The 64736-nt window shown below is 37.6% G+C and overlaps 2 protein-coding genes across 9 annotated transcripts; one reads left to right on the top strand and one right to left on the bottom strand.

Annotated features, from left to right (window-relative positions):
• The first annotated feature begins 4131 nt into the window (after positions 1-4131).
• LOC107554288 (dual specificity protein phosphatase 14-like) lies at positions 4132-16972 on the top strand. 4 transcript variants are annotated; one of them, XR_001605047.1, is made up of 3 exons: positions 5759-6009; positions 15241-16186; positions 16802-16972. XR_001605047.1 is itself a non-coding variant. In XM_016236769.1 (2 exons), the coding sequence occupies exon 2, from the start codon at positions 15359-15361 to the stop codon at positions 16001-16003; it is 645 nt and encodes a 214-aa protein (XP_016092255.1). In that variant the 5' UTR covers positions 4132-4185; positions 15241-15358; the 3' UTR covers positions 16004-16972. The 4 variants fall into 4 exon arrangements, 3 of the variants coding, with proteins under 3 accessions (XP_016092255.1, XP_016092253.1, XP_016092254.1); XM_016236769.1 differs by lacking the exon at positions 5759-6009 and adding an exon at positions 4132-4185 and having other exon boundaries at positions 15241-16972; XM_016236767.1 differs by having other exon boundaries at positions 15241-16972.
• A 1045-nt stretch (positions 16973-18017) lies between these two features.
• Positions 18018-64176, bottom strand: LOC107554286 (synergin gamma-like). Of its 5 annotated transcripts, XM_016236762.1 has the most exons (23): positions 63982-64175; positions 63741-63862; positions 63506-63633; positions 63323-63428; positions 62818-62929; positions 58606-58902; positions 56112-56387; positions 55137-55211; positions 54841-55037; positions 50975-51220; positions 50755-50891; positions 49074-49192; positions 48726-48788; positions 47117-47214; positions 45987-46845; positions 37177-37710; positions 34273-34436; positions 34051-34104; positions 32577-32673; positions 29814-29962; positions 28720-28830; positions 24072-24104; positions 18018-18942 (listed from the first exon to the last, which is right to left on the bottom strand). In XM_016236762.1, the coding sequence occupies exons 1-23, from the start codon at positions 64040-64042 to the stop codon at positions 18811-18813; spliced, it is 4170 nt and encodes a 1389-aa protein (XP_016092248.1). In that variant the 5' UTR covers positions 64043-64175; the 3' UTR covers positions 18018-18810. The 5 variants fall into 5 exon arrangements, with proteins under 5 accessions (XP_016092248.1, XP_016092249.1, XP_016092251.1 ...); XM_016236763.1 differs by lacking the exon at positions 24072-24104 and having other exon boundaries at positions 63982-64172; XM_016236765.1 differs by lacking the exon at positions 56112-56387 and having other exon boundaries at positions 63982-64171.
• Between the last annotated feature and the right edge of the window lie 560 nt (positions 64177-64736).

Here is a 64736-nt window from a genome sequence, read left to right as displayed (position 1 = left end):
AGAGACACAGGTGCCTTTGGGATCAGACACCGGACTGCATTAGCAACTCTCTGTGAGGGAGGAATTGCGTCAGAAGCCAAAAATAGGTTTCATGTCTATTCATTGTTAATCCAATTCCGCTAGAATGAATATTTGTACTAACAGAAGGAATGCTGCATTTATTGGATCGTAAAATAGGCTCTGGACATTGTAATCCTATACTATAGATTGCTGGGCAAGGCCTACATTAGAATTTGAACTTGAAATGACATTCACAGGCCATTTTGCTTCGGTAATGTGGCGGAAAGAAGAAAATGTAGAGCGGGACTTAATTTTGTTCATTATAGAATTGATTGGATTGTGAAAAATCTCCATTACGTACCAGAGGCTGCTGTCGCTTGTCGTCGGCACCCATCGGTTGAAACTTAAGCTGCCCTGGTGACGTCAATGGAAAAGGAAAGTCATTTCAAAGATGTTTTGATTCAGATTATAAAGATTTTTCTTTGGAATAACATTCACTCATGAATCTTTGACAATAAGACCATGGATTAGAAAGTAATTAGGGACCATTTTAGTTTCATATTGACTTCAATGTGCCTCATTGTCCGCAGCAATTTTTGAAGACCTCATGACTTTTTGGGTTGTTTGTGATTTACTGCTTCTGAATTAAGGATAAGGGTTTAAAAAGAAAACAAAAATTACTCACAATTTCTTTAAAAAAAAAAAACAAAAAAAAAAAACAGTGCTTGTCATGACCAGAAAACTTTATATTCTTTATTAAAAAAATGCTCATGGAGATATAAGATTGTATTGATTCACATGTCTTTTCCAGGTCTAAAAATCACACTTTTAAAATCATTCTTTCCCCAAACATCCAGGTTTATCCATTGTTCTTCAAAGACAAAATATGAATTTGAAATTGTTATCTAGTTGTTTTGTCTTATATTAAATACTTGTATATCGTCTTGAAGCCCCCTTGGAAGTTTGCTCAGGCCCCTGATTGAAACCACTGCTTTAAAGCAATGTTAAGTTTAGTTGTATGAATAGTTTTCAGAAAAGAAGCCGCCTTTCATTTTTTATAAATGAAAGTGATGCTGTGAGGGATCAAAGTCGGTTCATGGATTGTACTGTTGTACATCTTTTCATTGATTGTTCAGCCAATTAAATATTGAAAATATGTCTTGCAAAAAAATTGACTATGGGTTGCAATATTAGAAATGTCATTGGACCTGTTGAACAAACCATGCATGTATATCTTTGCTCCATTTTATATATATATATATATACTGGTCAGCCCCTGATTGAAACCACTGCTGTTGTATGAATAGTTTTCAGAAAAGAAGCCGCCTTTCATTTTTTATAAATGAAAGTGATGCTGTGAGGGATCAAAGTCGGTTCATGGATTGTACTGTTGTACATCTTTTCGTTGATTGTTCAGCCAATTAAATATTGAAAATATGTCTTGCAAAAAAATTGACTATGGGTTGCAATATTAGAAATGTCATTGGACCTGTTGAACAAACCATGCATGTATATCTTTGCTCCATTTTATATATATATATATATACTGGTCATCAAACCTGCATTTATTTGATCAAAATTTTAATATACTTCAAAATATTTTTTATTTCTGTGTTGCAAAGCTGAATTTTCAGCATAATTTATTTCGTCTCCAGTGTCACATGATCCTTCAGAAATCATTCTAATATGCCGATTTATTATCAATGTTGGCAACAGTTGTGCTGCTTAATATTTTTTATAACCTGTGATACCTTTTTTCAGGATTCTTTGATGAATAAATAGTAAAGAAAAAAAGAACAGCATTTATTTAAAATATAACTTTTGTTACAATATACACTATATTCAAAAGCTTGAGGTCAGTATTTTTTTTTTTTAATTGATAAAATTTTTGTTAAATTGATAAAGTGATAAGATTTATATTGGTAGAAAGCATCTCTATTTTGGATAAATGCTGTTCTTTTAAAAAAATGTATTTATCAATGAACCCCAAAAAAGTATCACAGGTTCCAAAAAATAAAAAATAAGCAGCACAACTGTTTCCAACATTGATAATAAATCAGCATATTAGAATGATTTCTGAAGGATCATGTGACACTGAATACTGGAGTAATGATGCTGAAAATTCAGCTTTGATCACAGCAATAAATTATATTTTAAAGTATATTAAAACAGAAAAAAACGTTTGAATTGTAATAATATTTCACAATATTACATATTTTTCCTGTATTTTTGATCAAATAAATGCAGTGATGAGCATAAGAGACTTTGATAATGCTGCATAATTATCAAAAATGGTAATATAAAAAAGTCCTTTCACAACATCATTTCGCCAGTCAAACTTCACCTAATAGGCCTGTAAGTGGCACTTGGACTTCATTAACTATGATAGTTTTATGAAATATTAAACAGCGTATCAATAAATACAAAAGTTTTGTATTTATTGTATGTACTTGTATTTATGTATTTGTATTTATACAGTGTATCAATAAATACATAAATACAAGTGAATTGAACACTATTTACCATTAATGCGACTTTTGGTGCTGCACGGTTTTGTGCAGTGCTTTGTAGTCAGTTAACATCGGAGCATTCAATTAATCTAGAGAACTTGTTACAGCTGAAATGGATCTGTGAGCTCATGGGCAAGATGTCTAGATGCCTGAGGCAAGGCCAAACCTCCCAACTTGAGACAGTCCGTCTGAAGAGAGATTGTGGAAGATAGCAGGGTGTCTGTCTCTGGAGAGCTGGGATACTCTGGATCTCTTCCAGCATGCCTGGCACACCATCTATTTCTGGTCCAGCTCTCACATAGGGGCAGTGGAACGGCTTTACTGTCATGTTCGAAATTCTTTTCCAGTGATTTAATTAGATATTGGCCTGAATACAAAAGTGATGAGTTGCCGTCGTCTTGGTGAAAGGATGGCATCTGAACTCTGAGGGTGTGTCATGGTTTGTTTTCAGTAGGTCAGATCTGTGTTTTTATTCTCCTGGCAGAGTATGGTGTTGAGTAGCTCCATTAAAATCAGATTATGGGTTGGCTCCCCTGACAGCATCACAGTAAATTTTCTGCCTCCATTCAAGTCAGTGGAAACATTTTAAGGCGCACTGTCTCACTGGAATGACTGTGACTCATCTGACATTTTAGTCTCATTTTAGTCTCGTCTCTGCAGCTCGGCTCACTCTCTCTCTCTCTGTCATTTTTTTTTTAAACAGTGATCATCCTCATGCCAGCGAGTATTACATTCCTCTTCAGCAATCATGTTTCCTCTAAACCAATTCTTATTAAGGTATTTGGCTTCTTAGATGTACAAGTGAACATCAGTTGCATTGTTAAGTGATATAATTATTGTAGCAACAGCTGACTGGCAACACTGAATTCCTGATGTCATAAATACTTTAAAGAAATATATTGAATAAAGCTGTTTTGCATATGTCAACAAATGTCTAACCATATAAATATTTTAAAATGTACTTCTGTGAGGAGCGGGAAAAGCTGAATTTTCAGCTTCATTACTCCAGTATTCAGTGTCACATGATCTTTCAGAAATCATTCTAATATGCTGATTTGGTTGCTTTTCAAAATTCTTATTATTACAAATTTTGAAAACAGTTGTGCTGCTTAATAATTTTGTGGAAACCATGACCGTTTTCCGTATCAAAAACAGCATTCATTTAAAATAGAATGTCTTTACTGTCACTTTTGGTCAATTTAATGTTTTGTTAAAGATATATTATCTTATTTAAAAAAATTACTTAACCATAACTTTTGAGCATTAGTGTATATTTGCGAAATGTTTGTTAACTTTTAGTAGTACACTAGCATATAAGTGATCTTAAACCTAATAGACATTAATTTAGCCACAAACCTTTCATTTTACTTTCATGTGTTCTTTAAAAGAAATCAGGAGAAATTACAGTATCCTGCATCATCCTTTACACAAGCAGGTGTTTGTTGTTGTTGTTGTTGTTGTTTTTACCAGCAGTCTCGCTGTCTGTATTGTTTAGTGCAACAGAAAAGCAGTGACCCTCCCCTGGGCTTGAGCTCTCTCTCCCCTGCAGAGAGTATCAGGTGTGCCACTTACCTTTCCAGTCTTTGTCCTCTCTCTTTTCAGACGGTTCCTGCCTCTGACGCCACTATAGTTATGCTGGAAATCCAAACAGTACAGCTCTGTGTTTGCCTCTGAGGTGAGATATCTCAAATAAAGGGTTTGAGTTCTGTGCCTCAAATGCTGGCAGCACTGCGATGGCAAAGCATCTGAGACTGAAGCTTAAAATTAAATTTCCTGCTGTTGATTCTAGTGTTTTGACCTCGATAAGCATGATGTTTGTGTTTGAGATGTGGCATTCCAGAAACTGCTCATGCCAATATGTTCTGGCTTAAGTGTTAATGATACAGTTGTAAAGTGTTGCATTTCCAGACATGAATCAACAGATGAAAATGAATTAAAATGATCTTGCTGGTCGGAATTAGCTTCAGCCTCACTCTTTGAGCCCTTGTGTTTCATTTCATAATCTATTTATGTAGTCAAGGATAAATTCGTCCATTCATTCGATGGGTGGGCAGAGAAATAGGAATAATTCATTTAAAAATGAAACTTCAGTCATCATTTACTCACCCTGATGTCATTCCAAGTCGGTATGACTTTATTTCTTCCATAGAACACAGAATGAGATGTTAAGCAGAATGTCCAGGCTGCTCTTTTCCAGCGTTCTCAGTAAAGGCCAGTTCACACTACAGGTCCTTGCACACTGAGTCCGAAATTCTCGTCCGAAGTTTTTTGCATGTTAACAAATGAATATGACCTCAGGTTGTGTCAATCACGTTTACACACGGCCTCCGAAACATTCGTCCATCATAAAAAAATTTGGGTCAGGTTCAATTTATGTGTTTTTCACATCCATAGCAAGCATATTGAGAGGTGTACAGAGCCACTGTACAAATGAATGCCAAAATCCAGAATGGCATCTGACAAGTTTCAAAGTAGCCTAAACTTTGAATCGCTCTGGATAATCCCACAGTATAATTCCTGCTCCTTGATAAGGAGATGGAACTCTCTCTACGCAATCTCAGGATTGGATGGACCCAATATTTCCTCTTTCTTTTTCTCTTTTTAAGAAGAGAGGGAACAACAAAACCATCCTCACTGCTTGAAGACTCCATAGTGTATTGTTTTGCGAATTTTTCGCAATGGATTAATTAATACGCATCGGACTCAGTGTGCAAGGATGACTAATACAAAAAAACGCATACAAAAATTTTGAACTCGGTGTATAAGGACCTTAAGAACGATAGCTTCCACACCAACGGACAATGACATTTTGTTTATTTTAAGCAAGTGCTGCAGTTTTGTCATCTACCGCTTTAAATTATTGAGCAGGATTCTGATTGGCTGATGTTTTTATTGTTTATCAGCTGGAAAGAAATCATTCTGAAAGTATCTCAAAAATCACCCCTTTAAGAAGAAAGTTGATTCCTTGCTTTGTTGTTTATCTGACAAACTAGGCTACTGGCAACTGTAAATAAAACATTAATGAATAATCCAGCAGTAATTACTAAATTAGTAGAATATAGGGATTATATTTTAAATTCCAGTCAGAGAACCTGTTTATTTGCATCACCCTCATAAATATGATATGCGCCTGGTGCTCTTTAAGTTTATACAGTGGCGTCATGTTCATTTGCACATGATGTTTGTTGCTGAGAATGTCTTGTCATATTTGTAGCTGAGTGTGGATCGTGAAGTGAGGACTGGCTGGTTGTAGTGTTGGACGGGGGAGGCGCTTCTGTGCTCTATAAGCGTATGTTTTCCCAATAGAACATTTCCTGTTGTCATGCACCATAGATACTCGCGCGCGCTCACCTCCATCACGGGAAGCGCGTGGAGTTGTTAAATTTTACGGAATATTCCCGAAGTAGCAGCTTGTTTGCGCTTTGATAGAGATCAATTCTGCCTTCAGCTGAATGTGTAACCCGTGTATAATTTCAGAGGACAATATTTTGTGTGTGAGGTAAGTTAAGTCTGTTCTTTGGGTCAGGGGAACATGAGTAATCTTATTAAACAGTCTACGCAACAGTGTACTAAATACGCAGCTTTTGTGGTGTTTTATGTCTTTACATTTCGTAAATGTAACGCATTTAGTGTGTTTGTCAGATATAATTGCTTATGTTGTGCGTATTCAGGTTGAAATTGAAAAGAAAAAGAAAATGCTCGTTACAATAACGCTCACAAAGTGAACTAACAGTTCGCGTGCGTGGAGCGGAATAGTTGTAATTTTCCGCGGTGTTTCTCAATGATGCTTCAATGATTTTCCGTCACTAGAGTTTGAACAACGTACTTCTTTTGTTGCACATTAGACAGCCAACAGGTTCACCATTGGAATCAGTTGTAGACATTCGGCATTATTTCGCATTCAAATGGCTTTTTGGATTTATGCCATTGATGCCATTGATGGAACAGTTTGATGTGCGTGACTGAGCAGACATGAGGCGCTCAATGCAATAAAATACGATCTACACTCAGTCACGGCATCAATCTGTTCCTTTCCCCTCAGTGTTGACTTAACCACTATTATCATCGCTTAGGTTCAGACAGCTTTCTTTAATGAATGTTTTCCATCAACCATGTTGTTCACGCTAACACATTTGCACTCCAGAAACTTGTATTAAATGAATAGGCTACCTTTGACATCTCAGTAGCCTACAGGTTTCTAAGACTTCTCACAAACATTAACCCACGTAGGATAAACCAGATAGGCAAGTTTATATGTCCAAAAATATTTTACATCTTCAAATCCTTGTAAGGTGTAAACTAAATATTTTACAATTTCAAATCCCTATAAGCTGTAACCAATCTTTGCATTGGATCTTTTAAATGAATCGATTCATTCACGAAACAGTCCAAGTGTTTTTTGAATAGGCTATTTGAAAAACTGTTTAAATATGTATATAGCCTATTGTGGAATTTGTGTAAAATTAACATTAATTTCAGTAATTTTGTAATTCGGTTTTTATGCCATCAACCACCCTGCTGCCGTTGTAAAGCGCACATTTGTCAACCACTTAAATTATATTTGGGCAACCATAAAATAATTAGGAATGCACAGAATGTAAAAATGAATTGAGTGCAGTTTTGCGTTTTCCATGGTTCCCCTAGAAAACCCATTGTTTTAGGAGGAACCGGGCTGATGGGGCTATTCGATGGATAATCTAGATTTTATCTGTAGTAAATTAAAATGTAATCTTTAAAATGTTTGCATTTGAAATGTCACTAATGCTTTAGGTTGCAGCCACTTGTTGAATGAGCACGCATTGTTTCATTAGGCTACTGACAAGAGTAAGCTGTTAGAGTAAACAAGGCTAAGGTTTAGTTTCCTGTTTTCCACATTTGGTGTGGAAGAAGGGCTGCCATTTTGGGGCTCGAGTTTCTCAGCAGGTGTCTCTCGTTCCCAATAATGCTTGCGGAGGTGGAATCAGACTCTGGGAGAATTTCTACACACGGCATCCGAGACCTGCAGCACTGAATCTGTGATGTGCACTGGTGTTGACAGATCCACAGACACGCACTGAGTGATGTGTGTGTATGAGGTTGACACAGCAGCCCGTTACTGTCATGCCAAGAATATATTCACGCCACTCCACAGGTGGAGAAAATGAAGTACTGTTTGTAGCAGAATTCTCCCAAATCGAGAAGACATTCATTTAAGATTGAGTTGTTGCTTCTAATTTATTTGTAATATACAGGGCGATGTTTTTGTGTGTGTGTTTGTGTGTGCATTTTTATAGACACTTATCCAGTGTGTTTTGCTAAAAAAAAAATACTAGAAGCACACATTTGGCTTAAAGGAATAGTTGCAACTCTGTCATGATTTACATGTCATACCAAACCTGGATAATTTTCCACCATGGAACCCGAAAGAAGATAATTTATGGCTTTTTTCCCCCTGTACATCTGAATATGATGCAGCAAATATGAAAATGCAGCAATGAAAATCAGTTTTGAGAACCACTGCAGAGTGTATGGACCACTTATGTAGCTTGTTTTTCTTTTCTTCTTTTTTTTTTACTTTTTTTTTTGCATAGTTATTCAAAATTTCTGTTGCATTATAAAGAAGAACTCTAGTCATGGATTTGGAATGACGTGAAACTATGTAGATGACAAAATGTTTATATTCCTACAGATATATGTTATATGTTTAGAAGCAATGCACACAGCAAAAAAAGATCAGGCCTCTGATGTTCCTTCTTTTCCTCTCTCTTTCTTCTCTTCCCACTTCTCCACTCACTCACTTGTATAAATAGCTGTGATAGTCAGCAGTGAGGCCTTTGACTCTATCAGCACTTTGTGTTGCTGAAGTTCATCTTTGCTCTTATATATCAAGCCTTTATTCCTCGAACACCTACAGTAGTCACCGGGTCACGGCACCAGAAATGAATATTTTAACCTGTTGTACACAAAAATCTTCCCATCCACTGTAGTTCTTAAAGGGTTAGATCACCTACAAATAAAAATTCTGTTATCATTTACTCACCCTAATGTTGTTCCAAACCTGTATGACTTACAATCCTCTGTGGAACACTAAAGATGGTATACTGAAGAATGTTGGAACCCATTACAGTAGTTCTGCTTACTATTAACTTCAGTTGTATAAACAGAAAATTCAATTCACGTTTGTGTTGCGCTTTTCACCATACAAATCGTTGCAAAGCAGCTTCACAGAAAATGAAAGTTTCTAAATTACATTTAGGAGTAACATCTGACTGTCAAGGTGCAATGATTATATGTTGTGATCAAACTTATAGGACATTTTGGTAGTTTTCTATGTTGGTTCAGGGTTGGTGTCATCTGAGGTCCTCGGAGGGGTTGGCATCTTCTCAGGTGTCTGGTCATCTCAGCTTTTCGTAAGGGCTCAATCCAGAAAAAAATTTAGACATTTTTCAAAATATCCTCTTTTATGTTCCACAGAAGAAAGAGAGAATTTTGGAACAACATCAGGGTGCGTAAATAGCAGAATAAAATTTTTTGATCGAGCTATCTCTTTAAATGGAATCACCCAAAAAATGATCATTCTGTTATTAATTACTCACCCTCATGTCGTTCCAATCCCATAAGACCTTCGCTCATCTTCAGAACACAAATTAAGATATTTTTGATGAAATCCTAGAGCTTTCTGACCCTGCATAGACGGCAACAGAATTACCACGTTCAAGGCCCAGAAAGGTAGTAAGGACATCCTTAAAATAGCCCATGTGACATCCGTGGTTCAACCTTAATTTTTTTAAGCTACGAGAATACTTTTTGTGCACAAAAAAATAATGGCTTTATTCAACAATTTCTTCTCCTCCGTGTCAGTCTTCGATGTGCGTTCACGACAGTACCACAACACATGCGTGTGCATTCTTCTGCTTGCAAACAAGGTGCAGCACATTCGAGTTCCGGCTCCTGTGTCAGCAGCACCATATGCATGCATGGCACTCTCGTGAACGCACGTCGAAGACTGACATGGAAGACAAGAAATTGATGAATAAAGTCATTATAGCTTCATAAAATTAAGGTTGATCCACTGATGTCACATGGACTATATTTATTTTATATCCTTACTACCTTACTGGGCCTTTAACATCTATGTCTATGCAGGGTCAGAAAGCTCTCGGATTTCATCAAAAATATCTGAATTTGTGTTCCAAAGAGGAACGAAGGTTTTACGGGTTTGAAAGACATGAGGGTGAGTAATTAATTTTTACCCAAAAACAGTCACAATGACACTGACTGCCCTTTTGTGTTAACAAGCTCACAAGCTGTGAAGAAGAGTTTGTGGGGCACCACACATGGCATCCAAACTCCGTAATTTCAGTGTGAAAAAATGAGCGACAGCCAGAGAGGGAGATTGTGTGCCCTGTTTGAAAGGATGTTAGAGACTGTAGATGTTCTTGCGATCAGAGTCCCATGAGAGTGGCAGGCAGGCTGTCATTGATGTAGACTAGAGGAAGGCAGGGAGACAGCCAGCATGAACTGGGGCAGATGAGTTTTATTAATGCAAACACAGTAGCAAACTACTGAGCACAAGAATACTGCCATAAATTGATGGTCCTTTTGCCAATGTGTGCCAAATCTTTACACATTGCAGGAATATGATAGGGCTGTCAATTTAATGTGTTAATTTAATGCAGTTCATTATTTAAAAAATATTAAAATTATAAACCAATAACAATTAAAAACTATTAAAATAATACTACTAATAAATAAATTATGTTTTATTAACAAGGTTCGGGAGGAGCACGATCAGATAATCAACCAGTTCGGCACAGGTGTTACTTGTTCAGTTAATCGGCTTAACTAGCACAATAAATATATATATATATATATATACAGTGGGTACGGAAAGTATTCAGACCCCCTTAAATTTTTCACTCTTTGTTATATTGCAGCCATTTGCTAAAATCATTTAAGTTCATTTTTTTTCCTCAATGTACACACAGCACGACACATGAAAGCCCGCATGGAGGACTCCAAGATGGTGAGAAATAAGATTCTCTTGTCTGATGAGACCAAGATATAACTTTTTGGCCTTAATTCTAAGCGGTATGTGTGGAGAAAACCAGGCACTGCTCATCACCTGTCCCAACAGTGAAGCATGGTGGTGGCAGCATCATGCTGTTGGGGTGTTTTTCAGCTGCAGGGACAGGATGACTGGTTGCAATCGAGGGAAAGATGAATGCGGCCAAGTACAGGGATATCCTGGACGAAAACCTTCTTCAGAGTGCTCAGGACCTCAGACTGGGCCGAAGGTTTATCTTCCAACAAGACAATGACCCTAAGCACACAGCTAAAATAATGAAGGAGTGGCTTCACAACAACTCTGTGACTGTTCTTGAATGGCCCAGCCAGGGCCCTGACTTAAACCCAATTGAGCATCTCTGGAGAGACCTAAAAATGGCTGTCCACCAACGTTTACCATCCAACCTGACAGAACTGGAGAGGATCTGCAAGGGGGAATGGCAGAGGATCCCCAAATCCAGGTGTGAAGAACTTGTTGCATCTTTCCCAAAAAGACTCCTGGCTGTATTAGATCAAAAGGGTGTTTCTACTAAATACTGAGCAAAGGGTCTGAATACTTAGGACCATGTGTTATTTCAGTTTTTCTTTTTTAATAAATCTGCATAAATGTCAACAATTCTGTGTTTTTCTGTCAATATGGGGTGCTGTGTGTACATTAATGAGGAAAAAAAATTAACTTAAATGATTTTAGCAAATGGCTGCAATATAACAAAGAGTGAAAAATTTAAGGGGGTCTGAATACTTTCCGTACCCACTGTATATATATATATATATATATATAGCCAGCCAACTTACCTCTGTTTTCCGGCATCCCTCCTCCACCCTAACTCTTCACTATTAAACTATTCTCATCCTATACTAGGGATTGGGGGAGTTCTCTGGGTTCGGGCTATATTCCGAGCTCGGAGCCCTCCCTCAGGACAGCACGCCAAATATGCTTACTATTTGCTCAATCCAATGTAAGTGGAACTCGTAAATAAATAGAATATAAAAATTAAATAATTGTGAAAAATAAAATAACAAGGAAATAATTATAATATTGCTAATTAATTAATCTAAATAAAAATACAAATTGTGTATGCATTAATGGTGAAAGAGGGATAGACATGGAGAAACGTACAGAAGATCCGGCCACATGTTGCTTTAGAGCGTCAAGCCAGCTGTAGCTCTGCAGAGGGTGGAGGAACTACAATCACAGGTTCTGTTTGCACAGACATCAGATGTAATTCTTATTTAACATGATTGGTTTGATATTTGTGGCATGCTGATAAAGGTCAGAGCCCCATGCATTATATTGAGAGGAATGAATGATATAGAGCCCTCAGGCATGATGGGGAACAGCAAACAGCACATAAGCCATAAGTATAACGTCTGTCCTTCAATAAAAAATGCTAATGTATGAAAGGTAGGCGACAAAAACAGATGCTCTACATTCAGTTGTTTTTCATGCGTGCCAGCGACTCGACCCCCAGTAATTGAAGGAAGCCGATTTCAGCACACTTGGAATCCACAGGGGTGTCTGAGGGCCAAAATTGACGGCTGAATGAACGTGTTACCTGAGAACATCACTGTGTCCAGAACACAACCTTCAGCTATGTTTTTTTTTTTTTTTTTTTTTTTACAGCAATGTACCTTTTCCTTTACTTTAAACACAATGAAACTTTTGTTAGTTAAACCCCTTAGACATGCCAAGTATTTTGGATACTTTGCACTTTGGAGTAATTTTACACATTACTAGTGTGTGTGATGTGAATATGGACATTGTAGAGTTTAAGCAAGGCTTTTAATTATGTATGTAAAAGTGCATGCATTGTGATGCATCAATCTGACAAAGTGAATCAATTATAATATAGTATTCTTCAATTAGGGGCACTTTTGACAAGAAATCTTGAAAAATGAGTTTTTCAAACTGATGTTCATCTGTGTTAAAACATTTATTGCATATCCCTGAATAAAGATCTGATCATGACCTTGGCTCAACCTTCAGGAGGATTTTGGTATAATGTGATGGGAATGACATTTTTCCCTCGGTGAAGAACAAAAATGGATAACCTTGGACTTGCTGCCAGGTTAGCTAGCAGTTATTTAATTCATAACAACGAATTCATAAAATAAAAAGAAATGGACTGTATCTGAAGTAAAATTCTTTAAAAAAAATTGTATAAGTTCTTAAAACAAAGTCCAGAAAAAAGTTATAAAATGTATAGTTCCAGTCCTTGATTATGATTGGCCTAGCTGTATTCAAAGCCATTGTAATATACTCCATAAACACACACCTGTCAAGTCATTACATAAGTATTACTGTGCCAAGTATGCTTTCTGTCTCTCTGATACATGGTAAACATGATAAAAAATATTTATCAGTAAATTAATACATTTTTGTTTTTGTGTTTACTTTATGAAACATTGCCAAGCATATGTAGTAACCTTATATAAAGACCGTAAGCACTGAAGCTGTGGTTTACTGATTCTCCACTCTCCATTGTGCCTAACAAAATCTTTTTTAGGGCGTATTGCTTTACTAAATGTCTGCAAAACAAAATCATTTCATTAAACCGAACCAAAACATGACCAAATTTTAAGTTCAGAATTCATGCATTTTTTTTAAGAAATCATAATTCAATTGAATAATGAAGAATTAAATTAAGTCACTGTCACAGCAAATTTTACAATCCTATTTTTAAATCGAACTTTCAAAAAGATGTTTTTTCTTTCCTGCCCTCTTGTTCTGTGCGATACATAGCTTTCTGTCTGACCAAGAGTATTCGCTTATAACAGGTTTCAAGCCTTGTTCTTGGTTTGATTAATAAGGGTCCTCCAGGCTCCAGTAAACACTTGCTCCGCGTGGCCCCCACACTCTAATGCACAGCTCGAGGGATGAGAGTCTGACAGAGAGGCACATCTGCTCGGTACATACAGTAATTAAGTCCATTAAAGCAGCATTCAGCCACACCAATGTTGTCTTTTACCATCAACAAGGAAGCTTCAGCCATCGACTCTTGTAAAGCACCTCACTGGACTCTGAAAAGGTCCTCAGTTTAAAACAGATATACAGTACTTGTTTTCATGGTACAGTGGGTGAAGTTCTGAAGATGTGTGTAGAATGATCCTGACTGAACGCTAGGTATGGACGCTTTTGAAACACTATTTCGTGAAGCTTCGAAAACTTTGCAAATCATTTGTTTGGAACCAGTGATTCAGAGTGCTTATCAAACTGTCTTATCAAGTCACGTGATGTTAGTAAATGATGCTTCGTTACAGCATAACTGTTTTGAAAATTCAATGGTTTGCTGCTAGGGGCAATCTTTGTGAACGCATGAACCAGTGTTTTTTTCCTGATCTCTGATCAATTTTATAAATTTGTAGACATTTTTAATGACACTTGTGTAAAAAAAGTATGAGTTGTAGGTATTGGCGTGATTAACAAAGCTCTCCATAAAGCAAACAAAACAAGCCCTACAAATGAATAAAATAACATATCAGATGCTTCATATCTACTGGTATTAGAGGATTTGGTAATTGCATTTGAGGTTACACTTAATGCAAAACGTTTGCAATTGTATTACAAAAGGTGGTTTTTAAGCATGTTTGAACTGAGTTTTCATTGTATTTACACTGTTCTGCAGTAGGAGTCACCAGCACATGGCGTTTCTAGCACTTCGAAAAAGTGAATTTTGCGAAGCAGTTGGTTGATTTGATTCAAAGTTTAGATATTGAGGAGGAGGGAGAATCGTGCACGAGCTAAGCACAAGGCAACCGTGCCTAGTACACCCTTATTTACTGGTATATATATATAAAAGTGCAAAAGGTTTGTACACATGATCTTCAGTTGGCATATTCATAAGAATATTTTCATGCGTTTTTTTTTCCTTTAAATCCAGATTTGTTTCTCATTTTTGGTGTAGGATGAAAGCCATGGAATCAAGTATCAAATCCAATTGTACATGTGTTCTATAAATAAGGCTCCTGGACTAACCAGAAGGTTGTAGGTTCATAACCCTACATATGCTGTAAACCAGGGGTCTCCAAACTCGGTCCTGCAGTTTAGCTCCAACCCTAATTATTAAACACACCTGAACCAGCTAATCAAGGTCTTACTAGGCAAACTAGAAACTTCCAGGCAGGTGTGTTGAGGCAAGTTGGAGCTAAACTCTGCAGAACACCGACCCTCCAGGACCAAGTTTGGAGACCTCTGCTGTAAACCAAGGCTCTCCAACCCTGCTCCTGGATATCTACCATCCTGCAGACTTCAGTTCCAACCCTGCTCAAACACACCTGTCTGTAATTATCAAGTAACCCCAAACACCTTGATTAGCTGGTTCAGGTGTGATTGATTGGGGTTGGAGCTGAAACCTGCAGGATGAAAGCTCTCCAGGAACAGGTTTGGAGACCCCTGCTGTAAACACTGTCTGCCTGTGCAAGGCACTTGCTCTAGAGCAGGGGTGTCAAACTCAATTCCTGGAGGGCCGGAGCCCTGCAGAGTTTTGTTTCAACCCTGCTCCAACACACATACCATGTAGTTTTCAAATAAGCCTGAAGGACTTGATTAGTTGGATCAGGTGTGTTTAATTCGGGTTGAATCTAAACTCTGCAGGGCTCCGGCCCTCCAGGAATTGAGTTTGACACCCCAGCTCTAGAGGTTTGACTAGTTATTCCAAGCAAACCTACTCTTGTTTTGTTTTAGGTGTACCCAATGATTTGTATGATATCACCATTCGCTTTGAGATGACCAAGGAGAACTAAAAGACACCCTGGCGCCACCTCAAGGTTTCTATTTCTCTGTCTCCTTCCTCCGCTCCCCTATGGGTTCCCGAAGTCAGGGGTTCTTCCACCACCAAGATCACCATCACCAACACCACCACCGCAGTTCAGTGGTGCCCACGGCTGTCCCACGACTGCTGCCTGAGACCAGCAGCCTGTTGGGGGGCATCGCCCAGATCACTCCTTCCCTGTTCCTTGGCCGGGGGAATGTGGCGTCTAACCGCAGCCTTCTCCTGTCCAAAGGGATTACCTGTGTGGTGAACGCCACCATCGAGCTGCCCAACTTCAACTGGCCACACATGGAGTATGTGAAAGTGCCACTGGCCGACATGCCTCATTCTCCAATCTCACTTTATTTTGACGGTGTGGCTGATAAGATCCACAGCGTGGGCCGCAAACGGGGAGTCGTGCTGGTGCACTGCGCGGCTGGGGTGAGTCGCTCAGCCTCGCTCTGTTTGGCCTACCTCATGAAGTACCACAGAGTTTCCTTGGCCGAGGCTCACGCTTGGGTCAAATCCCGCCGACCCGTCATTCGTCCTAATGGAGGGTTCTGGCGACAACTCATTGAGTACGAGAGGAAACTGTTTGGCAGGAACTCTGTGAAAATGATCCAGACACCATACGGGGTCATTCCCGATGTGTACGAGAGAGACCGCAGGAATTTGGCACCTTACTGGGGCTTGTGAAGAGGGGTTTGGACTTTGGTTCAAGCATAGAGGAAGGGGTCCGCTAAGCGATCTTTGACTCCATTATCTTCCGGCCTCTTTCTGTACATCCACGTGTCCCTCCTGCCAGAGAATAAAGCCAGATGGGAGTGTTTATGTCCATTTTCAAGACAGAAAAATCACTTTGAGTCCATATTTTATGAGGTCATAAGTGATAATCCATCCTTGAATGCTGAAATTAAATCTTGGCGACGATAATGTCGGTTTTAGGAGCACTTTGGGAATCAAGTGTGATGCTAGGAATCAGGAATTCAGTCCTTGGTTAAAACTTACCAGTCGTAATATTGTGAGGATGTTGTTTTAGTTTGGCTGTCATCTTTGTTGAGAGTCAGCAGTCTGATTTTGATTACTGGTAGCATTTGAAAATATATATCTATTAAAAATATTATATTCTAAGGTGTATTTAAACTTGTGCATACTGAAAAATACAAAAAAAAAAAAATATTTGAAGGTTTTGTGAAGAGTGACAACATGTTTAACAGAAAGACGCTACAATATTATCCAAGTTTAACAGATTTACAATCTATTTATGTAAATCAAAATAAATTTTATTGAACACCATGAAGGACAGTGTTGGCATTTGTAATGTCAGTACTCCTACAAAACAGGCTGTTTCACAAGAAGCAGAACAATAAATATAGCAGTTACTGCTAGTTATGGCAGTTAAGTAATTTTTTTTCAATGAATTATATTTTGTCTATTTGGTCCTTTTGCAATTCATCTCGGTTTTTCATTTTTAACTCAAGATGTTTCTTTCAGATGTTTTCTGCAGTGAAGCAGTAATTATAACAGGAGGACATCTGTCAGAGGACTCCTAACAAAGCTTTTAACTAATACATGTTAAAAAAACTGAATTTGTGTAAAAGAGTTCAGATTTAATTAGTGTGTTAAAATTAATAAAGGGTGAAATATTTTAATGTATTCCTTGTGCTTATTTAAGGCTTGATTTTTAAGTAAAGACTTTTTAATGTTCAAATTACAGTGAAGCTACATAGTAGTAATATTTGCACATATTAAAAATACCTTAATACTTGATAAAAGTAATTCCTACTGAATATGACTGATGGACAGGCTGTTGTATAATGGTTTAATGTGTTTTTAATTGATGTCACTATTAAAAATAAAGGTTCTTTGTTGGCATCTATGGTTCCATGAAAAACCTTCAAAATCCATGGAATCTTTCCATTCCACCAAAGGTTTAGATTAAAATCTAAAATTTTTCTTAAGAAAGGTTCTTTAGAGAATCCAAATGGTTCTTCTGCATGCAAAAACATTCTTTAAAAAGCTATATTTTAGGAGTGTAGGATCATGTCAGGGAACGCCATTTCACTTTCTGTGTATTAAATCTTCCAATGTATTGCAGAACGTCTGGATTAACATGGAGCAGGAAGTCTCTGTAAATCTAATCCCTGCTGTTCAGCGACGACAAGGTGGATAAAGGTTGTTAGTCACGTGTGTATAAAGACAAGAACAGAACATTAGCCACTAACAGCATCAAAATTGCAAGCCGGTGCAAGTCGGCTCAAATCCATGTTTTAAACTACTTTTGCCTTTAAAATTTCAACAGGCGTTTGATGAGCAACAGGGTGGAAAAGTTGATCTAACTGAAGTCACTCCTCATCTTCTGACTAAATCATGATGTCTTTTGACAATCATACAAATTCAAAGTCCGGTATCCCTGGAAACCGTTTTCAAGGTAATACTGCTGTGAATGAACTGGCCCTGATACACGACCCGAACAGATGAAGGCTAATCACTCCAATGTGGGACACAAATTTCACATTTGCATCCAATGCTAACATTCAAATATTTAATTTGCACTTACCGACTTGATCCTTTTTGTCTGTATTTCTGTTTATAAATCATTTCAGTACAAAACGTTCATAAATGAAGTAGAATTGAGTTGAATGATACAATGACAACAATAAAGACATTAAGACAATGTAAGTCCTCAGTAAAACACTGACAATGACCATCATGTACTCAAAGCCATTTAATCTCAGTTGGATCAGTCGATTCATTACGAGTGCCTCTATGAAAAGAAATGAATTCATAATGAAAGTTTATGTCGCTCTTATGATAACTGCTTGGGCTGGAAGAAGGAAAAAGGCTTTGCTTTGCACTTCTTACATCCCCAGACTTTTGAATTTCCATCAGTTTCACGCAAAAAAGTCCTTCAAAAGAGTCACATCTAAATATCACAGCGTTTAAGAACATCTTCCAGGCTTTTATAAAAGGTTCTCAGAAAATCACAAGCATTCAAGAACCGTTTCCAGACCCACTACTAAAGTGACTTGTGTTCCAGCACAACCACAACAGAAAACAATGACATAAAAGATACCAGCATCTAAATGATTCGCTCTTGTAAGTAATATCTGCAACACTTTTTGATGCTTTCAAATGTTTTACCTTTATTATATTACAAGTCTGCTATTCCTAACATGCTCTGCAGTATTTACTTCACATGGTAGAGAAATCAACAGCAAAGAATCAACCAACCAGACACTTTTTTTTGTGCATGAGTCAGATCCAAAAAGGTAGAGACAGAGACACATTTACAATGTTTAAATAAACTATTATTCAGTACTATATATTTTATCTGATCTTCCAACAGACAATGCCAGATCTAGACAGTTGCGTCCCAAATTCAAGTGATGAGAGCTGAACGGTTTCAAAAGCAAAACAGCTCAAGTGATTGAAGAGTTCTGAAGGACTCCCATGATGCTTCAGACAGCGGCTCAGGGTTCAGCGCTGCACTGCGCTCGGTTCTAGAGCAGGTCGGGCAGGATGAGACCTGGCGGTTTGGGTTCCACACAGTTAATCCAGAAGTTAGCACAGCTGGCGTGGTACTGGTGACCTCCATAAATGAGCTTGAAGTTGTCCATCTCTGAATTAAAGGCCTGCAGAGGATATGTGCAAGACAAGGTGAGAAAAAAAAAAGATTTATAGGATAAAGTCTGATGTGATTGTAGGGACAGGTTGAGGTTGAACTACTAGGACTGAGGTGGTTTTAAAAGTATGTTTCAGGTTCAATACAAAAGGAACCATATCAGTTGTTGGACAATATTAGAGAGCAATGTTTGGGTTCATCTAAAACTCAATTTAGACTAACCTTTTAAAACATTACTGTTGAACGTAATCTTTAGAAAATATCAAAACCAATATCCATTTTTCATCCTGTAGCATTTTACACAATTGGTTTTTAGTTTTTTTATTTTCGCCAAAATAGTATTGAATTTTAATACCAGCCATTCATAAGTTTCAGCTATAACATGAAAATAATTATCAGCTTGTCTGTATTGGCCAGACTTTTAATATCCCTAGCTAATAGACATAAATATCATGCTTGTTACCATAAGACTAATGTGATAAAGATCCACTTTCTGATATAATACAATATCTCCAAGACACTAAACACTGAGACCAGAATTTCAGCTCATAACTACGGTTATCATGAACTAAAACTACATAAAAAACCTTTATATTAATTACTTGAAATAAATATTAAATGAAACAAAATATTTTAAAAGAACTTGATTGAAACTTTTTTCAGTTGCTTGCCAAGGCAACATTTTCTTCGTTATGTGTTAGTAAAATAACAAACTTAATAGACATAAAAAAAAACCTAATAAAAATAACAATAAATATTAATAGAACTGTGAAATCTAATTCCAACTATTAATGGATAGTTCACCCAAAAATCTAAATTTGCTTAAAATGAACTCATTCTCAAGCCATGTAGATGAGATGCAGATGAGTTTGTTTCTTCAGCAGAACAGATTTGGAGAAATTTAGAATTATTGTAAAAGCGTTATTATGGACTCATATTTTGGCCAGTAGTGGCAGTTTAAAGTTAGAATACATTAATGATGCATTTGTTTCTTATAAACTTGCAGCTTTTCACTTCACAAGACGTTGACTGATGGACTGGCATCATGTGGATTATTGTAATGTTTTTATCAGCTGTTTGAACTCTCATTCTGACGGCACCCATTCACTGCAGAGGATCCATTGGTGAGTAAGTGATGTAATGCTAAATTTCTCCAAACCTGTTCTGAAGAAGAAACAAAATCCTCTAGATCTTGATGAAAACACTGCTCATTGAAGAATTTACATACGCAGCTTAAACACAACCTGCTTTTGTTAGTTTCTAAAAGAATGTCTAAATTATACATGCACGTCACAGATGCTGCTGATTAAAGCTTAAAGGGGTCATATGATGCTAATTTAAAGATCATTATTTTGTGTATTTGGTGTAACAGAATGTTGACATGCTTTAATGTTCAAAAAACACATTTTTCCAAATACTGTACATTATTGTAGGTCCTCTATGCCCCGCCTCTCTCAAACGCGTCGTTTTCAACAAAGCCCCCTCCTTTGACAAGCGCAGTCTGCTCTGATTGGCCAGCTGACCCAGTGCATTGTGATTGGTCGAACACCACAAGCACTCGTCGCTGTATTGAACCCAGAAAATTAGTTTACTACAAGCAAGCAGGGTCTCTATTAGTCACCGACTTGGCTCAACAAGTACTACATTCAACCTGCGTCTCTAAACTACATGTTAGACAGCACATTTATCTAATTATATCTGACTGCAGTGTGGCATATCATCACACTCCATAAAAGAGACTAGAGCTCAACACCATACTGACATCATTTGTAGGATCAATAGAGAAAAAGAAGTGTGCAATCCTCCCACATACATATATAGAAAAGGGAAACAAGAACCCAGTGAACTTCATTCAATATATCGATGTGCAGTGTGCGAGTGTGCTTTCATTCTGAAAGGCACAGCTGCAGTCGTGCATTTGTGATAAGGCAGTGATGATATGGATGTTATACAGAATGAAGCTCCTAAGAAAAATCTCGGAGTTGATGCTGGAAGGAGAAATGACTCATGTTGTGAATCATGCTCTCCCACACTTGTACTATGCACACACACACACTCCATTTCTTTCATATGCTATTGACAATACTGGCCTCTTTAAAGGATTTGTTAAAAAAGAAACATGAAGATCACAAGGAAATTTTGATATTTGTATCTAATAATGCATACTTTGCTATGTTACAGTTCTACATGGAGGTCTGTTGCAAACCAGAGTAAACTGCTAATTTATCTCACAAATTTTGCCTTTACTTCTTGTAATTGCAACTTTGTCTCATAATGTGACTTTAAATTTAACAATTGCGACTTTTCTCATATTATAATAACAATATTATAACTTGCAGTGTGACTTCACATCTCGCAAATGACACTTTCTCTCATAATTGTGACACTTTCTCTCACCATGTGACACTATATTCCACGATGTGACTGTTTCTTATTTTAGACTTAATTTCTCTCACAATTACTTTTTAGTTTTTGCTCAGAGACAGACACAGGCATCCATAGTGCTATAGCTCTTGTCTAAAGTGCAAAATCTGAAAGCAGCATTTTCAGTGCAGTCAGGACTACTTCCATACACTTGCTGATTTATAAAATGCATTTTGAAACAAAACCAGTCACTAATCAAATAAGCACATTTTTGCACTTCTTTTTAAAATTCAAGTATATATATATATATATATATATATATATATATATATATACACTTTTCACTTAAACTGTATTGCTGATACTATAATTGAATTCCTATGATTAAATCATAAAATAATCAATATTATAAAATATTAATTACATTTAAAAATGTGAAATCTATTATTTGGCAAAATAGCTATGTTTACATGCACCCAAATTAATCTGCTTATAATCGGGCTGAAAAGCCTTCATGTAAACACTTCAATCTATACAACTGAGCTCAATAAAAATGTAATTGAATTGAAAGATGACGGGTGTAGACCTGAAAATATCCGATCAACAGCAAAAAATAAAATGTATGTAAATGCTTAAATCCTATTATTTTCTCAAATGGATTTAAAAACGCCTTGCACACATGCGCAATGCCGTGATGCGCAGGTTTACATATATTTCACATCTTACACATGTGCATATGTTTATTCACGTCTCATGAATTATGAACTGGTTAGTCAATGAGACTGAATATTTACAAAATGTTTGCTAAAATGCTCTGACATATACGGCAGCTTTCTTTTTAAGATAAATCAAGGCGAAAACGGCAGCAGCTCTGACATTAATGCGATGGTTTTCTTTGGTTCTGAACGCACGTGCATCGTTTCAGAATACATGTAATGTAATAAACGTAAATGAATATGTGAACTGCATTGCAACGTTTAGGGTTCATATAAACTGAATCTGAAATCGACTTGGATTGAAGAAAATTACTGCATGTAAACATACCTAATGTCAACTGTATTGTAAGGTAGCTGGCAATACCAAACCCTATTCAAAGTTATTTTAAAGCATCCAAGAGAATATCAGATTTTGAGTTCCCTGTCTGTCTGTCTATCTATCTATCTTATGTACTTGGACTTTCTCAGTTACTTTCTGCCTTTCCTTGTTGTAGTGCAGAGATGTGTGTATGAGTGGACATATAAACAATGTTGTGTGATGGAACGGCTGATCTCGCGGTGTATACGTGTGTGTGGGGTGGGGGGGGGGGGGGGGCGCCGGCCAAACAGGCATCCATAGTGCTATAGCTCTTGTCTAAAGTGCAAAATCTGAAAGCAGCATTTTCAGTGCAGTCAGGACTACTTCCATACACTTGCTGATTTATAAAATGCATTTTGAAACAAAACCAGTCACTAATCAAATAAGCACATTTTTGCACTTCTTTTTAAAATTCAAGTATATATATATATATATATATATATATATATATATATATACACTTTTCACTTAAACTGTATTGCTGATACTATAATTGAATTCCTATGATTAAATCATAAAATAATCAATATTATAAAATATTAATTACATTTAAAAATGTGAAATCTATTATTTGGCAAAATAGCTATGTTTACATGCACCCAAATTAATCTGCTTATAATCGGGCTGAAAAGCCTTCATGTAAACACTTCAATCTATACAACTGAGCTCAATAAAAATGTAATTGAATTGAAAGATGACGGGTGTAGACCTGAAAATATCCGATCAACAGCAAAAAATAAAATGTATGTAAATGCTTAAATCCTATTATTTTCTCAAATGGATTTAAAAACGCCTTGCACACATGCGCAATGCCGTGATGCGCAGGTTTACATATATTTCACATCTTACACATGTGCATATGTTTATTCACGTCTCATGAATTATGAACTGGTTAGTCAATGAGACTGAATATTTACAAAATGTTTGCTAAAATGCTCTGACATATACGGCAGCTTTCTTTTTAAGATAAATCAAGGCGAAAACGGCAGCAGCTCTGATGACATTAATGCGATGGTTTTCTTTGGTTCTGTACGCACGTGCATCGTTTCAGAATACATGTAATGTAATAAACGTAAATGAATATGTGAACTGCATTGCAACGTTTAGGGTTCATATAAACTGAATCTGAAATCGACTTGGATTGAAGAAAATTACTGCATGTAAACATACCTAATGTCAACTGTATTGTAAGGTAGCTGGCAATACCAAACCCTATTCAAAGTTATTTTAAAGCATCCAAGAGAATATCAGATTTTGAGTTCCCTGTCTGTCTGTCTATCTATCTATCTTATGTACTTGGACTTTCTCAGTTACTTTCTGCCTTTCCTTGTTGTAGTGCAGAGATGTGTGTATGAGTGGACATATAAACAATGTTGTGTGATGGAACGGCTGATCTCGCGGTGTATACGTGTGTGTGGGGTGGGGGGGGGGTGCACAGAGGGGCGGCAGCTGCAGCACAAGCGCTGTTTCTCTGCAGATGAACAGGTGGCTCAGAGTCACTGAAAAGGTCATCCTAATTCAACCGACCTTGTTTAGCTGGCGGAAAGGTTAATTACTATCTGATTGCAAACACAGAGGGCATCCTACCTGCAAAGATGACAACACTTGTTACGAGCAGAGTCTGAAGCATTTGAAGGCCAGTGAGGGACACTCTAGCTTTACCTACATTCACTACAGTGAAAAATACAGTGGGATATTTACCCTTAATTTGGAGTGACTGTCTTTTGTCAGTGCCTGCAATAGCACAAACAAGTTAGAATCAGCATTAGTATAGAATAGATTTTTTTCTGGTTTTGTTAATGAGCAAAACAGAATAGAAAGTTCAAAACAACTGCATTCATTCGAAATAAAATCTTTTCTCATATTATAAATGTCTTTACTGTCACTTTTGAGCAATGTAATGCATCCTTGCTGAACAAAGCATTCATTTCTTTTTTTTCTTTTTTATTCTTACTGGCCTCAAACTTTTGAACTTTTCTACAGAGTACACTGTAAAAAAATGAATCATGGGTCTTGTAATTTTCATTTTAAAAAATTAAGGTGATAATTAAAAATAGTGTGTATGTGTCATTAAAGAAATTGTGGTTCAGTGTTGTATAGAAAATATTGAGGACTTTTTACTAATAAAACCAAGAGAATTGTTTTCCTCTTTTTTTTTTTTAAAGGAAACTTAAGCAGTTTTGAGGCTAGAATTGAGGAACTAATTATTGTTTACATGATGAAATGGTCTGACTTACCTATGAAGATATTTTTAACAACCTTTATGTATTTAGCAAATCAATAATGCATAATTACAAATGCATAAAGGCCAAATACCCATCAAAGACTGATTAAATGCAAGTTCATGTTACTAAAAGCTGAAATACTGAAATGTAGTACTCTTCCTGGGTTCTTACTACATTTGAGATGCTGCACTAATGGATGACTTTGCTTCAGTAGATGCAGCTCAAATACAAACCAATCCTGATGGCTTCCTTTTAACTGCTAGTTGTTATTGTCTGTTCACATTAGGTGCATCCAGCTGTGCTACAGGTGCTTGAATTAAATAACCTGGCATCTATTCTAATTTTAGCATGGACCTCACAGATTTTGGATCTTTAATGGGATGCTGTATTAGCGAGAAATTAATTCACATTCAATTCTGGACACACAGAGTATGATCTAAACACTGCTAAGTAAACATTCATCATAACAGTTGTTTACTGCACAAACAAAATTGTCTTCTGAGAATCCATAACTACTTAATTGACTTGAAGTGTGCCATTTTAATATCAAAATTCTTAAATATGTCCTCCTAGTTTACGGTGCATGTTGACTTCCTGAAGCATGTAAACACTGTGGCGCTTTCAAATAAATATTTTTAAATCATCTTATAGTGTTTAATATTTTATTATGAGTCTTATAAAATAAGTTTCAAACTGGCCAAGCTTATTTTTATGATAAATTGAAATTGTATTAAATTTGTATTATTATAATTTTTTATGTATTATATAATTCATATCATACCATTTTAATTGTATTAAATATTTACACTACCATTTGGGGTCAATGTTTTTTAAAGGCAATAATAATTAATAATCAGCAATGATCGGTGGCAGTAAAGATGTGTACTATATATAGTTACAACAGTTTTTTTTATTTCAAATAAATGCTGTTCTTTTACATTTCTTTTCATCAATGATCCTGAATATAACATGTATTATGGTCTTTTGCAAAAACATTAAGCAGCACAGCTGTTTTCAATATTGATAAGAAATGTTTCTTGAGCAGCAAATCAGCATATTAGAATGATTTCTGAAGGATCATGTGACACTGAAGACTGGAGTAATGATGCTGAAAAATCAGCTTTGCATCACAGGAATAAATTACATTTTAAAATATATTAGAATAAAAAAACATTACTTTAAATTGTAATAATATTTCTCAATATTGGTGAGCACAAGAGACGACTTTCATAAAAAAAATACAAAAAAACTTAGCAACCCCAATCTTTTGAATGGTAGTGTATATACAATTTTGTTTTAGATAAAAAGAGAATCTATGCAAAGTGTTAAGTTAATACACTGTTGCCCATTCCTGTGGACAAATCCTGTTAGCAGATTCAGCAGGATCACGTCCCTCCCCAGCGGGGACAGAAACTGAATGCTAGCCCAAGGTCAGTAGAGTGAATCATCCACAACCACGTGAAATCTCCACCTGTAGCCCAACACCACCACCTTTAAAAACACCTCCACTCAGAGATGCTGCTCCACCTTCAGAACCCTGATTTCAATCCCCCCTCCCCCCCAAACCCCCGAAAACATAATTAAAAAGTGGGATATTAATCGGATGTCAGGAGCAGACAGAAACAGCTCTATTAATCTGCAGCGAGCTGGATGTGTTCGGCAGATCTATTAGCACCTGTGTTTTTGGTCACGGTGACTGATGGCTGAGCTGCATCTGCTCCTCAGACATCCATCCCATGATTCCTTGCTGCTCTGAGCCCCTCCTTCCCTGATTGCATCTAAAGTACTACGAGCAATGTTTACACCCCTATTACATCAGCAAATCTTGGCTGTTGCATTAATACAAGGGAGATTTAGGAGGGTTTCAGTGAGACGAGGAATCTTAATGAGCAGATTATCCATTGTGTGTTAACGAGGCAAATGGCAATGTGAAAATTACGTGTTTAAACCAGTGCAGGATTGGATTGTACTTACGAATAGAAGAGTTTAATGGGATAGTTCACCCAAAAAAATGTATTCTGTCATCATTTACTCAAAGTTATTGTGGTCTAAACTACTTGGGTACCAGGCAGGCTTATTACAATGAACTAAAACAAAAATCATAAAAAACTAAATAAAATAAGTTACTTGAAATAAAGCAAACATTTCAGCTAGTTGACAAAGCAACATTTCTTATTTTCATTTAGTTTTACTCAATGTACTAAAATAACTACCATTGAAATTAAAATAATAAAAATTAAATTGACCTATTAAAAAAAAAATCACAACAAAATTACAAAATTAAAATGGAAAATACAAAAATAAAAACTAATATTACAAAAACTATAATTGCATCTAAAATAGGGATGCACCGATATGAAAATTTTGGCCGATACCGATAATCTAAAAATACTAAGAAAAGTAATGTCTGGAATAGATCAGCACGGACATTCTGTTAAATATATCTATTTGTGTCCCACGGAAGAAAAACAAAAACAAAAAAACAATGGTTTAGAGCAAAATGAGAGCAAATAAATGACACAATTTTTTATTTTGGTGTAAACTATTCCCTTTATTATGATATTTCCTTGCCCCATACCACTTTTTGGTTTGTTCTCCAATGCCCCGGGGGGGCCAAAATGACAAATACGTCACCTTTTTGCTGCCTGCCTCATGCTTTTTGGCCATCAGTCAGACTTACTCGCCGCATCGGCAAGACAAGCTCGACATGAAAGATTGCTGTAAATGCTGAGAAAATGGGAGCTAAGAGCTCGCAGCCAAATGAAACACCTAAAGCTACTTGAATGAAAGCGTGGCCTCGACCGAGCGTCTGTAGATTTAGATGCATGAGTCAGAGCGTGTGCCTCTGAGAGCTGTTTTTGGCAGTCTGTAAGGAGACAAGCGCCGAGAGGTGAGTTCTGGTCATTTTGGCAGCACAACACGGGAGCATTTGCCTGCCTGACCCCTGCAACAAGCTGCAAATTAGAGTTGAGTCAGTTTAGTGAATCCTACTCTTTTGAAAAGGCGTCCAAATGTATTCTCGTCTTTCTTCTGTAAAATTGTGAAAATCAGGAAAATAAGACAGGAGGGATGTTTTTTGGTTTCTTTTTGATAGGGAAAATTAAACGAATCATCTGTTCAATAATTTAAAGCAATAGCTCACGCAAACCATTTCTATGCAATTACAATGAATGAGGACTGAAGCTTTAAAAGCAACATAAAAGTAAATGCATCATAGAAATATCCCAATATGACTCATGCTCTATGTTGCATGTTTTTTAACCATAGCTTTGTTTGAGAACAGGTCAACTTAAATTTTTACTAAGAATATTCCTCTACAGTGAGTTGTTAAGCCAGTGCAACTGATCACTGATTCAGACAGATGAAGTCGAGATTTATGTCAGACTGATTTTGTGAAGTGGATCATGGTATTATTTTTAACTAAAACAAACAAAACTAAATAAAATAAAAAATCTAACTGAAATAAAATAAACTGAACTGAAATCAAATTAAATACAAATATTAGATGAAAAACTTTACATTTAAATTTATATTTACTAATTGACAACTAACTGAACGTTGAGGCACTAAAATGACTAATATTAAATAAAAATAATTAAAAACTAAAACTAGAATAAAAATGTATTAATAAAACTGTAACAGTGTAAACACTGAACTGGATCAAACGATTTATTTGAAAAGATGCGAGTCAACAGAGCAATTATTTTACAAATCGGACATCGCTGCTACTTTCATGAATGACCAATGGAGAGATGGAGCAGATGTTAGCATTTTCAGTGAATAAAGACTTAAATTTAGTTAATTTTGGCTTTTTTATTATGTTTATGATGCTGCTTTAGTGCTTTTAAATCCTTTTCTTGAAGCATGAAATCTCTGGTCCCCATTCACTGTAATGGCATGGAAAAGAGCAACCAGAACATACTTCAAAATTCCTGCTTTTGTGTTCCACAGAAAAAGAAGTGTCAAAACAATTTGGTTGAATAAATAATGACAGATTAATGATTTTGTAATAAAATTAAAATTTTTGGGTGAACTATCCCTTTAATAGGCAATATACTGTATGTGTTTTGTGTGTTAATGGTTGTATGCAGGTGTGTGTGTGTGTGTGTTTGGGGTATACAGACCTTGCTGCGCGAGTCCACGTTGAGCAGACACACTCCACACGCCAGCTCTTTGGCATTCTTAATGCCGTGCCTCAATATACAGGAGGAGAAGTCCAGTGAGCTCTCATCAGGCTACAGAAAAACACACACACATCATGAATGCAGTTCTTAAAAAGCAATCGGGACTCCATTGCATCCTCCACACAAATCCCTGGCTGTCAGTCAAACTTCAGTTCACAGAGGCCACTGAACCTCACAGCGGTTGATTGGCCCTGCAGATCAATACATCAGCTACAGAATCTGTCCAAAACAGCAGGATTCAGGCAGAGAGAACCCGTCGACTCTATAACCACGTTCATTTTTATTCTGCTTCAGAGCGTTTGTGGTTTTACGGCAGTTTGCCGAGACTTTATTCTCCCAAGCTGATAGTTTCTGACCGCACAACTCTAATATTATCTGCTGGCACTGATATTCTCCCATGAGTACACTGCATGACAAAGCTCTGTTCAGCACTCAGCAATCTGTTCCATACTACTGCATTTTCCACAAATAAGGTACTATTTGGTGTCTCCTTACTTGTATCAAGATGCATGAATACCACATTTTTTGTGAGAACTATGAGATATTCTTTATATATTATTATCAGACATAAAATTACCCCAACAGTGAAGTCAAGTAAAAGTTGGCAGGAAATGCAAATATCTATTTCTTAAATGCAAGTTACAGATCTTTTTGTGAACAATTAATCTGAGCATGTTTCATTTCTAAGAAACATTTTCATAACTTAAGCTACCTATAAAAATTACACAAAAAAAATGAATGAATATGTATGCATGTGTACATACATACATAGATATATGTGTGAGTCTATATATGTGTGTGTATGTATGTATGTATATATATATATATATATATATATATATATATATATATATAATGTATTAGTAGAAAGTGCCTACTGATCCAGAGCTCACAGCTCAAATAAACCACAGTTTAACTCCACATATATAATCATATTTCATCATAAATCAACCAGACTTTTGTCTGTTGCACTGTAAAAGAAATAATATTGTACTTAAAAGATGTGGTAGGTGTTAATTTAATAAAAAACTCACAGTGAGGTTTGCCAGCGACATGAAGCCCATCAGGTTGTTCCACACGCGGCTGATGTCTTTAAGCAGCTCCTGTAGTTTCTCCGAACAAACAGCTGTGGCTTTGATACCCAGCTCTACATGCTTGGTCACGCGATACACCTCCACCACACCTGTACACAATATACACCAGAAAAATCTTCTCAAAAACATGAACACAATTCAATAAAATTCCAAGCCAAGAAATGACAACAAATATCAAGATTTGATATGGTATGATTGTTATGGTATGAGAAAAGCTAAAGGCTATTCATTACAGCAGCCAACTCACAATGGAAAAATGAAAAGATATATTTTTTTCTCCCGAAATTAGATGCTAAAAACTAAAGAACATCAAGTGCACTGTGGCTTTGTTCAAACAGACAGCAAAATGATGGATGTTTAACATGATGGATGTTACAAACACACAGCTTATCGCTGTACAAGATGTTAATTGATGGACTGGAGTCGTGTGGATTTTTGTGATGTTTTTAATCAGCTGCCATTCACTGAAGGATTCATTGGTGAGCAAGTGATGTAATGCTAAACTTCTCCAAATCTGTTCCGATGAAGAAACAAATTTATCTACATCTTGGATGGCCTGAGGGTGAGTACATTTGCAGCTAATTTTCATTTTTGGCTGAACTATTCCTTTAAAGGGGTCATATGATGCGATTTCAAGTTTTCCTTTCTCTTTTAAGTATTACAAGCTCTTGGTGCATAAAGAAGATCTGTAAAGTTGCAAAGACTAAAGTCTCAAATCCAAAGAGATATTCTTTATAAAAGTTAAGTCAACCACGCCTACCTAAAACGGCTCGTTCTAACACGCCTCCCCATGTCTAAGTCACTATGTGGGAAGATTTGCATAACGCCGCCCAAATGTTCACGCAAAGAAAGAAGGCGTAACTTTTATTCTCGCTGTAGTATTGTTGCTGCCACCATGTCGTAAAGACGCATGTGTGTTTGTGTTCAGTGTGTTTCGTTGTGAAAGCGAAACTACTTTGTTTGTCCTTCCAAAAGAGGACGATATCCGCTTTGTCATGCCTAGAGCTGAACCATGCTGGTCGCTGAGGAAATACATCAACTTCGCACTGTGGATCGCCGGATCGGCTTTCACTGTGGACGAAGCGGAGTCCAGCCCAGAGTCACATGTGGTTGCCGCAAGCCCGCCCGCCTCTGCTCACTCTAGCCCGCTGTGTGAAACTACTTTGTTTGGTCTTCCAAAAGAGGACACGACTAGAAATCAGTGGTTAAGTTGTATTTACAACACTGTTCCAGAGCAGTTCAACCCAAATATACACATGTGTGCAGCACAGACGGTTTCCTGATCATGGGAGAGTAGACTACAATGCCGGCTGTTCTGACTCACAGACTGTAAGTACGTTTTCATTTTAAGGATTTGCCAATGATGATTCAAACATGAGTTTTGGGCAGTGTAGAGTAGGGCTTGTTGTTTGTCATTTCTCCGATCACAAATGCAGACATGGTTTTATGTTTACGCGGTGCGATGCAACACAATGCGAAAAAAGACTGTATAAGTCATTACAATCCGTAATTATGTCACCACTGGATGCAACAAATGCCTCGTTTGTAATGGGTTTTAATGTTTTTGTCTCGTCGCTCCGGCCTGACAAGGCATCACAATATGGTAAGGGGCGTAACATTTCCGTCACACGCTTGAGGTATTCGGCCAATCACAACGCACTGGATAGCTGGCCAATCAGAGCACACCTCGCTTTTCAGACCCCGATGAGCTTTGTAAAAATCGACGTGTTTCAGAAAGGCGGGCATAGAGGAGAGACAATAATGTACAGTATGTGGAAAATAATGTTTTTTGAACCTTAAACCGCATAAACACATTTCATTACACCAAATACACAAAATAATGTTCTTTTTAGCAACATCATACGACCCCTATAATAATTTAAAAAAATAAATAAAAATCAGATTTCAGGTCATCCTTTGGGATGCAACACTTATGTGTCCACTAATATATGTTCTTTATCTCTTTTCATACCTGACATTCACCATGTAGTGAGCAGTGAATAAGTCAGTTGTTGTGGAAAGATTATTTCCATTTTTCTCTTGGCATCATTACTATATCAACCAAAAGAAAAGTACTACGGATATTGACAACACTGTATGAACAAATGGATCAGTAAAGACAATGAGTTCTGAAGATCAGATCTGAAATCCAAACTGGATTTGTGTTCTGTGCAAACAGAGCCTGTGTGTGCGTGTTGAGAGAAACAAACAGGAGAAACAATAACCCAGCGGTGCTGTTCCCTGCACACCTCAGTGCTGAATGTCTTTTACACTGAATAGAATTGTTACAATTACCCAGAATAGTTGCTCTGCTGTGTAACACTAGCCTCCCAGACTACACTAGTCAGACCCAGAATTCCCTGCTCAGTCTCCAGTCACAATTGCTAGAGCCGGATCAAAGAGCTTTAACAGTTTGTTTCTACGTAACAACAGCACCCCATGTTCCCCTCCTGCTGGCATGAGCACGTACAGCTCATTAAAGCCGCCCTGTATGAGAGAGTGAGTACAGAAATAGGAAGCAGATAACAAGAACACCTGGCCTGTCTGTTTGACTGAAGACTGCAGGGGCGCATGAGGAGCAGGTATGAATGTGGATGAAGAGATTGTGTGACAAAGCTGATCTTGAGTTTTACGGATGTCTGTTATGATGGGTAAAGCTGGTCTCTGACCAGTAAATAAAATGTGACTGTAGTCTAGTCTCACCCAGCAGGTACTCCATCCCTTGTGCTGATTGGATAACCTCTGTGCACACCGTGGAGCTACTGATGCCATTAAGGGTGTTATTGGCAGTGGTGATGACCTGGAAAAAGAAAAAAAGACAAAGCTGTAAAGTGACCATATTTTTATATATTATATTTTTACTTTTAGTCCTAAATGTAATGAATAAATCACAAATAATTTAATATGTCAATATTTTCTGATAGTGGGAAACAAGTAGATCCAGTAGACGTTACAAAGAAAAATAATTGTATGTCCTTATTATTGAACTTATTGTATTATTAGACTATCACTGGCCTACAATCTAGTCTGAACACAAAATAGCGTCCTACATGAATTACTTCGAATCAGAAGAGATATTTCAGCCAAAAATATAAATTCTGTCATTTATGAATCATCATGTCATTCCAAAACTGAATGACTTCTGTGGAATGCAAAAAAAAGGATTTGAACAAACGTTTTTATCCATACAATAAGTCAATAGGGTCATTGACAATTTGAAATATCTTGTTTCACAGAAGAGCCAAACCCAACACCAAAAACTAGCGCCATGTAGTGAACAGTTAGCAGTTAGTATTTGCAGTTAGCAAAAGCTAACTGTAGTGTTCTTTCTCGTTGCCTGCCTCTGGGCCAGTTGCACTTGAAAACACTGCAAAGACTGCAGCCAGTGGCCAAATAGCAGTATGTTCTGTGCCTGTGTAAGAAGAAATAACTCCATACCAGCAGGTAGCAGTAGTGAGTATTCATTTAAAAAGGGAAACTGAACCTAGGACTGCAGATGTACAAACCATAAAGCAGCTCCGCCGCTGATTCAACATGCTCAACTGGCCGAAAAGCCACTGATGGAGGCCCGACTAGTGGCAAAGGTGCTGAACACACCACAAAAACAAGATTAACAAACCCTCAAAGGCCCGACATTGGCTGACCATTAGCTTGGCATGTCACGGTCTATACGGGTTTGGAGAAGTCGATGATAAAATAATATTTTTTGATGAACTATTCCTTTAAGAAGTAAAAATGTATACAAATTCTGAAATTTGTATAAAGAATTTTATCGCAATAAAGCGATAAAAGTTGGGTTGCCCCTCCCACAGTGAAATCTCACTGGCCATAAACCTTACTCTGAGTAACTGTATATTAAATATCAAATATGTTGTGACTGGCTGTGACTGCGCATTAACAAACAGGCAGATTTTGCTACTATATCGTCAACATCTGTATATGAAAAAATAAACTTTTATGATTGTGAAATGAGTAACAACGGCCCTGCTGAAAAAACAAGCAACTGCTGAATCAAAGATCTGGTTGCAGCAGTTCTTAAGTGATTAGATCACATTTTTATGGTAGTTTTGGTATCGTGTGTTTATAATATGACACTTCTAAGACTATTAATAGACTAATACAGTTTTAAAGTGGATGCCAAGCTCTATATGAATGTGTGAGTGGAGGTATGCGTTACCTGCAGAGCGCTCTCCAAACACCTCTGCCATTCGTACGCATATCGCTCACTCTCCTGCCACAAGTGTTTGGAGAGACAGTGGGAGAAAAAAAGTAAAAGATGAAACAGAATGAGAGCTTTATTCACTGAGAAATCTCAGGCTGTATTCAACAAGGAGAACCTGTCTGTGTGCTCAAAAGAGAACGTATGTACCAGAGAGAACCGAGAGAGCGAGTGACTGACCTCCACTTCTCCTGTGAGGTCCTTGTACTTGTCGCGGATGATCGGCAGCGCAGGTTTTTCATTTAGGGTGTTGGATCGGTCTCTGAAGGGCTGCTCAGGGGCAGGAGAAGGGATGGACCGTACAATTTCTTTCTCTCCCAGACTGTGACTACGCTTATGGGAACCTTTGCACAAACAAATGGGCCAATGATAAATGGGAGTAACCATGTTTAATAGGGCTGCACGATTATTCAAATTGATTCTCATGCGCATCTCGTCAGTAAAGCCGGTTCTGTGATTAGTAGTAAATCTCCAGCACGTGCAGCATTTACTACACAGAGCCATAGTTCACTGACAAGCTATGCAAAATCGCATACATAATCGCACTATTATGAAATTGAAGAAATCGTTCTGCGATTATGAAAGCTGTTTGCATAGCTTGTCAGTGAACTACGGCTCTGTATAGTAAATGCTGCTCCATCTGAAAGCACATGAAAATACCACATTTAATAACGTTTTTACTCCAAACTCACTTCATAACATCAGTCGAGTGTTTGAAATAAATCCTTCTGTGAGATGATGTGGCTTCTTACACAGAATAAGGCACGCAAAAAATGTGAGAAAGGAGATGACACATCTTACCCCACTACTCTCTATATAATGTATGAGTTTAATTGTTGATCCTGCTGTATAATTAAAACTTTCCAAAGCACTCAAATTGTCGTCGCTAATCCACGTGGGGACACAACACAAACCACAAACACCTAATTTGCAACAAATGATAATTATGTGCAAAAAGAGCAGCATAGTAATACAGGCATGCATTATTCATCAGGCACACAGTCAAACTGGCACAAACACATGCCATGCACACATAAGCAAGGAGACGGACAGCGGCACGACAAACTCATAAGATGCAGCGACAGGTAATCACACCCCCGCTGGGAAGCACATGAGTCTCTGCATGGTTTCAGGTGCTAATCCAAACCTGCACGAACCCCTCCTCAGATGAACTGTCTGATAGGAGGCCGGCAGATGAGTAAGCCCTCTTTTGTTTGAACAAATGAAATTTAGTGGATGTGGGTGGGGATCAATAAGAGGCAAATAAGCTTTTATGTTATTAAGTAAGTGCTAATGCATTATAGGGGAACGAGGATGAAAAAGCAAAGGGGGAAAGTGATGAGGGATTTGGGTGGCAGTGTTTCTCTATCGACGTTGTTATGTGCTTCAGACGCCACTCTGCCATCTGTTGACTTTCAGAGAGAATGCAGCTGTGGACATGCACTGGATCCAATGCACTCATTCACTAATAATGGTGTGGATTACTTTGTATTCGAGTCCTGATTACAAAAAAAATTCCACCTAATGTACAACATGTGCATATGCACATTCATTAGTTGCTAATGCTAATGGATTTGGAGTATTGTAAATAAGTGACCAGGGTTAGTTATTTGCATAAGCACGCCCAAGTAATCAGAATGATTTATGCATGTAATTTGCATAAAATGGGGTTTCTACACAAACTTTCGTCAATCTCAGCAAATATATGGTGCTCAGTACATAAGCGTATCTGCATTATTACACTGAGATACTTTGACGCTTGAGCTATACAATGCAACTTTTCTTACTTTTCCACTGTATATGACATTTTTTAGATCAAATATCTATGTATAAAATTTAAGGCCACCCAGAATATGAATATGACTTTTGGTTTAGTTCAGGGGTCGGCAACCTTTTCGACATGTGCCATTTAAAATTTTTCTGGTTAACCACTGTGCCAGTGGTTTTTAGTGTGTGCGCACACACACAGTGAAAGAGACCCACTTCTGTTAATATTGGAGCGTATCTGGGAGTTATTGGTGAATTATGATTTGTTCGCAAACAATATCGGATACTCTGATTTCCATGCAAAAATTTGTGCATTCGCACACTTGGTGAATGAGACCCCACTGGCTGTTAATATTTGAGTGTTATTGGTTCATCATGATTTCGGAAAATGTTCATATTCACATACAAATTTGTACATATTCACATAGTGAATGAGACCCACTGTCCATTAATATTTAAACATAAAATAAATGCAAATAGTTATTGAAGTTATTGGTGAATCATGATTTGCTCGTGAAAACGTTCATACAGATTTCACGGACAGATTTGAAAGTGTGCTTTAGTGAATGAGACCCATTGTCTTAATATTTGAGCATAAAATATTGTGATCATGTGTTATTGTTCGTGAAAACACAGATTTCACACATATTTGTGCATATACACTTAGTAAATGAGATGCATTTTGTGTTAATATTTGAGCATTACTGGTGAATCATGGTATGTTCATGAAGTCGTCTGTATTCAGATTTCACACACTTAGTGAATGAGACCCACTGTCTGTTAATATTTGAGCATAAATATTGCAATGCTAGGTAGTGGAGTTTTTGGTGAATCATGATTTGTTCGTGAAAATGTTCGTACCCCCATTTCACACACAAATTTTTACGTATGCACACTTGCTGAATGAGACCCACGGTCTTTTAATATATGAGCATAAAACATTGCGATTAAAGTTAGTGGACACATCGGTGAATCATGATTTGTTAATGAAAACATTTGTAGTGAATAAGATCCATTGTTAATATTTGAGCATACAATATTGCGATGGGAGTTATTGGTGAATCATGATTGGTTTGTGAAAACATTTATACGCAGATTTCGCTCTCAAATTTGTGCATACACGCTTAGTGAATGAGACGCAGTGTCTGCTAATATTTGAGCATAAAATATTTGACTGGGACTTACTGGCAAATCCTTATTTGTTTGTGAAAATGTTCGTATGCCGATTTCACACACAGATTTGTGCCCATTCACACTTAGTGAATGAGACTCATTTTCTGTTCATATCTAAGCATTAAATATTGCAATGACACTTACCCTGCACAGACAAATCAAAGGTGGCAAGTTCGTTCTTGATCATCTCTTCACTGGATTTCACTTTGGCCTGCGTGCTGGCTTTCAAGAAGTCTGACTTGCCAAATTTGGGCTTGTCACCTTGGAAGGCTTTAAACTCATCGGTCAATTCACCCTGGTTGCCCTCTGCTTCAGTGGTTCCAGGAGGGGAGTCGGATTTCTCCGAAACTGTGCTGGCAAAGTCGCCAAAGTCATCGTTGTTGTCTTGACCGGCCTTCTCAATGGAGCCAAAGTCAGCGAAGGCTTCGAACCGGCTTTCAGTGGTGGAGCCACCATCTTCGATTGGGAAGGTGGTCACCTTGGCAACCGTGGTGTGGGTGATGTTCTCCGAGCTCCCGAAAGATGTCTCTTTCTTCTGGACAACAGCTGAAGACGGCAGTCCTCCCTGGAGCTTCTTACTTTGACCAGATGAGAGATCTTCCTTGTCGGGCCAGTCGTAGCTGCCAAGACTGCTGACGGCGGATGTGCCAAAGGGGTCAAATTTCAAATCATCAGATTCTGTAATGACAACATAGGACATTCCATTCAAAAAAATTATAATTTAGGTCTTAGTGCTGTAACAACTGTACTACTTTTGTTATAGTGCCTTTTTACAATTTAGTAAAACATTTTTGTTGTAGTAAGAATATTCTGGGTTCAATTAAAGTTTAGCTATACTGACAGTATCTGTAGTTAACGTAGCATTTTAATTAATACATTTTCAAAAGTATATGGAGCAAAACATTCCAGAGGGTTTATATTAATTCTGTATAAAAAAGGCATATTTGAATTGTCAAGTTATATATGAATTACCCATTCAGTGGTGGGACTACTGTTCTAGGCTGATAAACTTCTAATTGTTAGTTTAATTCTTTCTAATGCAGTGGTTCTCAACCAGGAGGCGTCTCACTAGGGCGTCTCAAGATGAAAAATGCATTTAAATTAATATATATAAATTTTATATAATTTGTCTTGTATAATAAGAACACTAAATAAAAATAAAAAGAATGTATATACATATATATATATATATATATATATATATATTTGTTTTTGGTTTTTTTATTGAAGAACATGCAGTTCATAAAACTTCTGAAATCACAAAATAAATAATGGTTAATTAATTATATATAGCCCAGTTTCTGTTAATAATAATAAACGTTTGAAGAAAAAAAAAAAACAGCTCTGAGAATGACAACAGAAATACTGGAAATTAGCTATATTGGATAACTTTTGAATATTGTATTGAACAACGGGGCTTGAGAACCACTGATCTAAAACCCATTTTTGATACCATTGTGCATATCATGTGAAACTTACCATGTTTACCAGCTTTGGTCAGCAGCCAATAGACTAGGTTAAAACTGCATCATTGAGAATTATTGACTTTGTAACACTAGTTTCATGTTAAAGTATGTGCACGTTTTGTGGCTATATTTCTGAAACATGCATTTTAATATTTTACTAGAAGAACTTAAAATCTTTAAAGCAGAATTAGGCAAAGGGTCACTGGGCCTCCTAGTTGCATCTAAACTCGATTATACTTTTAGCTGGTTACCCTGTTTAGTCTTATTTGTTTACTCCTTTATGCATTAGGTTTAAAAAAAAAAAAAAAAACATTAAATCAACAAATACACAAGACTGTGCTGTTTTTGTATGTACATTTAAAAATGGTTTAAAAACCATCGACGTGACCGGGGTCATTTTTTCTATTAGTCTATTATTAATGGTATGGATCAGGATGACTCAATCTGTCACTGTGTCTCAAGTGCTCCTTGCTCATGATGAATTATTCCTGATACTGTCATATGATGAAGCCTTGGTTCATTAACTCGACACTTCTGGCACAAAGCCATTCTAATGATTCCGGAGTCCTTATCTACATCCAGAAGTCATTCGGAGTCCGGGAGGAAACACTCAACTTATTATTGACTAGACTGGATGAGTGACATCTGCATGTGTGGATTGATGAATGCTTTTCAGATTTGTTACAAGTAGTAGAACCTCATTTTGAAGGTCAAAATGGCTATGTCAGTTATTCTGCACCTTTCACTTCTCTAAAAAGAAATCACTGTTTTGACTGAAAATCACAACTGGGCTGTGACTCACCAAGAGATACAATTTTCTGCCTTTCAGTGTAGAGTGTTGACGTGCAATCATTCACACGCTCATACAATCAACCACACCGAAAGACTGACAAAAGATCTGCAGCGATGCATTGGTCTGCGCTCTTTTAAGCTACTGCATAAACTTACCTCAAATACAGAATAATTTATTATTATTTATAAATGAGGAACTGGCTTAATTTGGAAGTCATAATGTTTATAATTAAAAATAAATATAATTCACATATGCATGAAAACACCTACTTCCCTCACAGTTAAGTGGGGCACGACTGTTCGCATAGTCAATCAATTTGTGAAATTGACAAGGACCCGGTGCAGTGTGATAATTCTGATGACTTAATCTGCTTTGGGTGGCAAGATTGAAGGATGGAGAGAGAAATCAAGACGGCACGCATGTCTGCTGTACCATTATTCATATTTATTACGACAACATTGGCAGAGAGAGAAAGAGAGAGACAAAGGTCACAAAATTCCAGGAAAGATCTCGTTACAATAGTCTTGCCAAACTAACAATTAAAAAGTTTTTTTTTTTTTTGCATTTTAGGAATACAAGGGCATGCAAAGTCAGAAAAAGCAGAAGTGAGAAGAAAACGAAAACAGGACAGAAAATCCCAAATCCAGATGCAGAACCCAGCATTGAGAAGGCACATTTACAGATTAAGATTAGATTAGCTCTCATTGATCAGAGACACAATGTAGTCGGACTATAAAAGGAAAAAGCAATGAGAAATAAGGGAAAGTGATACAGAACATTTAAGCAAAGGCCAAGGTGATGCTAATATTGGTTTTACGCAGCTTATTACAACCCTTTGAGAACCTGAGAGCTTTTATGGAGAGACTTGTTCTGAGATTTTGTATAATATAACTTCAAATGAGGGAAGCACAATTAAAAAAATTATAATTTTAGATTACATTTAGGTATGCTCTAAATAATTGCGAAAAGGGACGCATTTAATTTGCGTCTACAAGTATTGAACATTGTGACCAATTAGAGATGTCCAAATGAATGGAAAGGGGAATCAGCATTAAATGAGAAATACACAATATAACAAATATAATTAGTCACAAAACTCATAATAGCGATCTCAATATTAAGGTAAATGATTGACAGATTTTTTTCATAATCGTGCAGCCTACTTCAATCCAAAACTAATTCTTCTAAATCAACCAGGGTTTGAATCGCTCTATTAGGTGCTCAAAGGGTTAAAAGAAACCAGAGAAATCTATCCTAGAGCATTTACTGGTTTGAGTGACAGGCAAAGAACGACAAAAAGAGACAGTACCCTTTTTCTCTCGCCATCCTGTTCATCTCGGTTGGAGCTATTTTTGACCCACACAAGTCAAAAAGGTAACAATTTCATATCACGGCAAGCAGTATTCTCTTCATAAATACAAATAATACGCTTTCTGGCATAAACGCTTCAACACAATCAGCAGTACTAATCAAGTCTATCTAGATTCAAAATAAATAACAGTTTATTTTCCTGTAATAAAAATACACTATTAAATTTGCATGTATACATTTCCATTCTTGATAAAAACAACCTATTTTGTAAATATGCCAGAAACATCGACTAATCCTAATTGTTTAATGTGTGTAAATACTTGTCAATTTCACAAATTGAAGGCTGGCACATACTGGAGCACAGAAAAGCAAAGTTAAAAAGAGTTCCTCTTTCAGTGTGGTCTACGAGAGCAGACGAAACGCAACAAACCTGAAACAAAGTCACCTTCTTTACAAGAAAAAAAAGATACTCTAGGATGGTTAGCTACACATCCAGGGGCGTAGTGCAAATGTTAGGAAACCCAGCACTTCTCAACCTGCTACAATATTTATGCTTGGACTCTAGAGGTGTCCAGTAACTGAACTAGAAGCATTTTATATAAGATGTAATTAGAACAGTGTTTGACACGGTTTAGGCAATGCTAGTATTCACTGAAGTTACTATGAAAAGGCGGCAAAAGGATTCCTACAAACTTCAGTCGGAGAGGATGCCATGTTTAGCATGACGTAAATGAAAATGAGACTGTGAGGGATGGAATTACAGTTCATTAAATGTTGTATTCTTATATCTGGTTGCTGAACTTTCAGCGAACAAGAGAGTGAAAACTGGAGAGGACCAACATGGGTTGTGAAAATGAAAGGGATGCACCAATATTACAATTCTGCTTGATATGATGACTGACATACTGATAATTATTTTAATGCTAGACAATAGTTTCAAAAAACAATTATTAGCCAATAATAAAATATATTATTTTTCCTAAAATAAATTGAAAACAAAATACTACAATCAGTTGCTTTAAATACCACAAGTATTTAAACACAAAATTATAATGTACAATGTACAGAGCAATTCATCATCAAGATTTTTCAGTGTTACTAAATTATTAGTATTTTTAAAGACTAACTTTAAAGGGAAGGTTCAACCAAAAAAGAAAATTGTCATAATTTACTCACCCACAAGGTGTTCCAAACATAAATAAGTTCAACTTCTTCAAATAGGTTCAACTTCTTATTCTTATCTTATAAAAAAGTTGAACTTCAAGTTCAAAGAAGAAGATATTTTGAAGGAAGTTGGTAAACAAACAGTTGACAGAAAGTAATACTATTAATGTCAATGGCTACCATCAACCGTTTGGTTACCAACATTGAGAATTTTAATTTTTAGGTTAAAGGCACAATATGTACGATTTTTTTATTAAAATATCCAAAAACCACTAGAACGGTGTTATATATTTTGCTGACTTGTGTACTTACATTATCCCAAATGTTTCGAAGAATGTTTAAATCCAGAGAAACAAGCAATTTTAACTAGTGACACGGACCGTGTCTATAGTGTTATTGTGTCGCCTGCCAATGACGTCATAACCCCTCGATGGAAACACCAAAGACGCTTTAAAGTCGGCATGAAACGGAAGTTGCGATTGTCTTTTCTTCTCTACTGTGACATATATCCAAGTGAAACGGCATCTGAAATGAGAGGGTGGGACTTGATTTCATCCTTCGGGAATTGATTGGATCGTTGGAAGGTGGGGCGTTGCAAACAAAATGGAGGCAGATCTGAACGCCAGTTTGCAGTTAGTGGTGGGGGATTTCTCTCTGGATTCACAGCCGCCACCCAAGCATGAATAAAATGTTTTATTTATTAAGGATGATGACAACGATCAACGGCACAAAATATGCCTAAACAGCGCACATGCAAGAAAGAGAGACTGCCTGAATGACTGAGCTCGTCCATCATCAGGTTAAGTCATATTCATGAAAAAAATTAGTTTGCGATGTCCTAAGAGTAATGTTGTCGTAATATCTTTTCAGTGTTTAGGGGTAACGTACTCCCTCAGACTGGTGTCAGTGCTATAAAGTGAAGCATCAGCTTCAGCTTTTCCCCCTGTCGTTTATCCCAGCGTTTACCCTAGCTCCGCCCTTGCGCCATAGCTCGTGACCGGAAGAGAAGAGGAGTCGTTTTGAGGGGGAGGGGAGGTTAACGTTTTAACGTAAAAGATTACGAGGGCACATGAATTAAAAAAAAATAATGAAGTGCATGGATAAATTATTTATAATAAACACTACGCCCACATACGCACGACCGGAAGGAGCGGAAGTGGTCGACTGTGGCATAATAAAAGCTCCGCTGCTTTCGAGCCGTGTGTTGCGCTCGTTCAGCGGCATCGTTTTGCTTCGACGGCTTTCAGCCTCACTCTGCTTCATTCTACTACGTTAAAAAATCATTAGCTCGTCCATGAACATGATTTCTGCCCGAGTCCCGTCGGATTGCTTCAGCTGTGGGGATGAAGACGACAACTCCCATGATTCTACACTCAGTCACGGTGTCATCAAACTACGCCTTTGTCTATTTGTTTATTTTGAATACGTGCCCTCTAGCGGCGAAAATGACATATTGTGCCTTTAACTATCCCTTAAGTGAGCTGTAGATGAAAGCAAAGGTAGACAATTAAATATCAAATCATGGCTGACTCTGAGAAGTAAAAAAAATTAATAAAAAATCATAATACTGCCCGATAACTGATATACCGTCATATCTGCAAATAGACGTAACCTAAGACCTTCAAATATATAACATACTGATCAAACTACTTCCATCCCTCACAAACCCTCTTATTTCGTTCACATCAAACTAAACATGGCATCTACTCTGGCTAAAGTCTATTGCTGCATTAATTTCATGTTAGAATTAGCATCAATATTACTACCTTTACTTGTTTTTGACAAGAAAAAAAACCCATTTCATTACATTTCCAACTTGACATGACAGGTTTGACAAATGTATTAACTCAAACTTGTCCTGTCCAGTTGGAAATGTTTTTATTAGTTAAAACATGCAACTAGTGAGAATCTCATCGCAATTCTGACCATACATAGCAGTAGCAACAATCAGTTGTGGTGCATATTATTTTCAGGTCTGGTTGTTGGCTCTGGTGAGACCACACAAGTGTATGGGAACTCTTCCTACTGTGCTTCCTCAACGCCAACCAGTCTGCGCACACGAGGCCTGATATGATGCCTGACACTGACTGAATGAAATATTGTGACTGTGTTCTCACCCTGATACATGATGAAGATGAATGATAATAAAGTGAACAAGCACACGCATTTGTGGGATGGTTTTCATGCAGAACAGATAACATGAGAAGCAGAGAATGAGTGTAAATAAATGGTGACTGACGTTAGTAAAAGATTACAAAAAGGCCCATCAAGAGCTCTTGGGGGTCATTGAGGCCTCTAAGGAGAAGGTCTCACTAACTTGGCACCCAATGTGCTCTCCGATTTCTCAGCGTGGACTGGTATCTGATGCACGTAGTATGCAGCTCAAGTACAGGGCAGCTGGTTCATGCGTGTGTGATATGACTCGGGTTAAATAAGGTAGTGCTTTGTATTTTTTGCTAATGTTTGCACTGAGGCACGGCATCAAGGATTCTCCATGCACATGCAACACGGATAACCATCACATGAACGGACTATATTAACTACAACACCTGTTGGTTATATCAAGAGAGGCCGTTATATGACTTGATATGAAGATGGAATTGTAGATCAGATAAAGGAAAGAAATGTCAAGATCATTTATCATGCTTAGACAAATCTAGTCGCCTGCACTGGAAAAACGGCCAAGACTTCAGCGTCATTAGCATTTTAATCTGGCTGTTTATATATTCCATCTGTAATTCTGATGAGCGCAAAATGGCTCAGAGTCAAAAATCTGAACGAATGTAAGTCAGACATGTCATGTTGGCAGAATTTAAATTAATATTGCCATTTTGAGCAAAAATATTCTGTCTTTCTCATAATCATCTAATCACAGATTTGAATGTGAATATTATCAAGTCAAATGTGATGATTATAAAGTTTGGCTTTGCACCAAAAATAAATTATTTGGCACAGCCAAGTCAAATCAGTTTAATTGTCAGTTGTCTGAAATGATGAAATCAGATTTTTGTTTTGCAAACCAAATTCAAAAAACATTATATGAAATCTGACTAAAATCATATTTTCAGAAATTAAATTTAGTCTAAATGGTAAGATCGGGTTTTAAATGCTTTTTTAGGAATTTGGGAAAGGTACATAATGTCAATAAAGTTTGATCTGTTAGCTGTGTCTAAATCTTTTTTTTTTGTATATTTAGTTTCACTTTTAGATTTATTTCCAACATAACGATGTGGCTATGTAGCAAACAGTATGATTCCGGACACAGCATACTATAAGCATGAATGTATAAAATATATGAATGTATTCAAACTCATGTTTTAGGCATTACCAAAACGCCTTTGTGTTGAGTTCATTATGTCCCAATGTAAGGAATGGGCATGAGAAGCCAAATTGGAAGTTTCCGGTCCAAATTTCTTCTCTTTCCACATTATTGTTCCAGCTATTCTCATTCTCTTGGCAATGACACTTAAGTCATTACTACGGCAAGTGATGTAGCTATTACAATGACAACTGAACAGATGGATCTGATTTTATCAGTTGCGAAATGTCAGTGTGGACGGTCAGTCCTGAAAATCTGAGAAATTAATCAGGTACAGCGTGAACAGCTTTTCTACATTCAACCATTATTACGTGCTGCTTTGGTTTGCGTTTCAGGTACACTGACAATCAAAGCAAGGGAAACAGGGTAACCAAAGAGAGATGACGTCAATGACAACATGAACAGACGAACGTCAGGAGAGAAAACCAAGTCACGAGCTATTAGAATTAAATACTGTATATAAATGTGCTTTCGTAACTGCCTGATAACACTTGGAGTTAATAATATCAGGTATTGTGCTGTTAGCAATAACACTAATCTCATGAGATTAAAATTCACAAGCACAAGTTTTGACTGGCAAAAATTAATACATAAGCTAATTAAATAAAAATAAATAAATATAAACAACAATAAATACAGTAGGTTTACAATTGTGCATGATTCAACTGGAATTGTATATAACTTGAATGGGAATGACTACATGATATGATGTGTAGCAAGTTTTTGATATGCAACTATCTCAGCCACACTGAACACACAGACAGTGTTCCAACTGGGCGTCTGATAGGGCGGTTGTTCAGCCTTTGAGAGGCCTGAGTGGTCTGAGCATGTGTGAAAGAGGGAAAGTGGTGACAGACACAGTAGGCCAGACTTCACCAGAGCAAGCGTACTAATTCCTCACCTGCAGCTGGGGGTTGATGGGATGACAAACCAGGGAGATCTAGGGAGCTATCAGACATCACATGCTTCAGGTCTCCACCCATGTCTGACAACTTCATGTCTAGCTGTATTGAGAGTGCATCTTCCGAGTCCTCCTTCCCCACGCTGCTGCCCCCAATGGACGGGAGGTCCAGGGATTTCACAGAGGCAGAGTCCTCTTTGGCCTGCTTGAAGGCGGCCACTTTGTCCACCAGGCTCTTGTCAGATGCGCCCAGCGCAGTACAGAATTTGGACGACTGGAAATCTGCAAAGTCATCATTGTCACTCTTGAGCGACAAAAAGGAGCCCCCGACACTTTCTTTGTTATCATCATAGGCCAGGCCACCTTCTAGGGAAAGCTGCTTGAAGACGTCATACTTATCAGTGCTGATTTGCTGCCGCTGCTGAGACGTCTCCGCCTGGCCCTCGCTTCCAACGTCTCCAGAGCTGGTCTCGCTTCTCTGATCTCTCGAGCTCCCGAACGCCATGAAGTCAGCAAAGTCATCCTGAACCGTTGTTCCAGTTCCTCTCCCTATGGTAGAGGTGGTGGGAGCTAAGTCGGAGGACGATGATGAGCCAAAAAGAGCAAAATCGCCAAAGTCATCACCCCTTACACTGGGAGGTTTCATGACTGAGGGCAATACCAGGGATGGTGGTGCTGAAGGGAACAGACTGCCTTTGGAGTCAGCAGTGGACGTGGGAGTGGGAGGAGCCACTGTTGTAAAGAGGTCCAGGTCTGCCATATTGAGATGATTTCTAGGTTGAGCCAGAGAGGCTGGCTGTGAATGGGACAGAGACTGAGAAGAAGAGAAAGGAGGAGGAAAAGTTGGCTGGAACTTGGCCTGGTCTGGTGGGTCTAGTGGAGAGACAGTGTCTACCCCTTACACTGGGAGGTTTCATGACTGAGGGCAATACCAGGGATGGTGGTGCTGAAGGGAACAGACTGCCTTTGGAGTCAGCAGTGGACGTGGGAGTGGGAGGAGCCACTGTTGTAAAGAGGTCCAGGTCTGCCATATTGAGATGATTTCTAGGTTGAGCCAGAGAGACTGGCTGTGAATGGGACAGAGACTGAGAAGAAGAGAAAGGAGGAGGAAAAGTTGGCTGGAACTTGGCCTGGTCTGGTGGGTCTAGTGGAGAGACAGTGTCGGCTGTTTTAAAGTCTGTGAAGCCATCATCGGCACTGACAGACTTGAAATCAGCAAATCCCTCCCCTGCAGAAAAACAAAAAGAAAACAACTGAAGCGCATGGCGAACTGCATTTCACACCGAAACAACAAAGGACAGAGAGCTGGCACGGCACAATACAGAGTTTGCCTACAAGTTGCCCAAAGCTCCATTTCATGGGCCTAAAAAGAGAAAAAACGGATTAGCAATGCTTAACGCAAGCTATGTTTGACTTCTGAACTGAAATAAAAAGGTGGCACAATGAAACTGAAAACGTTTAGTGTGAAAATATAAATAAACCTGACACAGAACATAGCAAATTTACAATCATATTTCAGTCCTAGCACACAAACAACATACAAAAAAAAAAACACAATCAGGTTCAACCACAATCAATCCATTCTTATGTCACTTGTAGTGAAGTGAAAAGTGGTAGACCAACTAATTGGACAATATTTGGCCATTTTGTGACTGGCTCACTTGGCCAATAAGTAAGCTTTGTCTTACAAAATCTACAAACAGCCTAGGGCTGGGTGGTATGACGATATAATATAGTGCTGATATGAAGTATCTATTGCGAGAGATTTTACTGTATTGTGTATATTATGTTATGTAAATGTATCAGTGCAGCGTAGAACTGCTTAAAATTACTGACACATTCGACTGAAGCATGAAAAATGCACAATAGAGAAAATAAAACGAGGCATGTGCTTGATGTTAAAAAGTGTTATTAAGTGCAATAAGCCACGAAAATAACTATTTGACAATTGCACAACAGCATGCAATCGCAGAGTTATTTTCACAGCATACTGCACTTGAAAGCAAATACATACAAAATTGTCAATTTCAATTTTGGCAAGCGTTCACGTAAACAGTCTGTTATAATCAATCAGTCTTCAGTGAACTAAACATTAGATCTTTTTTGTCATATGACCAACCTTTTCAACAGCTTGTTAATGGATAATGGATATTTTATATAAATACTACCTTGTATTAAAATAAATTTTAAAACAAATAAGTATTAAATATTGAAAAATTAATTAAATTAAATGAGTATTGAATATTTTGTGAAATAAATGTTAATGTAATTTTACATTACCAATTCCATTTTGCTATGACTAAATATTATTATCATATAACATAATAAATATCGGCAATGTATCATCCATTAGTCACTGTGCCCTCTTAATATAGGCCAATAAAAAAACATTTTGATCAACCACTTGAAGTGAATGACACACAGATGACAAATTTTTTCAATTTCAGCTGCAGCCTATATAATGAACCAAAGGTAGAGAGAGAGCAGAACAGAACTACAGGAGTTCTGGAAAAGAGATCACTGCAACCATCGACTTACTGGCTCTCTCAGAGCTGTTGCCACTGGATTCTGCTCTAGTGAGACAGGGACACATACACATGCCTACATCAGTGTATGGAGCCCTTCATCAAACTAAACACACTATAGGCAGGTGCAACTGCATTAAATTGAACCTTTTAAAAGCAGATCTGGGATGTGTACTTGATGTGTTCATGCAGTGTCAGACACGCATCTGCTTACCAACTGGTTTTCTGTCTGAAGGCTGCTCAAGCTCTCGGAAAACACTGTATTTGTCACATGAATCTGGAACAAAATACAGTAAAACAATGCCTGTGTGTAGAAGCAGTAAAGCGTGCTTTTTAACTAGACCATAATAATGATAGAAGGAGCTGCAGGAAGGTGATAAATAGCAGGATAAATTTATGCAAAACACATCTGCGGGCCACACAGTCTTTTTAAATGCATTTAGACAAGAGAATCAGTCTTAAAAGTTAAACCAATATGACAGCAGTCTTCTGAGAGATCTGCCTTCCTCAAAGGGCTAATGAGGTGTATAGAGCTGAATGGATGTGTTTCTGTGTGTTTTACCTGAGACAGGAGGTGTGGGCTCTGCAGGCTGCTCCACTGACAACTGTTTAAACACTGCGTATTTATCAGAGGAGGAGGAGGATGAAGACCCTGACACTGGAGTCAGCATGGCAGGAACACTGTATGAAGCAGACAAAACGTACACCAGTCAGTCCAAACAGATTAAAGTGCTTTACAAGCTACAAAGAGTTTACAAGCCAAAACATAATATTTAGTTTTGAGATACTTATTTTTGTTATTGATGCTCCTAAATGTAGACTAAACACAAAGTCTGAGGCACAATCCTAATTTGCATACCATCCCTGCTATAAAGTATGCAAAATTTGGATTTAGTGTCCAAAATCAAAACAAACTGAAAATAGTATGCCAAAGTTGGCCAGATATACTATACCCAGTTGATTTTCAGTATTTTAAGTTTTAGAAGGATGGTAAGAAATGGGCAATAAGTAAAGTAAATTTTAAATTTTAAAGGTAATACATCTAGATTAGGGCTGCACGATTAATCGCAAGCGATATTTAACGCGCATCTTATCAGTAAAGCCGGTTCTGTAATCAGCGGTAAATCTCCATCACCTGCGGGCTTTCACATTGAGCAGCATTAACTACACAGAGCCGTTGTTCACTGACTAGCTGCGCCAAACCACGTTCATATTCGTGCGATTTTTAGCGCAGCTCCTCAGTGAACAACGGCTCTGTGTAGTTAATGCTGCTCAATGTGAAAGCCCGCAGGTGATGGAGATTTACCGCTGATTACAGAACCGGCTTTCTGACAAGATGCGCGTTAAATATCGCATGCGATTAATCGTGCAGCCCTAATCTAGATAGATACTTTCAGTTTGTGAAAAACGGTGTCTGTAATATCAAGACAATTTTGTATCAGTATGTCCCAATACTGAAAAGCATGTACATTACAGTTCAAAAGTTTGGAGTCTGTAAAAAAGAAAAAAAAAAATCTACTTTCCCAATCATCTGCAAAGTACATACTTTCAGTGTGTAGTAGAAATATGTAACTTGAAATTCAGCTCAAGGTTTTTACTAAAAGTCTGTTTCTTTCTTCCTCTCCGTCTTGGATCACTTCCCTCATAAGAGATTCCCAGCACAGGAGAAAACCTCTGCTCTCACCCTCACTTCCTGTATTATTCTCAACACTCACTTTCACTGATTTAATTAGCAAGCAATCTGACACATTCAAGCACCAAAATATTCTTCTAAAACAAAGGATCCTTTGTGCTTAGTGAAGCTGATCAACCGGTAAATGCCATGGCACTCAGCAAATGTACTTTCCAACCTCTCACTCCCTGCTTGCCATAATTGCCGTCTTTTCCCTGGGAGCATAAAATTGTGCAGATGATAGAAATAAAATGGAATGAGCTTATCAGCTGTCCACTGAAATGGGTTCATTAGAAAAGATGGCGGGAGTTTAATTGTTGCGCCGAGCAGGTTATTACAAGCCATTACAAAGCGGAGAGCGATTCCATGCTCCAGATGAGCAAACCGAGTCTAGAGGAATTAACAAAGCATAAAAACAATATCAGAAACTACTAATGAGAGATGACAGGATGCTGCTTTACGATGCATTTCTACAAGCAGTTTGCATTATATATAAAATACGCTTTCGCAGGCACGTAGCAATATGCCATGATGCATATGGGAGTAACTTGACGAAAAGCTGCGCTCATACCCGCTTTGGGATGACGGCGTCATATTGGGGAACGCTCCTCCTGTTTCTCCTTGGAAATCTGTGAATGAGTCATCTCCAGCGCCGGCTTTGGGGGCTTCCTGGAAGTCCTGGAAATCGTCGTCATCAGCCTTGGTAGTCTAATGCAAGCCAACAGAACAATAAATCAGTTGTGTGACAACAGAGTGAGGTTATTATCTGTAATAAAGTGTCTGATGTTTACCTGAACAGGAGGGAAGTTGGTAATGAAGCTGGCTGGTTGTTGTGCAGGTGGGTTCGGTGTCATGCCCATGACAGGTGGTGCAGCGACCGGCATGGCCATAGACAGGGACACGGGTGGTTGGGTCATGATGGGCTGCTGGTGCTGAGGCAGGACAGCAGGAATGGCCATAGCCATGGCGGGTAGATTGGGCACAGGCGGGGAGGGGAACTGACTCAGGATTTCCAGACTCATGACTGTAAGGCCACTCTAGAGAATACAACCACAATATGCAACATAGACAGAGTGGGTTAGTTAGGGGTAAGTCATTTAAAGTGACTCAAACCAGGTACTGTGAAACAAAAGGCTGGGGTAGTAACCGACCAAGCTATCAATGGAATGATAGGACCAAAGTTTTATCTAGGATCTGTATCAAACAGTCTGACATAAGACTGTTGCTTTTTGTTCATTTAAGATTTCAATGAAATCATATCATAAAGTGGACAAGCAACATTCATTAATGGCCATAAAAGTCAGTGTACACCTAGCTTTAGGCACAAAATGCAAGTACAGGAACAAACACTTCTAGCTATGCAATCTTGACTCCATGTTTCGTTGCATTGTGTTGTACTTGTTGGCTCTCATAATTTGCACACTTAGAGGGATAGCTTTCACTCACACAAGAATGAAAACTCTGTAATTTACTCACCCTCTTGTCATTACTAACCCATAAGACGTCTCTTTATAGCTTGGATTAAACAACTCAATTCATATGGATTTATTTTACTGTGTCATCTTAACCTTTTTGAATCTTTCACACTTTGGTTACCTGGACTTTCAATGGAGAGACTGAAACCACTCAGGTTTAATTTAAAATATATTATTTTGTGTTTTGAAGATTAACCAGTCTCATGGGTTTGGAACGACATGAAGGAGGGGTGAATGATGACAATTTTCATTTTTGGGTGAACTATCCTTTTAAGTAGATGGATCTGAAAGAGATTTGAACTAAAAGCTTTCAGATACCAGCCCAGATGTTTAACCAGTACACCAGGACTCTACAACTCAAGCCAGTGGCCACAAATTGGGATTGATACTTATGTCTGCAGGACACTGGCCCTCCAGGATTGGCGTTGAAGAGCCCTGCAGTACACCCTACCATCCAATGTTAACCAAATATATTTTAAGAGAAGCTATAAAAGCGAAGCGTTAAAGCAGAATGATAACGTCAATGATAACAAGTAGCACAGATCTTTGAAAGTCGACTGATAAATGCTGATTACTGACAGTCATTAAGCTGAGGTATGAGGCACTGCTATAAACATAAGACACTCAATTAAAGCTGATATTCTCCCTACACATAACAATTATTTAGTGAGCTATTAGACATGAGCGCTTCAACACGCCTCGTGCAGGAACACTGAATTTACGGCATGACTTTCATCAGGGAAACGAAATTAAAAAGCAGGCCTGTCAGACAATAGACCTCCTTCTCCATCCAGATGTCTATTTCCCCCTACGCCTTGAGGTTGTCTGATTAGTTTGCCTAAAATATTCATTAAAGTCAACTTACATTTTCAATGCCATTTCTGGCATCCTCCAGAGCTTTTCCTTTCTTTATTGCTCTACAAAACTGAAGCACTGGAAGAATGGCTCCTCATTGTGCTGATCAATTTGCATAACAAATGCGTTATTACTGGAAGGGTCCCATGAGTTGCTGAAAGAGCTACAGTTTCTACTCAAAGGACTGTAACTGCCAAGAGTAGTAAGGGAAGATAAGAAGATCCCCACACCTTTGGCCTTAAGTAGCACCTAATTTGCCGTCACTACAAATCTACATACTTTTGGTAATAAAGTATCCACTAGGGCTGGGCGATATGTCAAAAATATCTTATCGATAATCACCTTTAAAAATATCGCTTTATCCGATAATATCGTCTACCTAAGCCCCACCTCCACCACGCCCCGCCCCCGACGAGACAACATTGCTGACATGCTCCATAAACACACACCATGTTCAGTTTGGTCTTAATTATTCCCACAAAGCTTGGTTTTACTTCTCTTAGTTTGTGCTTAAACTAACAGAATACATTAGCTTTGCTGTTATTTTGGTGTTGCTAATAATTTCCACTCTGTTCTTATCAAATTTGTGTTCGAAATGAATTTTGTTTTGTGAGGAGAACTGTTGAGGAAAAATAATAGAACCCAATTTTAAGTTCATCATGGTGAAGTTGGACATTCTGGCGGTGATAGTAAGAATGATAAATGCATGTTAATGTCATATAATAATGTCTCAAATAAAATATGCCTATTTTCCGATGTTTCTCTTTCTTTTTCGAATTATCGCCTGTGTAGACATTTCATGATGGTAAGTTTACTTTCCTTAATTATAACAATCGCAGCGTTATTTTTAAACTTGTAGTCAAGCTATAACGTATTTGATATTTATCATGTATGACAGAATTCATTTTTAATCCCTGCATGATTTCAAAGCAAAAACTTTTTTTTTTCCCTTTCTGGTAGCCTAGTTCGGAGGTCTCTTTCAGCCTGTTTTTAACTAAATAAAAATAACTGCTTTATTTAATTAGAAGCAGGGTAATTTAAATTTCATTTTTCTATTGTAATTTTTATCATTTTTATTTTATTAATCAAAATACAACGGCCACAATATAATATTCAGTGTTGGGCTGCCGAAACTCCTAACGTGTGCATGTTGAGGGGTGAGCGGAGAAGCCTACTAATGTCTTCATCTGTTTGAAACAAAACTTTATAGTTTTGTTGCAAATGAATTAAGAATTTAGTGCTATATCTCAGCTTAATTAAACAATTATATTGTATGCACTGTTTACAAAATCTGTAAAAATACTGCACTGAAATGTGAAGGAATTTGCGTATTTTAATTATACCTGTCATGTTTGTGGTTTTTCATCATCATACAGTCTGTTTAAATAAATATTCAGAAACACATGCAGTGCTACTTTTTGTCTTTTTTCTGTTTAACTTTTATTAAACTGCAGCTCAAAATAGAATAGGCCTATACCCTAAATAAGGATAAATTATATTGGAACGCATCTCCAAAATAATCGCATACACAGATGCACGTTGCCATTACAGTAGTCAGCGCCGAACAACAGGCAAATATAAATATAAACTGAGGTTACAAAAGTGATTCAGTCAAGATCAGTGAGGGATTTTCTTTTGTTCTTTGATTAACATTATAATGACTGGGGGCAGCGGCTGCTGTCAATGCACGGCTCCAATACACCCTTGTTTTCTTTCTCAACTCTTTACGTTCACTTAAGACATAACCGATTGTATTTATGGGATATTTTGATATAATTCTGTGTGTATTTGTCCATTCGAATGTGTAAGAATGCGAGAAAGAGAGCTCAGTCCAGTGTTCGCATATATAAGAGGCGGCTTTTGTGCATGCGCTTTGTGTGTGTGTTTGCAGCACAGAAAACAGTGTGCAAGTGCAGAAGTGAGTTCTATTTCGTCTTCTTGCAGTTTAATCTTTTGAAATCACAATAAATGCGCACACAGAAATCGAGACGCAAAATCAAAATGTAATTTTATAACAAGTAATTCGATTCCTGACCTTACGCATCTGATTTCCGAAATTGGAATAGCTTTTTGATTCCCAAACCTCCTACTAAATTATTTCATTCTTGCATGCAAAAAAACCTGTATGGTGACTATGGGTTATGTAAAATATTTTTTGCAACTTACTAGGTTTATCATTTGTCATTTTTTCCCGATAATCATCTGTTACCTGACTGTTGACATCGCGATACTTACGAGACATCGTCGATATACGATAATATCGTCATATCGCCCAGCCCTAGTATCCACACAAGACATTTTTGAAATTATGGACTTTCGGCAACTACCTGGGCAACTCCAATCAAGGCCAGTACAGTGTACAGCTCTTCCTTGGTCAGCTTGCCAGGTGTGGTGCGGTTGGCCAAGGCCCAGATCTGTCCGAGAGCTTCTCGTGGCAGACCCGATGATATTAGAATTGGGTAGAGTTTGGCTGTGTCAATACCTGTTGGTGTCATGGTGAACTCAAGGACCTTCTTGAACAACTCTGTGAAGAGCAAACATTTGGCATTAGATATCGGGATATAAAACTTAACTTGCAGAACTATGAAATGATGCAAAAACCAATGATGTCAAGAGCAAGTACCTGGGATAAGCGAGTCATTGTACAACCAGGATGGCACCATGGGTTGCATGTCTTGTTGGGGGTAGACGCCCACACCTGTTTGTGATGGACATGGAGACAGTAAGATGTTGTTTGTGGACTCTTAAGCTAAGAGTGCCTGATCAAGCATATGATCACCACGCACAGATACACTAAAGACTCCCACTGCTTCTGCCATCAGCTCAGCTGTCTGGGTTTGTAGGACAAACAGATTGACAACATATGGAGAAGAGAGTTTTCCTTTGTATTAGCACTGACACTCGTCTCATTACATGCATTGCCAATGTGTGCATTGAAAACTGTGCCAAAACTAAGTCCTGTGGAGAAGTAAATTAGGCAAATAATTAAAATGGGGCTATGGCAATTAAACCTCCAACTAAGCATCATCAGCGGTGAATCATGCAACTCTGAAGAATGATGGCCCTCCATGAGCAAGACTGGACACCCCTGGATTAAATAATCATGTAACCCTAAATAATCCAGAATCATCATTTCAGAGAAATTGGAAAATAAGGTATAGTGCAGATGGGAATATCATATAGAAGCAGATGTATTTATAGAGCAGCACGTGTTAAGAGATGAATCCCAGTATATACACGTTAAATCCCACATATGCACGTATTTTAGATCACATGCAAAATCAGTTAGATGTCCAGGACAGAAACATTGTCTTGAAGGGTAAAGCCTCTAGGCCCATATATTTTCCCGTTTAATGCCTTGGCTCTGCTTTAGCATAGACAGCTGAAGTAAGAGGACGGATTTGGTTACTTGGATATTCATTGAGAAGTGTTTCAAGAAAGATTTTTAAAACAAGAACAAGATAAGAAATCAGCCCTTCTAAACCATCTCATGATTAGCAAATAGAGGCAGGGCAGGAAGTCTCGAGCTGCGAGTTGTGTTAATTTTGAGAAGCTCAAAAAAGAGGCGGGACTCAAATCACAGACATTTTCTTCTCACCGCTGGTGCTAGCGGGCTGGATGGGTGGGTTGTCCGCTGCAGGGGGCGCATGAATTGCGGGTAGAGACTCAGGTGCCGTCTCTATGATGAATCCTGAATTGAAGTCATCTTGAGTTTGGGCCCAGTTTCGGGCTCTGGTGCTGCTGTGAAACTGGGCTGTAACCTGAGATTTGGGATTCAGCTCAGACAGACCCTGACGTGGCTTAAAACTAACCTGGGCCTTCATATCAGCTGTCAAATCGCAAGATGAGAACATCTTCTCCTCCAGAGATGGGCCTAAATCAGTTAGGGACAGAGGCAATATTGAACTGTAGTAGCTTATATTTTAACTACGAGCACCAAACATGACTGTGTGTATGTGCAAGACATTAGCTCTAACTGCGTGATGCAGACGCAAAAGTTTTCCCATGAGGTAGGCAATATTATTCTGTCTTTAAAATAAGACATCACTGAATTATCATTTGCAGAGGATAGAATATAGAATCCCAGAGTACATTGTGACAAGACTGATGAAAAAACTAAATCAAGACGGTGGGCAAAGTCATAAATGTCATTAAATAAAGTATAAATAGAAACTCGTTTTAAAACTCATTTATAATATATTTTACCCCAAATTTTTTGTAATTTTATACTTTTTAGAGAACTGAGCACAAAGTATGGATTATGGCACACATGCCGTCTAGGACCAGTTCTGTCAGTCAACGTAATATGTTCTCTTGTCTATGTAGGGAACATACAGCAAGGACACTCACTAGCTTTTGGAGCAGATAAACTTTCCTACTATTACTTTTTTGATAAAACGTCTAAGAGAGGCAGGTATGTAACCACTTCATTATAACAATTTATTCACTTTTACACTGACTATTCTAATCATTGACCCCCTTCACAGTGCCTGAGGTGGAACAGGAAATGTTTAGGCATGACATAATTTGCTGATAAATGTTGTACGAGTAGTTGAATGCCTCTAATTTTATTTCAGCAACAGTGTTAACATTAACAATACAAAATATTATGAGTCAGTCAATTGTAGATGCCCCTCAGAGAACACCATTTTTAAGTTCTAGTTCAAATCAAATTTTTTTTATCTGGTAACAGACATCATGGAATCAATTCTGTCAAAAAGTTTTTTAACTTGATCCGGTAACACTATCAATCACATACTTGCATGCAGGCTTCACTGTGAGCTTCTTATCAGTACACTGTCACAATCGGGATAGCATGCATAGTGTGGTATGCTGATAGAACTCCAGCTTAAATTTTAAGAGCATATGGGACGCCATCTGCAACCTGACAAAACTGAAGGGAGGTGGAGGGTGACAGTTGAGTCAGAATCACTGTGCAAATCTCACAGATGGTGACCATCATATCTGAATCAGAAACCTCGACAGACTTTTGACTCTACGTCAAGAACACAGCAAGACAGTGGTTATGGGCAAAAAGGTTTAAAAGATCTGAAGGAAAGCATCAATTTCCTGGCTCATTCAACCCCAGACATGTGCTACTTTTTTCTCTTACATGAGCTGTAAATGTAACTCACTGTTCAATATTAGAACTATTTTGTTAACAGAATCTGCCAGTTTACTGAAAGAAAAAAAACCCCGATTCATTCATTGATATGCTTTTAGAGTTTAACTCACTGATACTAGTTGCAGTGGTTCTCAGGTTAACATTTTATTAAAGGGAAAGATTATGCCAACCGACCCCCAGCACCCCAAGCCTCCAAAAAATTAAAAATTTAAAAATGTATTAATTAAAAATAATAATAACAATCTGTAATTTGTACAACATCCACTATAATACAAGTATATATTTACAATATATATACATTTTCAATACCGTTCTATTCTGTTCAAAAGTTTGGGGTCAGACTTTTCTACTGTTATACAGCAAAGATGCATTAAACTGATCGAACGTGACAGAAATATTTTGTTACATTATAAATGTCTTTACTATTTCAAATAAATGCTTTTCTTTTGAGCTTTCTATTCATCAAAGAATCTTGAAATAATGTATTTAAAATGTATTACTTTCTACAAAAGTATACAGTATAAATATTAACATTAATATTAATAAGAAATGTTTCTTGAGCAGAAAATCTGCATATTAGAATGATTTCTAAAGGATATTGTGACACTAAAGACTGGCGTAATGATGCTAAAAATTCAGCTGAGCATCACAGAAATAAATAAAATAAAACATTAAAACATATAAATGTGATAAAACATTACATTAGAAAACAATTGCTTTAAACTGTTACAATATTCTTTTTTTTTTGATCAAGTAAATGTGGCCCTGGTGAGCATACAAGACTTTTCAAAAACATGAAAAAAATAGAACCCCAGACTTTTGAACGATAGTGTATGTTGTTGCTGCTTTCAAATAGACTACAATGGAGAAACATTACTAAGCAGTGTAGTTATGGCATCTAACCTCTGATTATGGGTGCTAACAAGTGATGGTATGACAAAGTGAGAAACCGTGAGAGGGGTGTTACCTTGGAATGCGGATTGGGAGCTGGAGATGACAGAAGAGTGTTGGATGGCAGGTGAGACAGGGAGAGATGAAGGGACAGCGTGAGGGAGAGGGGAGGGAGGGGGATGCTGGCCAGGCCCCATCTCTAATGGCTGGCTAATGTGAGCGGCTCTCAGTAAAGGGGAGGATGGAGGGAGGGATGAAGAGGGGAATGAGGAGGAGGCATCGACGGGGCCTTGCACAAAGCCACTAAACTCATCGTCGTCATCAGAGAAAGCAGGAGGAAGGGAGTGAGAGGTGACAGAGGAATGAGATGAATCTGCAAAAACCAAACAAGAGAGTGAGACAGACAAAACACACATCATGAGTTATGACCACACAGGCAGACTGAAAAAATGAGAAACCGTTTACAAGAACAACAGGAGGGTACTGAATTTCATTAGGTGTGGTGCTGCTGTTTTAATATACAAAAACTGCAACCTTTCAATGAAAATTTACTTGTTTAATCATTTCTCAATTTCTTACTATATTTAAAATTCAAGTCAACATGAAAGCAAAATTGACCTTATTCTCTTAACACTGTTTTCTGGTCTTACCATGAATGATTCACTAGTGAATATTAGTCCAAAGAAAATGCTTGTCTTTCCATTTCTGCTAACATCACTTAACTATTTAAGCATTATTTTAGTAAAGTCTCATTCTATCTGACTGCAGTCAGGTATGCAACATCCATATCTTACCATCCAATTAATTTCTGGTTAAAAGTTTTTTTAATATTCTGTTTTGCTCAAATGTCACATTATGGACGTAAAACGAGATGTAAATGTTCAAACCAAATCAGAGTAAAAATTGGCTTTGGTGAGTGAATAAACAAAGGTACTTGCCAATTGGCTGGTATCAACAAACTGCAACATTACATGGTTTAAGTCCACTTTTAAGAACGACAATCTGACCACTGACTGATGATACATGCGATTCAAATCTAAGGCCAAACCATTCTTTAAATATGTTTAATTTTAAAAGGAACCATTAGAAGTTTATATTAGATAAGGACAACTTTTTTCTAGATACACTACCATTCAGAAGTTTGGTGTCAGAAATATTCTTTTTTTAAAGAAATACTTTTATTCACCAAGGACACAATAAACTGATCAAAAGTGACAGTAAAGACATTTGTAATGGTACAAAAGATTTCTATTTCACATAAATGATGCTCTTTGGATTCATCCTGAAAAAAATGTATCACAGTTCCCACAAAATATTAAGCAGCACAATTGTTTTTAACATTGATAATAACACGTTTTTGAGCACCAAATTAGCATATTACAATGATTTCTGAAGGATCATGTGACACTGAAGAATAGAACAATGCTGCTGAAAATTCAGTTTTGCATCAGAGGAAAAAATTATATTTTTAAATATATTAAAATAGAAAACAGTTATTTTAAATTGCAATAATATTTAATAATCTCTGTTTTTTTGTATTTTTGATCAAATAAATGAAGCATGATGAGCATAAGAGACTTCTTTCAAAACCTTACTGACCCCAAACTTGACATCCTAGGTGTATGTGACTTTCTTCTTTCAGACGAATCCAGTCGGAGTTATATTAAAAATCGTCTTTGATCTTTCAAAGCGGTTTCATGGCACTCAGCGGGTGTTGCATGTATCAGTCCAAAAGCACTTAATTAAAATTTGCCCATCCATTAAAAAAAAAAATAAATAAATAAATTTTTAAAAAAGTGTCTCACACGGTTCCGGGGGGTGAACAAAGGCCTTCTGTAGCGAATTGATGCGTTTTTGTAAGAAAAATATCCATATTCAAAACGTAATAATCACTTTAATCTAGCTTGCGCTCACTGTTGTACACTGGAAGCAGCTCCGGGCGGATGACGTATGAGGTCAGCGTTGCGCATGCGCCAGCGAGTCTCGTGAAAACCAACGTTTGTTAACAAAGCAAAGGAAGCAAAGTTTCCTTACTTTAGCAAAGGAAAACCAGTCTCCTCTTGGCTTATATCGAAATCCTCCGACATTCTTCTTTACAAATCCTCGTTTTGTACTTCTAATTAGTGACCGTTGTTTTGTTTTGATCTCTCCGCTGCGCTTCCTCACTTTTGAGCAGCGCATGCGCAGCACTGAACTAATACGTAATCCGCCCGGAACTGCTTCCAGTGTACAACAGTAGGATGACTTGAGGGTGAGTAATTTATGGGCTATTTTTTGGGTGAATTAACCCTTTAAGCTAATAAATATTTATGACCAGTTAATTTTTTTCTCAATTCACATGCAATTGGCAGAGGTGGTTTTGAACCCTGACTACTAGTCTTCTTTCCAAAAATAAACAGTTTGAGCAGGAACAGTTGCAGCAGTTGACTAGAAACACAGTGAGTGATATTAAACTTCTGCACTGTTATTCTGCAGGTGTGACGGGTACAACTGCAAGAGTATGAAGGTGGAGGATAATGCGTTACATGGAAAATGAGGAAACAACAAATACTCAATGGAAACATCTCAGACCTGCCAACCTTGGAATTTTTTTTTTTTAAAGTACCATCAGTGTGACGGCACATGGGGGTGGGGGGGGGTCTTATATTCCTAGATAGCTACATTATTACCTGATGATCCTTGATGGCTAATGACCAAATCATAAAATACAAGATTTAATGTTAAATATTTTACAAAGGTTAGCAGGTCTGCACTCACTCTGCACACCACGATTTTCAGTTCTGATGGCTTGGCACATCAGAGTATTTTTTTTTTTGCGATTTATAATTCTATTTTTAAAAAAACTCACATTCAAGTTCACTTTAATTAAAACTCCAGTACACTTCTGTACACTGTAGAAAAACATGGCTTATCATATGTTTAAATCAAATGTCTTTTGAGAGAAGGATTATTTTTATGGATTGGCCATTATTGAGCGCTATAAACACATGTAATGTCTGTTTCATTCATACTGGAAGCCGGAGGGCGGCCTCACGCAGAAAATCCACATATGCATCACAGAAGTAATAGAAAAATGACACTCCAGGAAATCCCTAATATGGACAAAGGCATCCAGCTATCGCTGTAGCTGAATTAAAAGTAAGAAATGTTTTAAATGATGAAACATTAAGACAATAAACACTTGACTGCGATAATGTATAGTTTAAGAGTTCTTCAAGCCATCTTGGGTATTTTCATAATAATTTTGTATATCTGTAATCCATTGCTAATCGCCATAGTCTCTTTTACAGTATAGAATATTTTTTTCTGCCACATTCTGTGATAAGAAGCCACATCAGATCACAAAAGGAAGCTATTTCAAACACTCGACTGATGTTGTGGAGTAAAGGCATGATATAATGTTCTCTTTTGTTGGACAGCAGGTTTAGAAACACTTCTCATTACAAGTCACTGGTCTTTACGGCATGTGTTGCTTTTTGAAATGCACGTTTTAAGCAGGGAGGCGTTTCCTCATCTCAGCACGTAGGCTTACGGACACACACAAACAGAGCCAGTTCAGTGATAAATAAAACTCACAGAAATGTTTTAAACCGAAAAAAACAACGAAATAATGACTACTGTAAGAAATCAGACGGCGAGAGTGGAGGGGGGATTGAGTGGGATTTTGTGCTGCTGTCAATTTAGTTTCTTTTTAATGATAGACCTTACGTATTTGTCAATCCTCACCGCTTGCTATTTGGAGAATATGCTCAGCGTCGCCAGGTCTTTGCATATTTTAGAGTGACAAATCGTACCAGCGTACTTTGAGGTTAAAATGTGCACAGGTTGGCAGGTCTGACATCTGGAGGGCCTCCTGGTAGCTGCTGAAAAAAAAAGCTATTTGGCTCGATGATAAAGATGTGGTGGTGTTCGCGTTGAGACAGAATAAAATCTGTTAGAGGGATAGTTCACCCAAAAATGAAAATGTACCCTCACATCAGCCCAAACCTGTGTGACTAGCACAGAAAACAGCATCCAGTACAATTCTTCAAAATCTTCCTTTTGTGTTCCATAGGAAAAGAAAGTCATGGGATTTGAAAGAGATGAGTGCGAGTAAATGATGACAGGATTTTTATTTTTGGGTGAACTATCCCTTTAACAGTGTGTGAGTGTATCCCTGGTAATCTCCTTCAGTGCTCGACAGTCACAGTGGCCTTGTCAAAAGCTGTCTGGGCCACTGATGTGACCCTTGACGAAAAGCAAATGGCCAGAAGGCAGTCAGGCATTTGGAATGTGTCACTGGATGTACCTGGTTTCTTAGACTGTGAAGATGGTGTTGGATGCATCTTGGCATCTCTGCTGAACCCATCCAGATTTCCCTTGATGGCCTCTAAGGCATCGTCACGACTCTTCTCCCCAGTCTGTACAAAAATAGCAATTTTATTTTGAGTTTGGAGAAGTTCATATGCAAGAAAAAGTATATAGTAAAAGGTTATTATAGTTAAGTAATACTAAAACAAAAAGTAAAAAAAAAAAAAAGTTATTTCAAGTAACAGAAGTTTTTTATGGTTTTAATTTTAGTATATATTTAGTACACTTTAGTATGCTAAATCTAAATTGATATTAATTTTTTTTTAAACTATATAGATATTTAAAAATAAATGACAAAATAACAAACACAATAAAATTACTAAAACTGAAATTAAAATTAAAATAAACTGTACAACAATCATGATTAAATCAAACTAATCAGGTAATTATTAAAGAGATCCATCATTTAGAAAATCATTTTTATATCACATTGACTTGCTCACTTTGGGTTTAACACTGCTCAGTAGGCGTAGTTTCTGTTTTTGCTCCTCAAACTGTCTTCTCTTCCGGTTCTCCTCCAGCATCCGCTGCTGCTGCTCCAGACGTTTTCTGTGGACACACACTGATCAGAGACGAGTTCTGCTGTACAAACAACTTTCCAGCAGTGTGAATATTTAAAGCCTTACTGATGCTCCTCCGCCATCTGCTTATGTAGGTCCGCAGGGAACTGTGGCCCCGGGCCCCTCATGCCCATGAACTGAGGCTGACCCATGAACTGCATCCCAGGAGTCTGCATGCCCATTGCCATCCCACCCTAGAAACATGAGAGAAAGACAATGATGACACCTCATTGATAAGAGCCTAGTGATTCTGATGTCCAACTTTTTGATGGCTAAAATATTTTAAGTGTTTAAATCAGACCTGTATTTGCATGGCACCAGGCATCTGTGCTCCAAAATTCATTCCCATCATGCCTTGCATGTTGGGCTGCATGACCTGGACCATGGGGAATCCCTGCTGCTGTTGCTGCATGGGCATCATTCCTGCCATTAAATATTACAAATTTAACAACATAAACATTGCTTTTCCATTTAAATGTTATACTGGAAAAACGCATCCAACAAAATATAGGCAAAATATAGACAAAATGTCAGCTGCTTACCTTGCGGTGGTCCAATGCCCCCTCCTACAGGGTATATAAAACTAGAACAGAAAAGGCACATTCAATATAGTCATTTAGCAGGCTGCCCGTTTCAAACCCCTGAAGCTCATTTCAGTGTGAAGTTAATGTCTTTACACTATTGCCCTCCACATTCAAGAGACGGAGGGAAATTTTGACTAAAGGCAACCTATCAATCATACAATGGAGAAAACATTTATGAAACAGCCCAAGTCCATTATTCTAGAAGGTTCTTCATGTCATTGCACCGCATTGGAAATCAAAATCATTGCAATATTGGCAGTCCATTAAGTTGTTTACACAGCTAAGAAATAAATTATTCTTATCCTTATGGAAAGAAGGCATAAAGTAGAATTTAACAAACACTTATCAGTGGGAGAACCTACAAAAGTAATATAAACAAGCAAGGCTCAACTTTAATGATACTTGCTAAGCACCGAAATTTTCAACCAAAAGCTGACAACAAAAATATTCAGGAAAAAAAAAAAAAACATTTTTGGCCAAAATAGTGACCTTTAATTAGCACTTCTCTGATGATGCATTTTGACAACATGGATGGGCTACAACAGGTCAAACTTTTAGCAATGTGGATGCACTTCACATTGACCAAAATTCCTATCCTAGAATAGCAATATGTAAAATTTGTTTGGATGAAATATCGAGAGGCAGTTTGTTGCCAAAGAAACTTACTACAACTGATCTAATTCAACACAACATCCTGAATAGCAGTCAGAGTT

The sequence above is a fragment of the Sinocyclocheilus grahami genome, unplaced genomic scaffold (assembly GCF_001515645.1).
Source record: "Sinocyclocheilus grahami isolate Dianchi unplaced genomic scaffold, SAMN03320097.WGS_v1.1 scaffold496.1, whole genome shotgun sequence".
Lineage (NCBI taxonomy): Eukaryota > Metazoa > Chordata > Actinopteri > Cypriniformes > Cyprinidae > Sinocyclocheilus > Sinocyclocheilus grahami.
The sequence above is the reverse complement of the archived record's forward strand: the minus strand, read 5'-3'. Positions and strand labels throughout refer to the sequence as shown.

Excerpts from the sequence above, each read along its gene's own strand:
- LOC107554288 (XM_016236769.1), top strand. The coding sequence starts at position 15,359 with ATGGGTTCCCGAAGTCAGGGGTTCTTCCACCACCAAGATCACCATCAC.
- LOC107554286 (XM_016236762.1), bottom strand. The coding sequence starts at position 64,042 with ATGTGCCTTTTCTGTTCTAGTTTTATATACCCTGTAGGAGGGGGCATT. Across the intron at positions 63,429-63,505 it reads CAGATGGCGGAGGAGCATCA|AAAACGTCTGGAGCAGCAGC; the intron begins GTAAGGCTTTAA and ends GTGTGTCCACAG. Across the intron at positions 46,846-47,116 it reads CACTAGACCCACCAGACCAG|GCCAAGTTCCAGCCAACTTT; the intron begins GCCAAGTTCCAG and ends CCACCAGACCAG.